The 72,089-nt window shown below is 35.7% G+C and overlaps 2 protein-coding genes and 3 long non-coding RNA genes across 19 annotated transcripts; 2 read left to right on the top strand and 3 right to left on the bottom strand.

Moving 5' to 3' along the window:
* Positions 1–9,241: 9,241 nt before the first annotated feature.
* On the bottom strand, positions 9,242–10,943 carry LOC145118508 (uncharacterized). 6 transcript variants are annotated; one of them, XR_013713325.1, is made up of 4 exons: positions 10,367–10,511; positions 10,221–10,284; positions 9,518–10,101; positions 9,242–9,424 (listed from the first exon to the last, which is right to left on the bottom strand). It is a non-coding gene; the product is annotated as an uncharacterized LOC145118508 (long non-coding RNA). The 6 variants fall into 6 exon arrangements; XR_013713324.1 differs by lacking the exon at positions 9,242–9,424 and adding an exon at positions 10,518–10,943 and having other exon boundaries at positions 9,473–10,101; positions 10,367–10,416; XR_013713326.1 differs by lacking the exon at positions 9,242–9,424 and having other exon boundaries at positions 9,473–9,828; positions 9,976–10,101.
* Positions 10,944–15,545: 4,602 nt separating this feature from the next.
* EMB2786 (COMPLEX 1 LYR-like protein) lies at positions 15,546–19,257 on the top strand. Of its 8 annotated transcripts, XM_079056420.1 has the most exons (7): positions 15,589–15,791; positions 16,074–16,096; positions 17,421–17,523; positions 17,771–17,852; positions 17,951–17,995; positions 18,080–18,177; positions 19,002–19,257. In XM_079056420.1, the coding sequence occupies exons 4-7, from the start codon at positions 17,799–17,801 to the stop codon at positions 19,069–19,071; spliced, it is 267 nt and encodes an 88-aa protein (XP_078912546.1). In that variant the 5' UTR covers positions 15,589–15,791; positions 16,074–16,096; positions 17,421–17,523; positions 17,771–17,798; the 3' UTR covers positions 19,072–19,257. The 8 variants fall into 8 exon arrangements, 6 of the variants coding, with proteins under 6 accessions (XP_078912547.1, XP_078912548.1, XP_078912546.1 ...); XM_079056421.1 differs by lacking the exon at positions 16,074–16,096 and having other exon boundaries at positions 15,588–15,791; positions 17,455–17,523; XM_079056423.1 differs by lacking the exon at positions 16,074–16,096 and having other exon boundaries at positions 15,660–15,791.
* A 2,307-nt stretch (positions 19,258–21,564) lies between these two features.
* On the top strand, positions 21,565–22,541 carry LOC145120620 (uncharacterized). The gene is made up of 2 exons (XR_013714266.1): positions 21,565–21,986; positions 22,155–22,541. It is a non-coding gene; the product is annotated as an uncharacterized LOC145120620 (long non-coding RNA).
* Positions 22,542–23,384: 843 nt separating this feature from the next.
* On the bottom strand, positions 23,385–27,840 carry LOC145119320 (membrane protein of ER body-like protein). 3 transcript variants are annotated; one of them, XM_079054957.1, is made up of 9 exons: positions 27,335–27,840; positions 25,911–26,498; positions 25,690–25,824; positions 25,322–25,552; positions 24,793–24,954; positions 24,447–24,704; positions 24,211–24,363; positions 24,058–24,119; positions 23,385–23,988 (listed from the first exon to the last, which is right to left on the bottom strand). In XM_079054957.1, exons 1-9 carry the CDS (start codon positions 27,630–27,632, stop codon positions 23,515–23,517), a joined length of 2,361 nt encoding a protein of 786 aa, XP_078911083.1. In that variant the 5' UTR covers positions 27,633–27,840; the 3' UTR covers positions 23,385–23,514. The 3 variants fall into 3 exon arrangements, with proteins under 3 accessions (XP_078911083.1, XP_078911085.1, XP_078911084.1); XM_079054959.1 differs by lacking the exon at positions 27,335–27,840 and adding an exon at positions 27,130–27,224; XM_079054958.1 differs by lacking the exon at positions 27,335–27,840 and adding an exon at positions 26,684–27,031.
* Positions 27,841–39,852: 12,012 nt separating this feature from the next.
* On the bottom strand, positions 39,853–41,270 carry LOC145118660 (uncharacterized). The gene is made up of 3 exons (XR_013713397.1): positions 40,879–41,270; positions 40,574–40,676; positions 39,853–39,949 (listed from the first exon to the last, which is right to left on the bottom strand). It is a non-coding gene; the product is annotated as an uncharacterized LOC145118660 (long non-coding RNA).
* Positions 41,271–72,089: the final 30,819 nt, after the last annotated feature.

Below are 72,089 nucleotides of genomic sequence, written 5' to 3' on the forward strand. Positions count from 1 at the left end.
TGACGATTTACCAATTTCCACCATGAAAAACGAAATAATTTATTAGGTTTTAATTGGATTTGAAAGTCCTAGATCTTTGAGATTCATTGAACTGTTCAAAGGCATGTTTCAATCTCGAGTGTGCCCTTCAGGTTTTGTGACTGGGATGCCGAGGATCACAAAACAAGGTGTGAATAACCATGCAAATATACTTGGTACCCTTAATATTTACCCCTTAATCAGTGTGCCGGTTAACAACACACGCTCCACCGATACTATGATAAATATTAAGTTACCCTTTGCCTACCTTGTTAAGTCCAGGTTAGTGTGTCGGTTAACCACACACGCTCCACTAACGACTTAAGCAAATTGCAAAGTGTAATTTCATGGGTTAGCACCAAATTCACATTTTCCTAAGTAACTAAGATTGGGTATTAATAAGAGTTTAGTTACTTAGTATTTATCATTAATACTTTTAATGAAAGGAGAATTATAGTCCTTGTCCTACCCGTTCGGCTAACGACCCTCCACCAGTCAAGGAAGCGGTGGGTGAGAGTGGACACCCATTAAACTGCCATTTTATAGGCAGTAACCTTATACCCCCCTTATAGACCGGCTTCGTGAATGAGGCCTACTAACGGTAAGACTGACTTGCTCTTATACATATATTTATTATTAACTTATAATACTATAAAGTATAAGGGTTGAATTTTAACTTTTAAAATTCTAAGGGCTAACTTGGAATTAAAGTATTCATGGGGAAAACTTTACAAATTCCAAAACTTGATGGCAAGTTTTGAAAATATTCAAAACTAATTAATTCCATAACTTATGTGTTTAAAGTAGTTTTAATTAAAAAAAAAAAAAAAAAAAAAAAAAAAAAAAAAAAAAAAAAAACTCTTCAAGTTCCATAACTTGAGGACAAGTTATGGAAGACTTTAAACTAATAAAAGAATGTAACTTTTCTTTATTTTTGTAACTTATGGAACTAATTAAGGTTACACATTTTATCATTTAATGAAGTGACTCTTGAACCTCCATAACTTGAGGACAAGTTATGGAGTCATAAAACCATTTAATGAGGACAAGACTCTTCATTTTTGTAACCATTGCCAACTTTTTATGAGTTTTATGAAACTTAAATGTGACTTTTCATATAACTTGAGGACAAGTTACAAAAACACATTTTAGAATCAACTCTTAGATTAAAATGGATTGAAAACACATAATCAATTAACTTTTCTATTAATCTAATAAACTCATATGAACAAAGATAATTCACATCAAATTTTTTTTCAAGTAATTAGCATAACTTTTAAACTAATACAATTCGATTTTTCAGCTAATTTTGCAAGTATAACAAGAAAACAAGCCTTGGCTCTGATACCACTGATGGGTTTTGCGCATTCTAACACTCCTAAGTGTACATGCAACCCTAAATACCTTGGATCTATGTTTTCTCTATTATACAAGCAATTATGAACTTTCCAAGGTATTACCCTATCTAGCATACAATACTTGATACTTGGGTAATCAAATGGATAGAATACATACCTTTGTTTGATGTAGCTTGTCTCCATGAAGCTTGAGTGCCTAGTGCCCCAAGTGTGACACCTCAAATGGTTCACACAACACCAAATGCACATGGAATGACTTGAGAGAAATGGAACACTCCTTAAAATCGTCTAGCCCTCATATTCACACATTAGTGCACGATTTCTTTAGCCATGAGATTCTTTTATATGGTGGCTATTAGGGTTACACCATGTAACTCATAACTTTACCCATTCCTTATGCTCCATGGATTTTAACCTCCATGGAGTATCCATGGGTCACCCCATGGACTTAGTCCAACATAAGAAATCTTGGATCACAAGCCCACATATATAAGAATGAATGATTTACACAATCAACCCATATATTTAATTAGTCTCCTTTTGATCACTTAATTAGTTCCAAATTAATTCTTGATCAATACTAATTAAATAACCTTATTAATATATTAGAACTTATAATATATTAACCAACCTTAAGTGTTATTTCTCTCATTATAGTATAACCAAATGCATGATGCCATGCAACCCAAATAGACCATGCCGGGTCGGGTCAAGTCTTACCAATTATAGTTATGGACTTAGACATTAATCCAACACTAAGAAGGGTTCGGCTCCATAAGAGGTTTCGGCTCCATAAGAGGTTTCGGTTCCTTAAGAGGTTTCAGCTCCTTAAGGCCGTTTTTCGCGTAGACTTCCGTTTTCGAGCGGTTTTCGACTAAATCGAGGGTCGGGATGCCCCGAGTGATTATAAGAAGTTGAGAGAGATTTTGAGAGAGATTTGGGAGAGATTTCTTTTGTGACCTTTTTGAGTGTTTGGCTTTGAAACGCAAGGTCCGCAAACCCCGTTTAGCCATGTTTAAGAGTCTTACACACCTCCGAAGGGTATGTAATAGTGTTTTATCGCTTTGTTACCTCACTTACTCCGATTAGGGTTCAAGAAATCTAAAAATACAACTTTTCAAGTGATGATTTCTTATTAAAATAGTGAGTTGTACAGTAATTACATAAAGTGAACCCTAGTATACAAGAGTTAGTAGAGTTGACCGGTTTGACTTGTTGACTTTATTTGACTTTGACTTGACCAGAATTTAACGGTTGTCGCACATAAAAATAAAATCATAACATAAGCTGATAGAGAGAGGAAGATTCATACCCGCAACCTGCTCTAAAGAACCCCCGAATCCTCCTTCCTTCCGAGGCCTGCGATGATACTGAGGCTGCCCCATCCGCTGAGCGGGGCAATTTGCCCTGACATGACCAGGATGATGGCAACGATGGCATAACTCTACTTCTATTGTGCATTCTTGGCGTCTATGACCCTTCAATCCGCATCTGCCGCACTTAGACTTGCTACGCACGTCATCCCGTGCTCCCTCCTTCCTCGTGCAACCATCTCGACCCTGCGGGTCCCTGACACCAACTACGGCAGTGTCCACCTGCCCATCTTGCCGAACTAGATCGGAAGACCGCTTCCTCTTCCTTAGCTGACAATCTGAACCAATCTCCTGTTCCCGGGTCACAGTGACCATTTCACCCATCGCCTGGATAACTGAGTTCCGCCTTTCAATCCCGGCGACCACTCTATCGGTGACTCGCCCAATGGTGTCTAATAACTCTTCACGGAGGACCCGCAAAACCTCTACAGCAATCCAATCCTATAATTGACTCCCCTGAAAACATGGTGCACCATTCACTTTTGACCCCAAGCTACAAAAGCTAGGGGTAGGATCCTCCTTCCAGAAGGATCCCAGAGGTCCACAAGCTTCGGGCTCCAGATGAGTCCCCACCTGCTGTGCTACAATCTCGGACAGAAAGGCCCCGAGGCGGCTATCCAAAAGCTCCACAACGGCCTCCTTGACCGAACCGAAGATCACAGGAGTCTGATCAATGATGTTGCGCATAATTTCTGCTGAAATAAACTCTCTCATCTGGCCATCAAGCTGCCCGGCTTCAGAGCCAGAGCCAGATCCCTCCCCGGCACCTGAACTGCCAACTGGTATCTCGCGCAACGTCACCATGCTGAAAACATATCACAATAACTGTCAGAATACTCATCGCTGCTGAGGGATCTCACACACACTCTACAATTTCCCTGGTTTCATCTTGGCCCCTCTTGAATCGAGTACAGATCCTCTGCTTTCAGTAGTACGGGCCCATACTACCTTCCACATCTATCCGTACTTTCCTCAAGAGTTACCTTAACTCAACCAAGTCCCTTCTACTGCTACTGATCTCTGCTACTCTCATCCTAGGCTTGCCCTAGGGAAATCTCTGACTCTACCCAAACCAGTCCTCAACTGCTGAAGGCCTCCTTGTAATGCCAATTAGTCATCACCTGAATACCATCACTTGTGACGAGGCTCAGATAATCCTTCGAGTAAAAGACTCGTCCCTACAACGGTTAGACTCAAACGAGAGCTGCGCAATAGGGCCAAATCCAGCACTCTGAGATTATTCAATCCTGATCACATGTGACGTGACGTATTCACCTAATGGCTAACTCCCATCACTCAGAGTCCCACAAAGCACAAAGCAAGCAGCATTCAGACACATGAAACTACTCAAGCAATTCTATCCTCATAACAAGAAACTGTACTGGCATACAATGTTAAGCTCATACTATCAGGCATAACCTAAACAGGCTATCCTACTACTGTCTACTCAATACTAGCATGCAATTCTAATAAAGCTGAAACACATATAGCAGGCACATAAGGCATCCTCCTGGATCCTTAGTCCTATTCTAGCATGCTGTTCTACTGAAACTGAAACTGATAATCATAATATAAACTTGTATGGGTAATTTGGGAGTACTTACTTGAGCTCGGCTGATCGCATGCACCACACCCTTTTCCTTTTCTCAAAACTCTTTTCTTTTTAAGTTTCTTTTTCAAAAATTCTTTCGAAAACATTTTTATTTTGAAAATCTTTTACCATTTCCTTAGTTTGAGTCCAGTCATACCCGAAAGTGTGCCTGAATCCCTCAAACCAAGGCTCTGATACCAACTTGTAACATCCCAAAAAATACAACCCAAAAATTTTCGTTTGAAAACTTTACTAAACCATAATATCAAATATTAAAAGATAAATCCATGGATCATGCGTCTCAAAATGTCATAATAAATTTATCAAATCAACTGATGTCAAAACATATCAAAATATCCGAATAAAATTCCCAGGATAAACTGAAGCTGTGGTGTGTGCCATGCCATCATCCCGAGCTCTTCTCCTTACTAGCGGAAGTACCTGAAACCAAAAACTGAAACTGTAAGCACAAAGCTTAGTGAGCTCCCCCAAACTACCACATACCATACAATAACATATAAAGCAACTACTGGGCCTTGCCCACTGCATCGGACCGAAGTCCGGAACTAACCAGGGCCTTGCCCTCTGCATCAGACCGTAGTCCGGAAACTGCATCGGACCGTAGTCCGGAACTAACCAGGGCCTTGCCCTCTACATCAGACCGTAGTCCGGAACTAACCAGGGCCTTGCCCTCTGCATCGGACCGAAGTCCAGAACTGACTGAACATAGCATAGCCTAATAATAACTACTAACATAAACACATATACTGCATACTGCATCAGACCGAAGTCCGGAACACATAACACGAAGACATGCTTGAATCACAAAGACATCAAGCACATTGGACTACTGCATCAGGCCGAAGTCTGGAACTACTGCTAACTTAAACGGGTCGGCATTGTGGCCGTAGACCCGTTCCTACTGGAAGGAAACTCACCTCGTAACGCTGGCTACTGAGATGCTAAATCTGAAACTGGCTGACTGCTGCTCCGGAACTCCCCGGCTACAATCCCATAAACACTAAATCAGATACTGATAACTGTTTTCAGGGTAAAATGACTATTTTACCCCTAGTCAAAGTCAATTTCCTGGTCAAAGTCAACTTCCTGTACAAAGTCAACTTCCTGGTTGACTCTACTCGCCGAGTCCTACTATGAACTCGTCGAGTTCCCGAACTCACACTTCTCTAACTCGCGACTCGACTCGCCGAGTCAGGACGTAGACTAGCCGAGTCCCTCTACTTCCAGATCCTTGTTCTAACTCACTGAGTCCTCGTCCACTCGCTGATTCAGCTCACAACTCTAAAATCGAAGAAATCGGGAGTTTGCGCTCCGACTCGCCGAGTCCAAGAACAACTCGTCGAGTCCTATGCATGTCCTCACTAAACAGTTGATTCTAATCGATTCCAGTGCATCCAATTCATAGATCTGAGCTTCTAGGGCCGATATAACACGTAAAGTTGCCAACTTTATGTACATGCATAGAGGTATGAAGCTAAAACACCAAAATAAGCTAGAAATGGGAACCTAGGGTTTGGAACAAGACCTTGCTTTGCATAAAGGTAGCTACTTTGAGCTCCTGGGGCTCAATGATGTCCATATCTATAGCTCACTACCCTAAGGGAGCTCCAATCTCGAGTTTGGACCTTGAAATGTCCCAAAAGTGGCAAAACAAGCGTATATGAAGATCTACTAGGAAAATGAACAAGGTAGAGACTTTATTACCAGATGTAGTAGCAAATGGAAGCTAGCTTCTGGATCTGCTTCTTCTCCTTTGCACCTTCTCTCTTTCCTTCCCTTCTACACTTCCAAGAATACACCAAAACACTCAAAAATCAAGAAGGAATCACTCAAACTCACTTATGGAGGCTAGGGTTTTGAGTTCTGGACTATAGGGGCCGCAAATGAACCCTAGGGAAGAGAATGTGATGCTTAAATAGGGTACCACGTCCCGGAATTAGGGTTTCCCGACACAGACCAGACTCGCCGAGTCCACTAGCCGACTCGTCGAGTCGGTCACTTAATATTCCACACGAAGCCCGCTCCGACTCGTCGAGTTCTTCCTTGGGCTTGACGAGTTGACTCTTTCGACTTAGGGCTTTTCTTTCCTTTCTTGGTCTATCTGATTCTGGGTGTTACATGCGGTTTTCAAACAAGGGAGCTCCAGATGATTGCAGAGCACGCACCACATGTTTCCGCATTTTATAATATACTCTGATTTGAAATAATACTAATACACTTATTTTGTTAAACTTGTATGAATAAGGTTTTTGGAGCACTTTCTTATTTAATTAAAATGAACTTTTATGGTCTTATTTTTGGGACGTTACAGGTTTCTCATTAGTATGTTCCCAGAACTAGAATATAACGGAGATGGCGATAGTGATACTCGTGATATGTTTGAGCATATCATATTACTACATGTATGTTTGTATTGTTTTAATACATGTAAAAGATTACAACATGAGCAAGAATGGCATGTGGAGGAACATGAAGTGTTCAATGACCAAGTTTTTCTCTCTTTTGATGAGATCATCTATAAAAAATTATTCAAATGTCGGTAAGTATTTAAGGCATTTTGAGTTTTTATGATTAGTTGATTAAGTTCATGCCTATATCAGTTGTTTACCATTTTTAAAATTTATACACTACTTAATGAGTGGTGGAAGCAATTGTGTTTCCAATTTACATCATTCTATGACCAATAGAATGCATCTTTTCAGTTATATTATTATTAAACTGCCTATTAAGTTGTTTATGTGATGTAATATAATAGTTCATTATCTATCAACCATTTACAAATTAATGTAAGATAATTATTAATTAGTAAATAACATACCAACAATGCACTTATTATAAAATAACATATATGCTCTTAAAATATAGTAAATTTATAGATATTCTAAATATGATCTCATCACATAAAAGTCATGCCCAGATTAGAATGATATATTTGTTTTTGTTACTTTTATCATGTTATTTTGGTCTTCTTTTGCAAATCATTAATCCTTAATAATGCTTAGTGGGCATTCTTTGAGATAATCAGATTTTTTTTGGAGTGATTATTTTCATTATATAGATAGTATGATTTTCTTCTTGAAGGTTAGCCTTCTTCTTAAACGCATAGAGTATTGCAAGAAGGGTATACAGAACACCAACAATCCATATTGACTTGGAAATGACATACTCATGTGTTGCTGCATGGAAACACAATTGAATCGAGATCATAACGAATGATCAACAATTCGGACCCAAAAAGTCACATTGTAAAAATTAGACAATTACTCGAAACCAAGCCCAAACTACTAGCATATGCATACATCCTATACCCACCCTCTCAAGAGTGGCTAATAATTTCTTATGTTGGCCTTCTACAAGCCACACTCACTCATGAAACTTCCACTAACCCTATAGTCGCCTTGTATACGCTAATCATACATAACACTATATTTGATAAACAGTCGAATAGTTTATTCTACCATGATCCCACAACCAAACAAGGAACACTAAATAAGGCTAAATCAAACATTCTCATGCTATAAAATCTTAGTTATGTATAACTATGATGCACACACCAAGCAACCACAATAATAATGTAAGTTCCATATAACATATCAAGGAATTCTCTTAGGCTATCAGGCATCATAAATCAGGCAATTCCTGAAGTTCCCTATTCTACCAACTAGCATACAATTATATCATATCATCAATACACAACACAAGTGTGGGTATCTTGGGGAATACTTTCCTTGGCTCTGACTGATTGTACACATCGCATCCTTTATGTTGATCATTTTAGAGTTAATTTTGAAAATTATTTTGCAGATCTTTAGTTTAAGTCTGTAATCACACAAGTGTTCATCCAATTATCTCAAACTAGGACTATGATACCAACTTGTCACATCCCAAAAACCACGATTAAATTTTTTGTTTTTCCAAAGCCATATTTCATAAACCATAAGTCATACAAAACATTGTTTATAAAACATAATCATAAAATCAGAGTATTTAATAACATCTCTCAACATAAATCCAAAGGATGATGTGTACGGTCACGTCTTCGCCTTGCCTCGATCATCTGATGTACATAAAAACATGAAACCAACAACTGTAAGTCAACACTTAGTGAGTTCCCCTAAAATACCACACATAACAAAACATAAACAATACATGCTCACCGAACCCACACTCACTACAAGAAAAAGAGGTTTCAGAGACTGATAGAATTAGTCCCCGATGGTCAAAAATCAGTCTCTAATGAGAATCAGGGACTGATTTAGCTAGTCCCCGAGACCTAGTCTTAGATAATCGATTTTTTTGTATCTAGGACTGAAAATCAGTCCCTAATACATCAAACTATCAAGGACAGAAAATCAGTCTCTGATAATATCTCATTCAGTCTCTAACTTTTTTCATCAAATCCTCAATTTGACGTCATATCAGTCCTTGATATTATCTTTTAGGGACTGAATATCAACTCTTAATAGTATATTATTCAGTCTCTAATGTTTCATTGACATCTCTATTTTATGTAATATTAGTCTGTGATACTATATTTAAAAGACTAAATATTAGTTTTTGATGCTATCATGTTTAGTCTGGAACATCTTTCTTTAAAACTCTCATTCTGGGACTAAATATCAGTCTTCCAAACTAGCGATGAGCATAACCGGATACCCGCTTATTTTAGCTGAACCGGAACAACACCCAAAACCAGCATATATGAAATTATTGGTATTGGAACCGAAACCGCTTAAACCGATTCCTAGAAATTTGGAACCACACCCGGAACCGCCACAACCGATTCCAGTTTCGGGTACCCGGTTTTTTTAATATTATATTTTTTTTATTTTATGAATGCCATTGAAATTAACTTTTATAAGTAATAGGAATTCAAGATATAAACTAAAAAAATTAAAAAAAACTTGATCTCAAAACTGCAACAAATTGAATTTAACATGTCCACAACAAACTACAAAACAACTAAACATAAACAATCTCAAAACAGCAAAAAAAGTAATAGCAAAACAGTACAAAACATCAATAGCGAAACAACAAAACTGCAACAGCAGCATTATCGAACTCTGCAATCATAAAACCAGTCACATTAGCAAAATAATCAATCATATAACTTCAGGAAGAAAACAAAAAAGATTGGATTAAAACAATGAAGTTACAGATCTTGTTGAAGGCAACAATATCACAGCTCTGAACAAACTCATTAATGGGTTCGTCACAAAGTCTTTCTTCAATAAGCATATCAACAAATCAACAAACACCAAATAACGGGCACATCTACCAAAGGCTCCAATAATTCCAGACCATGCTTCAAACTTAGTAACATGGAATCTAACCCTGACCCTGACGTTTCATTCATGGCCATTGAAAGGAATTGGTCACCAACTCCATGGTCTACATGAAGATTGGTAGCTCCTTCAACAACTTCGGTTAGAGGGGAACCAACTAAAGATGTAGCAAATTCATTCACCTGAAAAAAAAAACAAAGAAACAAAAAAAAACACCTCCGGATGTCTTAAGGAAGCATTGTGACTGATATTTAAACAAAAATAGAATAATACCTCGCACATACTTGTTCAGATCAAGGTCACATTTTGAATAGAATTGAGTTAAGTACCTTCATGACCAAGCTTTTGGAGAAACCACTTGCTATGAATCCATTGATGTAAGAGAAAGTTAATTTCTTTTATCAGTTTATGCAATGAACAAGGAAGTGCAGCAAAGGAGACTTATATGTAAGGTCCTACAAAAAAAATGGTGAATTCTTAATTTAGACAATCTCAAGTGTTCTTAAAGAAGGTTTGAAGATAATGACTTCATGTTAACTGCAATTCTCATCTTGATCCATAATCTTATACTAACCAGAGAGGCCTTTCAGAGCATTGAAATAGAGGAAAATGTCTTCAACTAGCACCGGTCCTTTCACCTACTCACATACACACATCCCGAATCAACAAGATGTAACTCTCGAAGAACATCAATGGAGATTACAGATTACGATTGTATACCTGGTTAGCGGCCAAACGAGCTTTCTCTTTTGCGATATCCTCAGGATTGCCTTGCACATATTTACAACAATTAACTTCACATATTTACAAAAATTATGATTTTCAGAATTAAACTTCACATATTTACAAAAATCGAGATTATGAAGCTGACCTGATAAAGACTTGTAGAGTTCTCGGTTTTAGACTTGTAGTTGCTGAGTCAATTTAGCAGGGATGGTGAACGATTGAACAGAGATAACCGACTGTAAGAGATGACCTGCGATTAAGCGTAAGATACAACAGCTAGAGATGACCGTCGACTGGAACTCCACCTACTTCTAAGCTCTAGTCGATATCTTTGGTTAACTGGTAATGTGAGGGACGACTGCTCTGTGACGAGAAGAAGAGACGGTTGTGGGCAGAGACGGTTGTGAATAGATGTGTCGACCTAGATCAAAGAAGTGGTGGCGGCGACATAGAGCAAAGGTCATTGAGGGCAACTGCAACATGGAGAGCGAGGATCTACGACAGTGACGTGGATCGAGGGTGCGGCAGCGATGAGCAGAGGATTTGTAGTCGTTAGGGCTTATAGGGTTGTTTGATTAGAGCATTGGGTATGGGTCGGTATTATAACGCGTTCTTATATGCCACATCAGCCTTAACACCACCATAACACCATGTAGGAAATGGTGTTTCAATGTTAATGTTAGAACTTGTTAAGACGTAGAAAAAGGTAGAGAGAGAAAGAGAGAAAGAGGAAGAGAAATGATTTTTATTGGTTCTTATTCCCGTTTTGATACGTTGTAACGCCCACAAGATGCAACACAACAAGAAGGGGGGCGGTGTGCAACGAGATGCAACGCCGTTTTGGGCGTCCACCTCAACCACAACGAGTCTCAACGAGACCCATACCTTACACTCTTAAGCATGACTACCGTCTGCAGGTGTTGTGAAAACATAACTAATTAACCCTAGACAGCTAGATAAATCTGTGAGAGGGGAGTGGGAGAATAGGAGGGAATTAAAAAATAAAAGTCTCTTGAAATGAAAGTTTTGGGGGGAAACGTTATAATAACTAAAAATAAAAGTCTCTTGAAAATGTGTAATAAATGGAATAAAGATAGCTTTCAAATTATTTAAACATAATAAAATAATTATATGTAATGAAAAATTTTAAAATTTAGGATGATAAGTGTCTTTCCAAATATTATCCGGGAAATATTCACCACTCTAACGATCATAGATTGAAATTCAGTCCCCAATAAATATCCTTCTAACTAGCATTTGTGATTATTTCACCAAAAATTGATACATGGTATTCATGACTTGTTAATTAGGCTCAAATACGAAAATTTTAGTGCACGAATTTAAATATAAATAAGTAAATTATACGAATGGTCCCTATGGTTTGGGGTAATTTACACGTTTGGTCCCTAACTTATTTTTTTAACTTGGAAGGTCCTTATTGTTTGTTTTTGTTGCGTGCTTGGTCCCTGTCTTACCTAAAAAGACTATTTTGCTCTTAATTTTTTAATTTATTTAAATAAACACACCCCAAACCCCACTTCTACCTCACCTCACCTTACCTTACCTACCCCACCTTGTTTAAATAAATTAAAAAATCAATGGCAAAATAGTCTTTTTAGGTAAGACAGAGACCAAGCGCGCAACAAAAACAAACTGTAGGGACCTTTCGAGTTAAAAAATAAGTTAGGGACCAAACTTGTAAATTACCCTAAACCATAGGGACCATTCGTGTAATTTACTCAATGTAAAGTAATACATATCTATTAGAGACTGGAATTTAGTCTCTAATAAGTATCCTTCTAAAATCATAATTGGTGCAAATCTATCAGAAACTGAAACTCATTCTCTAATAAGTTTCTTTAAAAATGAAAACCACCGCAAGTCTATCAAGGACTAAAATTCAGTCCCTAAGAGGTTTCTCTCCAAAGTAAAAACTGAATATGTATATCAAAGACTGAAATTTGGTCCCTAATAAGATATCCTCCAAATGTAATTCGGTGCAAATATATAAGAGACTGAATTTTAGTCTCTAATAGGTTTGTTCAGTCTCTAATGATTCATACATTGAAATCAGTCCCAAATAGTATCAAGGGCTGATTAATCGGTCCTAAATACACGGTATCTGAGACTGATTAATCAGTCTATAAATTTTTAGTCACAGATGGCCATTTTTCTTGTAGTGAATATAGAATTGGATTTCCCTTGGCCCTACAGTATCCTGATTGGATTACCCCTGGCCCACAGTCTCTCGACTGGATTGCCCTGGCCCACAGTCTCTCGATTGGATTGCCCCAGGTTTTTTGGCCTACAACACAAAGCAGTGCCACCTCAACCCAACCACACTATATCGACATATGCAACAGATAAACAATAAGTACACGTAATCATACAGATCTACAAATCTAAAAGATCACTATAGCATATCAATATCCTATGCACAATGATACATGATACAATCTTGTGGGCCAACTTTGATGCCTTCGAACCACGAATACAGTGAGGAAAACTTACCTCGAAGTCTAGAAGATAGCTGAATTGATCACAGACCCAAATATCGGTTTCACAAGTCACATATACAACAAACAAGGACCAAATATCAATTTACAACTCAAAATGCTCCATTGACATAAAGTCAAACTTTGTCAAAGTCAACGACCAACGATCAAAAAGTCAATGGTCAACTTCAGCCAGGTTACGACATACGTACATAATGCTCCATGCCATGCGTAGAGCACAAGGTGGCTTTTACGGGACATGACAAGGCTACGCCTTGCGTAGCCAAAACTACGCCATACGTAGCACGTTGTTGATCACCTTTCTCATTAAGTGCTTAATACATAAAGTTAAACCATCAAACTTCCAGATCTAAACTAGATGAACGTCTTAATGGATAAAGTCTCTGACTTTATCCATTTGCTTGCATACAAAGAGCATTAATCCAAACCCTAGGTCTAAGAAGCCTTCAATTGCTCAAAAGCTCATGCATGGGAGGATGAGAGTGGCCGAGCTCTCATTTTTATGACTTAACAACCCTAATAACGTCTGGAAATGACACTCGAATGATCTGGAGTAGCTCTTACTCATATACACCATGAATATGGGGACAAGATCATGAAATCCTGAGCATAACTAGATCTAACATAAAAACACATCAATATGGGAACTTTACACCTTCTAGAGATGGTTGATGGGATGAAACTTCTGGATCTAAGCTGATTTGAGCTCCTAAGTGGTTCCGTAATCTTCTTCTTATTCACAAGTGAACAAAAACACACTCAAGGCTCAAAACTCTCAAAAATGGGATTAGGGTTTCAAAGGGGTCGTTTGGGAGGATGGAAGGGCCTCAAGGGAGTTAGATCCTTTAAATATGACTTAAAAGCCCAAGATTAGGGTTTTGGTCATGGGCAGCTACGTGTTACGTAACTTGATCTACGCCCCGCATAGATCATTTAATCCTCGTAATATGATTCCCTCCTACGCGCTACATAGGACACTACCTTGCGCCCCACGTATGACCAAACTCCCCAAACACTTAAGCTTTTAAATAAGGATGAAAATTTAGCCGAAATAACCGAGTGTTACATCTTTAGCGAACAAAAATTTTTACTTATCTGTGCATGGTTGAACGACACTATAGAAATGAACAAAACGTTAATACTTACGAGGACAAAGATAGCCCAACAACCATTATCAACCATTATCAAGCTTTATTATGTGATGTAATATAATAGTTCGTTATCTAGCAATCGTTTACCAATTAATGTAAGATAATGATTAATTAGTAAATAATATACCAACAATGTACTTATTATAAAGTAACATATTTATTCTTAAAATATAGTAAATTTCTATATATTCTAAATATGATGTCATCGTATAAAAGTCATAAAAGTCATGCCTACATTAGAATGATATATATTTTTTTTTATCATTTTCTTTTGGTCTTCTTTTGCAATGCATTAATCCTTAATAATGCTTAGTGGACATTCTTTGCAATATTAAGATTTTTTTGGAGTGATTCTGTTCATTTTCATTCGGAGATCACTATGTAGGAAATATGTTTTTCTTCTAGTAGGTTAGCCTTATTCTTAAACGAATAGAGTATTGCAAGAAGGGTAGGCGGAACATCAACAATCCGTATTGACTTGGAAATGACATACTTATGTGTTGTTGCATGAAAACACAATCGAATCGAGAACATAACGAATGATCAACAATTCGGACCCAAAAAGTCACATTGTAAAAATTAGACAATTACACAAAGATATAAACCTCCATATTCAAATATATAGAAACAAATGACCATGCAAATCTTTAGCGAACAAAAAGTATTACTCATTTGTGCATGGTTGAACGATACTATAGAAACGAACAAAACATTAATACTTTTGAGGAAAAAGATAACCCAAGAACTATTATAAAGCTTTATTATGAGGAGACGATGAATGTATCATAATTATTATTTCACAACGAATAAATTAAACCCATAAAAATTTATTGATTTTGTTTTTTGGCGGATTAATTATTCTCAATAGTTTAGTGGGATATTTTCACAACAATAATTGTTATTTTCTCAAAATAAATAAAAAACTAATTGTCTAATGATATAAAACCTCTAAGAAAATCTGTTTTTATATGGTAGGATAATTAAAATTTAAAAGGCAAATGTCTGACTCGAAAAGATTCAGATCTCACACCGATTGGTTCGAGCTTTTTCACATCTGTACGAGCCATCATCCGAACCTTAGCGAATTGGGGGTGTGAATGAAACTTCCCGTTTTGCCCATTTACCCTAAACATCGGCGCCCCCTTTTCACTTCGGGGGTGTTTGTTTTATCTTGTTGAACCAACTTTTAGACTTTATCTTTTCCAAAAAGTTAAAATGGGGTAAAAGATGTTTGTAAATGTAAAAGATCTTTTAAAACTAACTTTTCATAAAGAAGGATTAGGAGCATTTGGAAAAGTCACGTATCTGTGATTTTTGGAACTTTTGAAGCCTTCACACTTAGGGGGTGTTTGGCATAGCTTTGCAGATGACAAAAGATCTTTTTGGAAAAGTTACAAAAAGTCAGGTTTTTCTGACTTTTCCAAAAAGTTGATTTTCCTTCTTTGCAAAATTCAAAAGTAGCTTTTAGAAGTCTTTTGCCAAACATCTTTTGCCTATGATCTTTTTCTAAAAAGCTAAGCCTAACACCCCTTAAATGACTAGTATTCCCCCAACTACCCCAACCCTAATCAATACGTTCTTCTCTTCTCGTTCTTTTCTTTTCTTCTCGTTCTTGTCCGCTCCACCTCGTTCTTCTCGCTTTCGTTCATCATCGACCTCCCAGTCGCCGCCGATCCCTCCAAAGCTGTCGACGATCCTCCACCAAGCCGACGATCTTCTCTGCCGGCGTCTCCTTTCTCCCTCTCCGACCAGGTAAGTGCAAACTCCGATTTTGGTTTTGTTTTTGTCTTGATTTTCGATTTTCATTAGCAAAGAAACTGTGAACCTTCGTTTTTCCTTGCACTGTATGTGGATTTGTTCCTTTGATTTCGATTTTCCTAGCATTATATGTGATTTGTTCCTTCAATTTGTTCCTTGCATGGATCGGTCCCTGTTAACAGTTAATCCAATTGTGAAATTGATGATTTATTGAATAATTATTAGTGAAATTCATGGGATGATATTGATTAAAGTGATGAAATTTTTTGTTCCCAGGGGCCAATTTGTGTTGTTAACAGGTAACCATTTGTGAAAATTATTCCAATTTCTTTATTCTGGTTTGTGTTGTTTTCTTCTATTGTTGTTCTAATTTTTCTGTTTTAATTAAACTATAGCTCATGAATCGGATAAAAGATTGATTAGCAATTGTTTAAATTGATAAAATCATTTAGGAAGGTTAATGAAATTGGTTTGTTGTTTAAATGTTGATATGAAATTCACAGATAATGGACGAAAACCTCACCACTGTTGTTGTTTAAATGTTGATATGTCCTTTTTAGTCATTTTACATGTAAAAGTTAAACCAACCACCTTTTAAAAACAACTTTTGACTTTTGCTTCTCAAAAGCTAATCCAAACACATTTTTAAAAACATCTTTTGTAAAAAGTCCTTTTACAAAAAGTCCTTTTGCAAAAAGGACTTTTGAAGGTAAAAAGATATCCCAAACACCCCCTTCATACGTTCAGACCACACCTCCTACGGTGCTCTAAAATTCCACCTCTCTCCTCCACCGTCGTCGCCGCCTCCTTCCTCTCCATCGAACGGTATGTTAAGTGCTTATGATTCGATTCTTTCTGCTGTAATCGAGTATGCTGAAATTGACTTTTATGGTGTTGTTTATGCTGAGTGCTTTTGATTTGACAGGTTGTTTATGCTGAAATCGAGTTTTGATTTGAATATGTTTGAGTGCAATCGATTTTTTCATGTTCTGCTGAAAATCGATTTTATCCATTTGAAATTGTTTTTTTCTGGTTTTGTTTATGCTGAAAACTGATGGTGATAATTGAAGGCTTTTTGCTCAATGTTGTACTTGACTAAACTAATGCAAGTAGTACTGGTGTTGATTTTAGTTTTGATTCTATGTACACAATTAGCATTGGTATTGATATTGAAGTTGGACCTCTTTGCCCTTGCACATCTATTTGTCTTCATTCCTTTTTATTGGCTAGCCTAATAGCTGGAAAATGTAGTTCAATTACTTTTTCATTAGTGTTATATGATCTTATCAATGATATGAGAATTGTCATACGAATTGTTGGATGGTAATTTGTGTAATTTTGCAATAGAAATTGTTTTATGAGCTATCATGGGTTATTTTCAAAGTACAGTGTTATTATTTATGTGATTTTTGGTCAAAAGATGAAAAGATTATTGAAAGGATTATGTCGGATGGTAATTTGTGTAATTTTGTATGATGTTTTATACTGTATTTTTTATAATTATTCAGCCAGTTGATTTAACTATTTTATACAACAGAAAATAGTTCATAAGGGTAAAATGGTCATTTTTATCATTCAGCACAACCATCTAGACGTCTAACCAAACAATATGTTTTCATTTAGATCCTCTAACTGATTCAGATCTCCTGCCAAACAGCCCTCACTCCCCCAGCTCTGACCTCTCCCTCTCTGACCTTTGCCTGGTAAAGGGATTTCAAAATTTTAGGTATTTTTGCAATCTCCTCTATATTTTGAAATCTATTGTTATTTGTTAATTGCTTATAATCAGTTATTTTGTTGTTTACAATTGTTTCTTTATTTCTAATCGGGAGGGTTTGTTAATCGGGTAGAATGTTAAGTATTGAGTTTTCAGTTTCAGATCGAGTGTGTATAAGTATACCATTCTTCATATTCCTTTTCTTAATAATGTGATTAACTTCTACTGTATACTTTGATTATGTTGAAATCAACAGCTCTAATTGGAAGAGATTTTATAACAAAATGCCTTCTCTTCAAACAGCACTACCTCCTGAACTTGCCAACAATGCCATTAGGGTTACTCTCTCTCTCTCTCTCACACACACACACACACACTGACACTGTTATATCATAGATTCTGATAGTATTTATTTATTTCTTTTTCTGTTTTACAGCTGTATCGTGAATGTCTACGTAGAGCAAAGTACGTTGGTCATAAGGTATGTGTGTGATAGGTTTTCAAGCATTTTTTTTTTCATGTGTGTTGAAGTTTGATCATGTACTCCATTCCCTTGAAACTGTAGCAACATAACACGGAGCTTGTTGTTCAAATGGTGAGGCAGCAATTCAGAAAACACATGCATGAAACAGACCCAGAGAGGATTCAAAAGCTCAAAGACGAGTAAGTTTTTTTTGGACATATCTTTATGCACATGTTCGATTATAGAGTATTTAGGTTGAGAACTCATCAATCCTTATGAATTGCTTCTTTTTTTTGGTGTTTGGGGCTTATATACTTTCCACAAGCAACCCAGTATTTAAAAAAAATATATACTTAGTATTAAAGTTTTCCAGTAAGTTACAGATTGAGGGCCTGTTTCTTAAATTTCCAATCAAGTGCTGTATGGATAAATGTTGTCTGTATGAAAAGCAGTGTTGTATGAATAAAGACCATTTCTTTTTTGGACTGAATGAATCTAAATCACCATTTTACCCTTTGTTCTAGAGGTAATGTCAAATAAAAAAGGACTATTCATTTAACAGACAAAAAGATCAAACATGATGGCTGAAATTTTTTAACATATTCAAACTGATAACACACTAATTTTATTTTTATGTAATATTCTCATATTAACTTAAAATACAAAGATAATATATGTACAGAGAGGTGTGTGTTAAATTCATTAATAGTTACAACACGAAGGTTTTATAATGACACAATTTATTCGCTATTTCACCCTAGTTATGCTCTCCATACGATTAGCAAATATTTACACAAGGGCAGAATTGTAAAATTGTCAGTTTTCCTTCACTTTCTTTCCAACTTGAAAACACAATGAGTTCTTTTTCTTGGATGGTCTAGACTAAAATTACAATGTATAAACTATGAATAGTTTTATATTTGATTGTTCTGGTGTTAGACTTGACTTGTATTAATTATGTCAGTTTTTACAGAAACAGTTTTAGAAGAAACTTTTTTGATTTTTGTGTATTTGCATTTTGCAGTGCAGCAAGAGGACTTATAAATCACATATTATATGAGGCAGAGGAGTTGACAGGCAGGAAATTCAGCTAGCTAGCTTTAGCTACCTCAACATCGCCATAATTCATCTTAAAGTCTCAAAAAGATACTGATTTTGACTTGACTTTTCATGGGTCAAATCTTTATTCAATAATTTCACTTGAAACTTCAATTTTATCAAGTTTTGTTGTAACATCCCCAAATTTCGAGCCAATTTAAAACTTTTGGATTCATTTGAAACCATTCAACTATTACAATTTGTTTTCAAAATAGTTTATACATCAGAGTTCCCAGAAATCATAATCGTAAATCGAGGAAGTGTACGGTCACGCCTTCGCCTACCCGCGGCCATCCGCTGAACCTGAAACAATAAGCTGAAACTGTAAGCCCGATAGCTTAGTGAATTACCCCCAAAATACCAACCTCATATAACCATAATCATATCATATCAACAAATACAGAACAGCCATGCATCTGAGTCTACAGTATGACTGGACCGCCCGCACCGGGCCTACAGTCCATCTGGATCTATTCCGAGCCTTCGGTATGACTGGGCCGCCATACGGGCCTACAGTCTATTCGGACCGCTCGTAGGGTATGTTGGCCTTCAGCACAAAGCAGGACCGCCTCAACCCAAACATCAAGCAAATAACCATGTGCACATATAACAGGTAATCACATAACAGTCCATAGACAGACAACCAATCTAGCAGATCATATAGTATAGCAACATCCTAACCAGGATATCGACCTAACCGGTCACTAACATAGCATCATCCTATATACCAGGATACCGACCCTAACCAGGTCACTAAACATAATACCGTCCTAATTACCAGGACGCCGATCTAACAGATCAATAAACATATCAACAATCCTATAACCAGGATATCGACCTAACCGGTTACTAACATAGCATATCACCCTCCTCACTACCAGGATGTAAATCAGTAAGCATATCATGCAATAATCCAAATACAAACCATAAAGGGCCGACATTGGTGCCTTAGACTCTGTTGATATGGTGAGGATAACTTACCTTGCAATGCCGGACTGAACCACGAAAACACGCTCCCGACACACTGCACCAAACTCCAACATCTGTAACCATCAATGATCCACTCATAAATACATGCTTACCAATTATCCTCAAAAGTCAAAACGGTCAACCCTTGGTCAAAGTCAAAGTCAACTATCAAGGTCAACAGTCCATGTTGACCTCAACTCGCCGAGTTCCTTGCATAACTTGCCAACTCGCCGAGTCACCATGCCACTCGCCGAGTCCAAGACAATCTTCATCGGACTCGCCGAGTTATTCATCCAACCCGTCGAGTTCATGACCATTTTCATATGACTCGCCGAGTCTACCATGCGACTCGCCGAGTCCCTTCAGTCCTTCATCCATACAGATGCTTTTTTTAAGCCATGCTAAGACTCCATACTGCAAATCCAACTTCCCAAGGCATGCTTATCACGTAAAGTTGCAAACTTTACGTGCATGCAAGGCTCTAACGACTCATAATGCCAAATCCAAGCTTGAAATGGGGTTTTACACTCAAGGAGGAGTTCATACTTGCCAAAGCTGATAGCTTTATGGACTTACAAATCAAAGAGAGTTCAGATCTGAAGTTACAACTTCAGATCTGAGCTCATACCCAAAAATAGCTTCATAACCAAACCAAAAAGCCCTAATTTCATCCAAAGAGATCTAGAATGAAATGGAGTTGGGATAACAACTTAATACCTTCCCAAAAGATGCCAACTGAAGTAGATATTGATCCCCACGAATTCCTTGCTTCAATCCTCATGTTTCCCCCAAGCTCTTCTCACCAAGAATCCTCTTTCAAAGCTTAAAACACGTATTAGGGTTTGCTAAGCTCTCAAGGGACTGTAAAGAGGCTGAAGGTGGCTTATGATTCTTTAAATAGGGTGCCAAACCCCGAAAATTAGGGTTTTACCTTCCAGCTCCAACTCGTCGAGTCACTCTTCCGACTCGGCGAGTTGGTCACTTAACACGTGGTCCAAACCCGCTGCTACTCGACGAGTCAGGCAACCAACTCGTCGAGTAGACCTGGAATTCTTGAGAATTCATAACCATATATTGGTATTCGAGAATCGGGGCGTTACATTTGTAGTGACCTTAACTTCCTATTCCTGTTTTGGTTTAATCGAATTCCACTTATGGTTTTGTGTTGTTATACTGGGAAAGCTTTCTAGGGCTATTTTGTTTTTTATGGTGACGATGGAAGGGCATTCACGTATTTTACACAAACACAAACCAAATCGAAAGTGTGTCACCATTGAATTATTCAAGTTCTAGTAAAATACATTCCAAATACTGTAAATAGTTTGTCATATCCTATCTTGCATAACAACAAGTGCAAAAGAACAAGGCATATCAACTATTAAGTATTTGAAATTCAAAATTTTTTGGTAGCATGGGTTGCTTCTACTTCAATGTAAACCTGAATCAGGTGTCGTTTGATATGGTATCTACATGGGTCTAAAGAGGGACTGAGTCCATAAAATACCAATTGACATGTTTGATAGGGATTATAGATGTGTGGACTCGGTCCGATAAAAACACAAGACTCGGTCCTTACTTTCTACTTGACGGACCGAGAAAAAAAAAACCAAAAACAACTCGTTCCCCCTACATATTGTTGCGACAGGTTCTGATTTCATCCCTTCCCCCGTTAACCTCCCATCGGCGAAGCAACAAGACTTTCCATTAGCGATCAAAAGCAACAGTGGAGCAAGCAAGTCCGACGAATCTATGGGAGCATGCATCTTATTTCTGTTAATACCCCACCATCTCCACCGCAGCAAGCAAGTCCGACGAATTTCAGACCTCAAATCGATTTCTCCAAATCGTTTCCCACATCCACTTCGTCTACAGGCACAACTCGACAACTTCTTTGATTTCGATTACAGATATCCCCGATGGATTCTTTGATTTCGATTAACGGGTAAGAATCTTGATTTCTCATATTTTTCTTCTTTGAGTTCGATTATAGTTGTAAAATTTGATTGGTTCCATTGGTTCAATTTGAAGCTTTAAAATTTTGGGTTCGTTATATTGCTTAAAGTTTCTTTTTGGGTTTTATATGTTTGAGTTCAAGCTTTAAAAAATATAGGTTCCTTTTATCGGTTTGAAGGCAAGGAATCAATCAAGAATAGCCTTAAATTTACCTTGGATTTTCATCTGCTCACCAAGTGTTCGATCACTTGCATGAGTGAATCTTGAAGTCATGATTAGCAGGGAAGAGAAAAACAAAGCTACAAATGAAGAAATAACATCCCTCGTCAGACATGCACTTGTTTATGGTTAAAGAGAGAGGGAGTCCAAACCGAAGAACATAGAGAAAGAAAGAGACAAAAGGGAAGTGAAGAGATGGAAAACGATGCAGGGCACAACAAAGAACTCCACTCTGCTTGTGTAATCATTTATATATGTATATTGATTACATTGATTATATGTACATGATTACTAAGAATTACAAGTTTCATAGTTGCAGTTGGAACTTTTGGTCTTGTTAACATATGATAGAGTTTGACCAACACAAATTTTGTTCCATACTTTTAGATAGTTTTGTTTTGTTTTGTTTTTTTTTTTTTGTTTTTTTTTTAATTTTAAAACATGATGATAACTCCTGATTGAAATAGAATAAAAGTTAGTTGTCTAAATTTGCAACTTGGTTTTTGTTTGTTGTATCACCAAATTGATTCATTTGTTTGTTGTAAATAGCTAATGGAAATCATTGAATTGATTCATGTGTTTGTTGTAAGTAGTTAAGGGTAATCACCAAATTGATTCATTTGTTTGTTGTATCACCAACTCCGATCAAAGTTCATTGCTTTTTCTGAATCAAGAATAAAATCCATTGTTATTTTTGGCGCTATATAAAGTTTCGCATCAAGGGGTAATATTTTCATTTTTCATCATTAATCACGGTCAGTCAGAGATATAATCAAACAACATGGTTTAAGTCAGACGTGGACTCGGTCAGAAATTCTAACTCAGTCAGCAACTATCAAACGGCCTTTTAAACTTATTAGTTAAGACATAAATGGTAACATGAAGGGCATGTTTGACAACACCTTTTTTTAGAGTTTTTAGCTTTTAAGAAAACCTGAAATTAAAGAAAAAAAACTTTCTTTTGTTTGAGAATACCATCTTAAAACTGTTTATTTTCACACAAACTTCCTAATCTAAAAGTTACTATAAAGAAAAAGCTCCGATTATAACAAAGTTATTAGGCAGCATATTTTTTATTAAGATGTCATTTTATGAGTTCATTACTTTTAAAAACTTACATTTTTGCCAAACAAAAATATACCAACTTCCAGGAAAACATACATTTAAATGATGTGCAATGCAAAACCTCAAACCTCAGCATAAATAAAGATCACAAAGTTCACCTAGTTCCAAGCTATAACTCAAAGTCAAAACTACAAAATCATAAAAATCCCTCCCCCTCCCTTCCAAAATATTGACTAATACGTTGCAATTAGGGTCGGGTCTGCACCTGCTCCATGAAAAGGAAAACTCGGGTTCACAACTTGACCCGAAGCCGGTGGGAATAAACCGATCGTATCCAATAACTCCATAATCAACCCACCGAACATATAAGAAACACCCGACACCGCAAACCCAAATGCCATGTAGTAGAAAATAGTCTTGATATAAGACCTGTTGAGGCTCTGGCTCTGCACATACGCTTTTCCGGCAGCCAGTATCATGATGCACACAATCGAGGCGGCAGCCACCGTGAGAAGCTTGAAATCTTTGTCGTTGCTCTCACGGAATGAAAACCCATATACAACCGGTGGAAGGAACCCAAACAGCAGGTACGATAACAGAGACACCAACATGTGAAGCGGGAAATCCACTCTTCGCCCCAAAAGTTGCTGGTATCGATCCTCTTCTGAAGAAGAAGATCCTCTGCCTTCGTTTTTCAGGTCCCAAAGCTGTAATTGTAATTTGTAAACAAACAGCATCACAGCAAAATACACACTAATATGCAACTTATTACTTACATCATGACTAATCACCAACAATCCGCCAAATATGTTAGCCAATCCCAATGCCAACACATTCACTGCAACCATTCGAAATCAATAAATAATACTATAAGCCAAGGTAATTAATAATTCCAAGCAGGAAAGGCTTATTTGGTTTGGTTTGCTTACACGTGGAAGCATCAGCACCAACTGCAGAAGCCACAACACTTAGACTAGCGATTATTTCTAAAAGCCCACCGTACACAATGCTTTTAACAATGTCCAAACTCCGACCACCTGTTTCACCACTTTGCTCCACAGCACGACTCCCAATTTCAAGATCTAAAACAAAGACAATTTGAGACAAAAAATCATCATATTCATATATCATTTTTTTTTAAGACGATTGATTGATTAATAATTACCTGGATTGTTGTTTTGAATGGTGACATCAAGCAGTTGGTTCATTTGTGAATTGTCGATGATTAAAGATCCGATGTTTGGAGGAACATGAAGCGTTAATCCATCAGGATGATGTGAAAAAACAAAATCTTGTTCAGGTTCTACATGATTAAGTGGTGGCTTCACTACAAACATTCCTGGGTAATCACTTTGGCTGTTGAACTCTGTATGGTAAGATGTAACTAGCTGATCGCCATCTGTGTTGTCTGCTAATTGGGAATCTGTTGTAGGGAAATTTTGAAAGAAATTGCAGGGAAAGTATATACACTTTTTTGTAAATTTTCTATATATATGAACAAATTTGCTTACCGTTGCTCTCTTTTACATCATTATCTGATTCATCAGCAATCGGTTGTTTAAATGTATTAGATCCTTGTGCTGAAGATGCACTGTAATCTCTATTAACACTTGGAGTAGCTGATTCGATTTGATCTTTTTCCAAATCCATGTTACCATTGGTGGTATGTGATCCTACCAAAATTCAGCTCATTCATGTTAGGCATTTTTTGGTAGGAAACAAATTTTTTGTTCCATTAGCATCAATCGTCAGTCTAATGCACGCTAAACACAACACCACAGTAGTACAACTACTTGTCATGTCAGTGTAGTTACCTTTGTTGTTTAATTGTTCCACCTTAAATGTGGAGTCTTTGATTTTCTCTCATAACAGATATAGAGGTGGATGGGATGTGGGAGTTTACAAAAATCAATGTTTAAGGATCGACTACCAAGTTTATAATCATATTAAGATTCGAGTAATATGAATTTCAAACAATATAATGCTTAAAGTATTGTCACAAATCTTCAAAGCAAGAAATGAACGAACAAATTTGCTTACCGTTGCTCTCTTTTACATTATTATCTGATTCATGAGCAATCGGTTGTTTAATAGTATCAAATCCTTGTGGTGAAGGAAGTGCATTCTCATCTCCATTAACAACACTACTTGGAGTAGGAATGTCTGAATCTATGGGATTCGAGTATTGTTGTTGCTGATTAACAGTAACAGTAGCTGATTGAACTTGACCATTTTCCAAATCCATTTTAATAATTGTGGTAGTTGATGAACCTACAATAGTGAGAGCTCACTCAAGGTTAGAAGATGGAACAGAGACCCCACCTTTTTGAGATTAACATTAATCAAAATCCATCTTTTTATTTTTTGGGTAGAACAAAAAATTTGCATGTCATTTGAGTGTAATTTACCTTGGTTGTTTAATTGCTCCACCTTATTTGATGCAAAAATTCTAGAAAACCAGCTTTCCTTCACAGCCACTTCATTATGAGAAGTTTGATTGTTTTCTTGGTTGCTTTTATTACCAAACAACTTAAATCCATTCCCTACAACATCAAACAAACATTATGAAATCATGAAAATAAACACCATTTTTAACGATTATTTCTTCAAGATAGATTAAGATTCAAACCTGAAGGCATAAAAATGCTGAAACACGACAAACATCTGAATACATCTGGATCCCTCTCATGATCATCTTCATTAGATATTAACGGTTGAATATCATCAGAAACAAGATTCACTTCTGAAGGATTTGAAGTTTCGGGCTTGTTACGCTTTGCAATTTCACCAGGAACCGGGATTTTACGTTTCCTTTTACGAAGAATAACTCTTTTCGTGATACAAGAATTGCAATTTGGACAGAATAAATCATGTGTTTCTTGCTTCTTTATCACTGTCTCCACATCAAATTCATCCTCAACATCTTTAATCACTTCAATTTCGCTGCTTTCTGTTTTGTCAACTTCTTCAAATGATATTTCTGATGGATGAAGGCAGTTATCCGATAAGTTATTTTGCTTTTCATGTTCACCAATTTGGTTGTTGATAACAAAGTCCAGGCCATTCCCGTTTTCTTGATTGTGTATTCTTATATTGAAGTCGTTTTCTTGATTATGTATTGTTATATTGATGTTGTCTTTCATGGGGATTTTCCCATGAAAAGTTGAATCAACACCATTTGCTTCCCCTTTTGATGATTGAAGACGCAACCCAGTATCTGAAAATATACAACAAATTAGACTTGTTTTTAATTTACCATCTTATTCTAAAATCTTCTTACACGTCCATTAACACAAGAACTATGCTAAATTGCTAATGAATCTTCCCAATTTACTATGGAAACTTTTGTTTGTAAAGATGGCAACTTTCAGACCTTTGTCGTGAATTATGATTGGTGTATACCTTTGGTTTCATGAAACAAACAGATTCTCTGATTATGATTGGTGACACAAGTGTTACCCTCATAATCCCAGGAGCAGATTCGACATTTCCATATTCCTTCAGTCAAAGAAAAAGGAAAAAAAAAAGAAAGATGCAATTTCTTAATTATCTAAAAGAAGAATCTCCATTAAACATATGGGTTACCTTTGGCTTTTTGCGAATTGAAAGCTAGATAGGTGAGAGGCTGGATGGAATGCCTAATCTTTACAACATAAATTTCACTTACAGAGTTATAAATAACATTAAAGTTGTATAATTATATTACTTAATCCGGTCACTACTAAATAGGATATAGAAAAAGATGTTCAGACTATAATCCAATACCCAGAAATCAATTAAACTTATCAAGGAATGGAAGCACAGAGAAAAGAGAGATAGATTTAAGAGAAAAGAAACCCTAGAATCACCTTAACACTGAAGAACCCGAATATGAAGAAAGAGAAAGGTAGGGTCTTGTTATAAAGAAAAAAACATGGGAGACAAAAATGTGGGTCTTCAAGGGTATATAAGATTACAGTCAAAAGTGAATTTGTATAGTGCATTTTCTGCATCTTGAATTAAAAAAAAAGAACTTCAAATAACTACTGTGCTATCAGATCTTCACATTTTTACCTTTATCTGCGTCATAATAAACAAGATACTCCGATGTCTGTTGTTTCTCTTTCTCTATATCATCTTCATCAACCTTTATGCCATTTTGTTGACTTAAGTCTTTGACTTCATCTTCTTCTTTTTCTTGATCTTCACCATTCGAGACACCAACTGAACCACCATTGTTGCTGCTGAAATCATCATTGATGGTCGTGAAAATTGGCGTTTGTTTGAGATTCTTTCTTCTACTAATCAAACTCTCCTCCAATTCGTCATATTCTTGGTCCTCCCATCGATGTTCTGCCTGAGTAGTTTCCATAATCGTTCTGTAGGGTGATGGAAAGAGGTAGGTAGATATGATGGGAATGGAAATTTCTAAAATAGGCAACTGTGGTCTGTGGAGACGACGGGGATGAACTAAATTGGCTGTTGAGCATTTATTGAAGATTTATGACAAAGAAAAAAAGAAGCTTATCTTGCAGCAGCCTCGTGAATTGTCAACTACCATGCCCTGCTCATTCTACCTTTCTTGATCCCCTATTAAAAGTTTAAAACACTAAAATACTCATTTCTGCCTTTGTGTTCATACTTTGTTGGTATTTAATTTATTACAAAAATAAAACATTTTATAGATTAAATTATTCACGGTTACCTTAGCGCCCATCTTATTGTCCGTTTGTCTTGTTATAGTAATTAATTTCTATTATATTAACATTCACTAAAGACTAAACTGCATAAATGGTCCCTGTGGTTTGCTTAAAATTGACAATTTGGTCCAAAAAAGTTTGGACTAGCACCACATATACAAAGTTTTCATTTTGTTGCGAGTTCAGTCCAAAACACTTTAAAAATTCTTCAAATGACGGATTTGCCCCTTTCTATTTGTTTTTCCGTTTTCTTTTTTTCCTTTACTATTATTTTATTATTTAATTACAAAGGGTCTCTCTCTCTCTCTCTCATGATGTCGTATGAGAAATACCCCCTTTCGTAAGAGAAAACACACATTTCCCTTCATCTTTCCAGTCACGAAGCCTACCGGAAAACCCAATCTCCTCCCTTCCCTACCACCAAAACATCAACGTCGTTGTCGCCCCATCTTGATTTCTCGCCACTCCAATGTCGGCAGGATTACGCCTCACATGAATCTTTTCTTGGTGAATCAACTGAGTCTGGATGTTGAAGAGTTGAAACCATCTCAGATAAAATTTAGTCTTCTAGCCAAGGCCACTTGTTGAAGTTTAATCTGCTCTGTAAACTTGGCTATAAATTCATTGACTTTCATATCAACCTCACCAGAATACGGTAGAGTGCATCTGGGTTTCTTTGTTCATGGTTTGTTGTTAAGATGAAGAATGATGAATTGCAGGTAAGATGAAGAAGGTTCTTCAGGTAAATCGCACTTTCACTCCACCTGTTGCTACCACCACTTGCTACGACTCAAATTTGGTAAATCGGAGACCAAATTTGCACAAATTGGCACTCTACCTGTGTGTCTAGGGTTTTTTTATTAGGGGCGACAGAAGGTTGGTTAACGAAGATTATGATGCCAAATCGACTTTAGCACTGCTCGAAGCAATCCCGCCGTTGGTCGCCATGCTTGATTCCGACGATCTCGATTCTCAAATCGCTGCTCTCTACAGCCTTCTAAATCTTGGAATTGGCAATGAATCGTAAGCACTTCCCTCCCATATTCAAACCAATCGATTTTCAAGAACCAATTGATACTCACATGAAAGCGATTCATGAAAAACGTTGGTCAATCAATGTTTTTCCCTACCCTAACGTCGTCATTTCCCACAACAAGTGGTCATCTTTGATTGTCTTCCTCTTCTCCCTTTGCCATTTGTCGAATGCTTTTCCGGTGATGAAACTGATGAACTCAGTTCCTTTGTTGCTTATACCCATTTCAAGGAAGAGGACAAAACGGTGAAATTGTTTAAGACAAAAGGCAAGAAAAGGATTGGAGAGAGAGAGAGAGAGAGAGAGAGAGAGAGAGAGAGAGACCCTTTGTAATTAAGTAATAAAATAATAGTAAAGGAAAAAAAAGGAAAAAACAAATAGAAAGGGCAAATCCGTCATTTGAAGAATTTTTAAAGTGCTTTGGACCGAACTCGCAACAAAATGAAAACTTTGGACCTGTGGTGCTAGTCCAAACTATATTGGACCAAAGTGACAATTTTGAGCAAACCACAGGGACCATTTGTACATTTTAGTCTTCACTAAGAAAAAGGAAGGGATCTCTCTCTCTCTATAGTCTATATATATATATATATATATATATATATATATATATATATATATATATATATAACGGATCTCAACCCTATATATATATATATATATATATATATATATATATATAGGGTTGAGATCCGTTGAGAACTCATAGTTTCCCGAGAACCTGAGAATTAAAGGTGGAGCGTTAGATAAAAATTAACTCATTAAGGGCATGATCGTCATCTTACCGATCTCATTTAATGCTTAATTTTTAATAAAAAGTTCTAAAAATTAACATAATATATCAAATTTCGGATTTTTTTTTAAAATAATTTTTGATTTTTTTAAAAAAATGGAGATTTTTTAATTTTTCAGAAAACATGAATTTTTTAAAAAAATTGAAGAAAAATATTTTTTTAAAAATAAACTGCATTTTTTTCAAAAAAAAAAAACTACAATTTTTTTAAAAAAACTGTAATTTTATCAAAAAACTGCAGGTTTTTTAAAAAAAACTGCAATTTTATCAAAAAAACTGTAATTTTTTTTATAAAACTGCATTCTTTTAAAAACTAAATTTTTAAAAATCAATAAATTAAAAAAACTAGAATATTTAAAAAAAAAACTCTAACTTTTTTAACAAAACAAATCAACGTTTTAGGTGCATATATGCATATTTCTTATACTATAATATTCGTAATTAATCATAACAAAAATCCATTTTTATTTAATAATCTATAAACACAATAGTACAAGTATTTTATTCGATACAAAATAAAATATAAAAAAGCAAAAAATACTACAAAATTTCATAGCGTTTTCATGTCTTCGTGTCAAGATTTCCATATTTTCTTTAATTTATCAGTTTTCACCTCTTCAATATTTTCCACAAATTCTTCCAAATCTACAAGAAAAATATAAAAAAATTGATTAATGCAAGAAAACTCACAAAAATACATGTGTGCATATAGACGTAATTCATATGTGATTCACTTGTTATTTATATGTGAATCACATGTAATTCATATGAGATTTACTTGTAAGTTACATGTGATTCATATGTGAATTATATGTGAATCACATGTAATTCATATGTGAATCACTTGAGATTTACGTGTGAATTACATGTGAATCATATGTAATTTATATGTGAATCACTTGTGATTTACGTATGAATTACATCTGATTTATATGTAAATTACATATGAATCACATGTAACTCATATGTGATTTACATGTGAATTACATGTAATTCATATGTGATTCACTTATGATATATTGCCAAAATGAAACAAATTAAAATAGACTATATGGTTAGAAAAAATAAATAATTAAGATGATTTACATGTGATTCACATGTAAATCACAAATGATTCATATGTGTCACATGTAAATCACAAGTGATTCACATGTAAATTACAAGTGATTCATGAAGCTCAATATAGAAGCAATTAAAATAAACTATATGGTTAGAAAAAATAAATAATTAAGATGATTTACATGTGAATTACATGTGATTCACATATAAATCACAAATGATTCACATGTGTCACAAGTGATTCACATGTAAATCACAAGTGATTCACATGTAAATCACAAGTGATTCATAAAGATCAATATAGAAGCAATTACCACAAATCAGATGTGGTTAATTAGCTAATATATAAAATATAATGTTATTAACAAATGAACTGCAATTTTTATCATATTCCTGTATAAGTTGATCAACATTTTATACGTAATATTAATATGTAAATGTTGCAGATTTTAGTGTAGAAATCAAATAACACCATCAACATTTTAGTTTAGCATCCTCCTCATCATCGGGGCTTTCTTTCTAGAAAAATGTGGCGAATAGTTTGAAGAGGACTAATGATTTGTTGAATCAAGAAGTTCTTAAATTACGTAGGCAGGTAGATTCCCAAAGTTTTTTAAAATTACAATGTTTTGTTTTTTTACTTTTTATGAATCTGGTGAGGTTGATAGCCTCAGACATCAATGTGAAATTCAAGAAGCAGAACTTCAAAAATGAAGAAAACAATCCCAGGAAGCAATGGTATTGGCTGCAGAGGAATCTACTAAATGTAATGCTGCTAAAGATGTGATAAAGTCTCTTACATCACATGTATTTTCTTACAGTTAATAATTTGAAAAAAAAAAAATTTATGATTGAATTTGTTATTATATATTGTAGCTTAAAGATATGGCAGAGAGATTGCCACCTGGATTCTATGACCTTGACAACATTAAGTTGCCAAATGGTCTGAATAAAAAATAAGTAAAAGAAAAAATACCTTTCGATGTTTAGCCTTCCTTTATAACATGTGGATCTTGTTTATTGAAGCCAATAGTTGTAGCTGGTAATCCATCGGTAACCAAATTAACCCAAAGTAGTTGCACCTGGAACAAATGATGATGCTTCATGTAGTAAGATTTAAGAAAATGCAAGGACTAGGGATGGGCAATAATGTAATTTTACATGATTGGAAGAAGTTTACAGGGACAAGAGTATCAGGTATCCCAAGTAGAACTGCAAAAAAGATACAAACTACTTCTCCAATGTTTGAAGGAATCCTATATCTAATGAAATGCTTTGTGTTATTGGCGGCCATGTGACGGTAGTTGGTGGTGGTGGTGGTGGTGGAGGGATTGGGAGTTGATTTTTGGGTTTTGGTTTTCTTGTTTTTTTATTTACCTTGTTGGTGTTGTCTGCTAGCTCTTTGACTATGTTTCCACCACCAATTGCATATCCAGTTATTAGTGAAAAGAAATTTATTATTGATTAGCCCAAAGTATTGATCTTCACAACTAAGAGTATTCATAATATCAGGTATAAAATCAAATTGAAATATGTGACTATCCAGAATATCCTGAATAAATCAATCACCAACATCTATTCATAAAAAAATGATAATGAACGGAGCATCCATTCAATAAAAAAATTGATAATTTATTATACAAACATCTGCAATAAAAGTTTATGAATAGCAGATAACAGTCAAAATCCTTTTACAGTATTTATACAACTTGATTTTATGTTTGTCAAAATATGAAGCCCTCACTCAACATTAAATTCATCAAATAATTATATACTAAAGCAAATTATAAACTTAAAAACACAATGAATGAAATACGCCGTCAATCGTGCTTTTGGTCGACCTCACATTTTCAAATGATGATAAGATAAATCAAAGCAAAAAAAAAAACAAATCAGAAAACTTATAGATTACAGTTAAGCAATAATTTGGCAAGACTCAGATCGTAGGATTGAAACTGGATATGTAAATTGATCAAGTCGATTGAAAATACTAACCTGGAGATGATGATTATATGAAGTCTATAAATATAGGAAGGTGTTGCGATGTTCGTTGGTCTGAAAAACAGAAGATCTGAAATAACGATTGCCATAAACATCAACGATTTCAAAATCGCTTCATGAAACACGATCGACATTGTTGATCGATCTCGATGAATCGATGATCATGAATCCGACGATTTAGGGCTTAAATATCGCAATCGAAGGTGAACACGAACGTTGTCGATCTATATGTTTGTAAATTCTTCACCGATGATCTGGATATGAAAGTTGTTGATTGGTAGTCGACGTTCATTGTCGACGGATTTAGAGGTGGGCCGATTGAGGGAGGATAGAGACTAGGGGAAGAGATACGGTGGAGACGTGAGAGAGAGAGAGAGAGATCTGATAAGGAATGGTGATCAGGACACGTTTGTGTATGAGTCAATTTCTATAACCCTAAAATGCCCCTAATTCCATTTAATTTCGATGCCACCGTCCCTTTATTTTCTCACTTATTTACAAAAATGCCACAATGCATCTTGACCATCCCTTTTTTTGATCCAACGCTCCACTTTTAGTTCTCGGGTTCTCGAAAAACTATGAGTTCTCAAATGATCCTTCCTCTCTCTCTCTCTCTCTATATATATATATATATATATATATATATATATATATATATATATGTGTGTGTGTGTGTATATATATATATATATATATATATATATATATATATATATATATATATATATATATATAGAGAGAGAGAGAGAGAGAGAGAGCTAGGTTCAAGTATTCTAACTAAATATTGTGTGGATGTAGGATTGATTGTGGACCAATCAAAATTTAAAATAAAAATAAATAATTAAATAAATAAATAAGGGTAATTAGGGAATTTGATAAATAACTTCCCCAAATACTCCCCTATAATTATGCTAGTTATTTTTAACCTAATTTATCCCTTTTTATATAACGACGTCACTTTGAAAACCCCCCATGGGGATTCTGTATCTTATCGTTCCCACACATCACTTCTTCGTTCCCACGCATCGCTTCTGCTCCAGCCTCCCGTCGAAAAACAGAGAAGAGTAGAGCGCCGCCAACCGGAAAATGGTTCAACGACTCACATACCGTAAACGGCACAACTATGCTACCAAGTCGAATCTGATATACCCCTCTACGCCTCCATCTATGAAGTTCTTCCCTATCTCCTCACCAATCACACCCACTTCGAGCACCATTCTTCTCCAGAAGACCCGATCGATGACCATGGTAACCTCGAAACCCACATAAACCTTGAGAAAATCTTGAACCGGGAGTCAAGCACAAGTTTATTGTTGGTATTAGTCTTCAAATAATTCAACATGTAACAAAATCAAACTTCTATCCCTAATTTTTCACCTTTTAATTAGGGTTCTTCGATTAAATCCAACCTTGTGTCAATTTCTTGTTTAGTTCTCTGGCATCAGAATTCTCTACTACACACATCCGATCCTTGAAGATGGTTTTTGTACCTATGTTTGCATTTAAGGATAATACACATCTCCACCATCGATGCTTCTCCTATAATCACGCCATCTCCACCACCGATGCCTATAATATCCAAAAAGTTTTCCATCTCCATTTTCTTTTCAAGGTCGGTTACTCAATTTTAATAATTTTTACAAATTATTTTCAATTCAATTAACAAGAAATCGTTTTTGATTAGAGACTTTTACGTATCTTTGTTGATTTTTTTAATTTCTTTGTTTGCACTGCGCATCTTTGAAATTGGTTTATTTAGCAAGTAATTTTTTTGTTTTAGCTTGTTCATTTGCTTGTTCCTCTTGCATATAAATCTAAATTAACATCGACATTTGTTTTGATTAAGATAAGAAGAATGAGGTAACCAACAATGTGGACTTAATTTTCTTATGCCTTCATTCAAGACTCTGCACATCCATTTTTAATTGGTTGTAAAATATATTGATTTGTTTGTAAAATATTTGGTTTTTATTTTCATATTAAGCATTATTAACCTAAGTTTGGATTTTTTTTGTTCAAAATATTTTTTTTGTTTAAATTTGTTGGTTTGCTTCCTACTCCTAAGTGCCTAGGAAGATGATGTTAGTGGCACTAATTTTCAACGACCATTGGATGGTTAAGGTAGCTTAATTATTAACCCAATCTTCGTTATTCTAATCTTTGATGGTTCAGATAGGGATTTTTCTTTTGAATTTGTTGCCTCACGTTAATAATCATTGAGATGTTTTTATTGATTTTATTTTGTTGTGATTTATATAACTATTTGATTAGGTTTATGCGCAGGAAGTACCTTGGTACAAATGGAAGTCTTGGATATTTTCATTAAAAACTGATCATTCAACTAGATAAAAGGTTCACCCATGAGATCAACTCTAAAGAAAACATTTTTTTTAAAAGTTTTAATACACGATTATACAAGGTTCACTCATAAAATGTTTTGATCAATGACACGAATGAATGACTTGAAGAATGGTTTGAAGACTTGATAGGAATGATTTGAAGAATGAATCAATGATTCATCACACTCACAGTTTAAGAATGTTGTTATTTTTTTTAAGAATTACACTTGTTATTCTTTCAGAATATTATTGTTCAAGAATGTTTTTTTTTGTAACACGATCATACAATGTAATTATTTGATATATTATTAGTTCAAGAATCGATTTTGTGTATTCTTTTATAATGCACTTATTCATGTTTTCTTGTTATTTATGTCTTCTTACATAATGTCATTCTGTCAGAATAAATTCCGGTATAATTAAAAATTACTTTAAAATTAAAATTGAATTAATTAAAAAAATCAGAATTTTTAAATCAAGAGAATTAATTATCCCTAGAATTTGGAATTTTCCTTTATTAAATTCATCTCAATTGACTAAAGACAAAATTGCAAAAATGGTCCTGTGGTTTGCCGATTTCTTTGGGTAAGGTCCAAAAAAAAGTTTACTAGCAAAAAAGGTATTTATTTAATGGTTTGGTTGTGGTTTTGGTCCCCAAAACTAACATCCGTTAGTTTACCCTGTTAAATGTTCTAAAATGACCATTTTGCCCTTTAACTTTATATGTTTATTAATTATTGATATTACTAAATTAATGCCCTACCCCTAACATTCCCTCCCATTAAAAACGTCAAGTATCCCCCCAAAAGCTCTGATCCACTCTCGAACTCACACCACCACCGGCATCCCTACCCACCAGCACTGCCACCACCTTCGATCACATTTCCCTCGGGTGAACACCCCATCCCCACCCATCCCCACTGTTGATGGGTCTTCTCCATTGATATCGCTCCTCCAAAGACCCATCCCATGCTATACAAACACCTACAGTAATTTAGGTCGTCAAACATGCAACGGTACCAAAGATGAATTAATTTTCCTTAATTGTATCAATACACCTGGGCACCTAACACTTTTGTGATAACTTGAACATATAAATTGGGATAGAGCAACCAGATCAACATGCTTAAGAATTAACATGATAGTGAACTTCAACAAAATCCTCCATGACACGATTTCATCAGAAAATAGCTTGGAAAAACAAGACATATAATAGTGTCAAGGTATAAAGCAGCCCCAATAGATATTGCAATCTAAGCCAACAACAAGAAACACCAAGATATTTACAAAAAAATACCCCCTTAACCCCACCACAAACCCCTGTTCTTTGATATTTACTGCAAATTCATCAATAAACAGTACCAAAAATCGAAATCCATCTGTAAATTCAAAGAAAAAATCGAAACAAGGGCTCAAGATATTAGAATCGATGGCTTTATCTGAAGAAATAGCAACCGCATGTCAATGAAAAATCCAAAACTCAAGTCACTGAAGGAGATCAATGAGCGTCCTTGAGATTAAAGGTGTCGTTAAAGGAGATCGGAGATGTATCGACTGTGGCATTGAAGGAGATCAACTTTGTCTCCTTTGTCTGGTGGGTTTAGACAGAGAGGAACGAAATAGGGAAACCATCCAGTGCCATCGGTAGCCATCATCGTTAGAGGCATAGTGGGGTGTCGCTAAAGGTTTCCCCTTTGCTGGGAAACCATCTTTTCCAGGGAGAAGGAGGTCGGCTCCGATACCAAACCATATTTTTTAGGAAGGGTGGAGTTAATCGACGATGATGAAGTGGTGGGTGAGACAACAACACAAGGAAAATAGAATAGGTAAGGGGATGCGTGGGGTTTATGCTTTTTGGATTTTCTTTTCCACGATAAGGAGGTTAAGAATGACTTGTATCGCCGGAGAATTTAGAGGGAAGAGGAAGGGGAAGGGGAAAAGGTAGTAGACAGAGCAATCATGAGGGGACGATGGTCGGAGGTATTCTAACGAGGTGATGCAGGGGGGATAAAGAGATGCATTAGGTCAAAGGCAGAAGATGGTCCAGGGTAAAAGAATAAAAGGAACGCAGTGGACCCATTAGATTTTAATAAAATAATAAATCTTGATAAATTATATAAACCATGGGCAAAATAGTAATTTTAACAGGAGTTAACGTCCAAAAACTAGTGTTGTTATACTTAGGGAGGGACTAAAACCACGGCTAAATTATCAAATAAGGACCTTTTTTGCTAGTAAATAATTTTTTGGACCTTACCCAAAGAAATCGGCAAACCACATGGACCATTTCTGCAATTTTGTCTTGACTAAAATACCATTATAGTGAAATTAGATGGTATTTTTCAATTATTTTTAATTAAATAATATTTATTAATCACTTTCTTAAAATAAATAAAATGATTGGTCCACAATCAATCCTACATCCACACAATAATTAGTTAGAATATAATAACCTAAGCATATATATATATATATATATATATATATATATATATATATATATATATATATATATATATATATATGGTGAGGTTCAATAGAGAACCATAATTAACCAAGGAACCAATCTTTTTTTCAACTTTTAGAACTTATTTTTTATCAAAAAAAAAAAAAAAACTAAAAATACAGAAATTCATAACTTTTTATCCTTTTTCCAATGATATCAAATTCGGTTTTTTTTTACGTCAAATTCACAATGTGAATCTTTGAAAATTCACAATGTGAATCCGGATTCGCACGGTGAATCCGAAAAATATTTTTCACATTCACAATGTTAATATATGAATTTAGATATTTTTAGATTTTTTTTCGATAAAGAATAAGCTCTAGAAATTGAAAAAAAGATTTGTTTCCTTGAAGAACCAATAATTATGGTTCTCTATTGAACTTTTATATATATATATATATATATATATATATATATATATATATATATATATATATATATATATATATATGGGAGTGGTTCAAATGAGAACCATAAAAGATTAAGAACCCTAAGAACCCCAATTAATTAGTAAATATTTACAAGATACTCATATTAAACATGTTAAAATCCTAATTTTTTTGTGTTTTTGGTACGAAAAGAGCAAACTTATAACTTTACAGTCTATTATTTTCATCCGTATATGCTCTCATATTTTAACACAAAACTTATATAAAATACAGATTTATACAGTCCATTTACAGTTTAATGCAAAAAATTCACAACTTAATAGAAACTGTTTTACAATAATTCACTAATTCAAAGAAGTGAAAAACTCAAACTCTACCTCCATATGCTCCCACCAACCACCTGTATCAATATAGTAGCTGTCATTTATTCCAAATCAGATCTGTAAATAAAGTAATGCATTAACAACTTAAATACTACATTCAGAGTCTAATTAAGCCTATTAATTCTCTCGTTTTGAATTTAATGCAAAACAATTATAAAAACTAATGGATTCTTACAAATTTATACAACAAAAAAGTAAATATATTCATAAGAAATTTAACACAAAAAATTATACTTAAATCATTCATGTTTTAACACAAATTATAAAAAGTTCACAGCAAAATGCAGTCAATTCACAATTTAAACAGAAAATCCATAGTTTAATGCAGTCAATTCACATTTTTAAACACAAAAATTACAGTTTAATATAAAAAATTCACGGTTTAATATAGAAAATTAACAGCTTAATGCATTCAATTCATAGTTTAAAACACAAAATCACAGTTTAATACAAAAAATTCATAGCTTAATACAGACAATTCACAGTTTAAACAAAAAAAAATCACAACTCAATACAGTCAATTCACAATTTAAAACACAAAAATCACATCTTAATATACAAAGTTCATAGCTTAGTACAATAAATCTCAGTTTAATATACAAAAAATATGCATTCACAACCATATTATCAACTTAACACTCTTAATACAATTAATTCACAGTTTAATACACAAAATTTAGAGCTTAATACTATGAACGAACAATTTAATACACAAATTTCACTTCTTATATAGTCAACTCACAGTTTAAACTGAAAATTCACATCTTAATAGAAGTTAACACTAAGATTATTAAAAAAAAAACAAATGAGAGATTAAAACATTAAATTCACACCTTAACAGAAGAACAAAAACGATAAAAAAAATGCATCATAGAGATCTATAATAGATGTAAGTAGAATAATAAATATAAAACATGCATTCACAGCTTAAAACTTATAAAAAATCATATATTCACAACTTAAACTTGTAACAAATCATGTATTCACAACATAAAACTAACATTTTCTTATTCATAACATTTAAAACTAATATTAACATGAATAAAAAGTTAATAAAAACATTTAAACATCACAATTCACAACTTAAAAAACCTAGATTCATATTATTTGAGAAAACATTAACATTTTAACACATTTTAAATTCAATTCACAACATAACAACTAAAAAACCTAAGTTATGAAACAAAAATTTATGCAAGTATCATAACAAATAAGAACATAAACTTGGATTCGCGTATTAATAACATTGGATTCAGTAGCTAAAACTAATATTAAGAAAACTAAACAATAAAAAATAGATTAAAACATTAAATTCACAGTTTAACAAAAGGAAAAATAATCAACACAAAAATTGACATACCTGATGTGTAGATCTGGTGGTGTTTCACCAGAGATCAGAGAGAAAAAGATGGAGACAATTTGGCGGTGTTTCACCAAATCTGAGACTTGAAGAAAATGAAACCAAATCCCGTCGGAGCTTGTAGACCTGTACATCAATGTTGACAAAAATCGCAGATCTAGACATTTAATATAATATAATAAATAATAATTAATAAATGCATAAAAATATTAACACAAGTTTTTTAAAAAAAAATTCACATCTTAGTATAGTTAATTCACAGTTTAATATAGTTAATTCACATACAACCGCTACTTAATATAATATAATAAATAATAATTAATAAAAAAATTTGTTTAAACTGAACTTAGTACAATAATAATTAACAAAAAGAACAAGTAAATTGAGATTAAAATATAAACATGTGTGTTATGAAATGTTAAATAAAAAAGGAAGAAAATATTTGATGTTAAACGATTCAAAAGAAGGCATTTTAATAAAAGGGGTAAAATTGTAAATTAATCCAAAACTACATCCCAAAAAATATCTATCGCATGTTCTATCGTACATTGAAAAAGTTGCAGCAGTGAATTAAGAAGCAACATATTTTGAATACAAAAACTTTATCACAGGAAAAACTCCAACCGGACTTGCATCCCTAGTCAGCAGCAAAGGGTTTGAAAGATTTAAGAAAACCTATTTGATTATTAAATAGATTTCATCATATATTACTTATAAATTAAAGAAAAACAAACTCAAAATCTGTTTTACCTTCTTTCTTATCATCATCGTTTTTTTGTGGATATATTTGTGTACGTGATTTAAGATCTGATTTCATCTCGAGCTCGTATATCTGTTGACGTAAATTGTAGATCTGTTACAACAAATCGTAGATATGTCACTGAAGATTGTAGATCTAGAGATTGTTATATGAGGAAATGAGATTAGTGTTTGTTTTCTTTAGAGGTAGAAGGCATCAGAGGAGAGGGAGGCGGCATTGGTGGTGGAGTCGTCGTCGACGGTGATAGTGGCGGAATCTGATATGAAGAAATCGAACCAAAAATATCAGATCTTACCAGATGAAAGTAACGTCGGATGTAGGAATATCTCAGATCTGGAAGCTACGGTAGTGGATCTGGTGCGCCGAATGGTTGCGAAGCTGTTGTGACGAACGGGGGCAGACGACTGCAGATCTGGAGCGACGAATGGCGGCGGAGAGTGGCGACGAACAAGTTGTGCAAAGCTGGTGAAGACGATTGTGTAGATGGTGATAGCTATGACGTCTGTGGTGGTTTTTAATAGTGATTATCGTGGTGATTTCAAATCTGATAATTGTTCATGACGGAGCAACGGTGGCCGGAAAAAATGGTGACGGAGGCTGCCTAGAAAAAAGGTGAGAGGGAGATTGCTGGGTTTTGTGTTTGAGAGAGAGAATATGAGATATGGTTTCTTAAAATATCAGACAATGAAAAAGTATGTAGGGTAATATTCTTACATATAAAATTTTATTGTTGTGATGAAAATACCGTTAATAAAGATGGTTCTTACGGTTCTTAACATTTAGAGGTTCTCATTTGAACCTTTACCTATATATATATATATATATATATATATATATATATATATATATATATATATATATATATATATATATATATATATATATATATAAAATTTGACAATCGCGAGGAAATATAAGTTAGTAAAAGATTGTACCTAAAGCAAAGCAAAATCATATGCCAAACAGCATATTATAACCGTCGTTTTCACTCTATAAATTAATATGAGATTTTTTGAAAGGTCAGGTTTGCTGTGAGATTTTATATGTTTTAATTTAAGCCATTGGGTTGAGATAAAAATCATGATAACCGCTCACTCATACATCTTGATCGACATTGATTGTCACCATTCTGGAAGTCAAGGGTTTTTGGCATCGATAAATAAATATAAATAAAATTGACATTTAATTCCTAGTTTGATTTTTTTTAGTCCAACACGTTATTAAATTATTTTATCTATTTTGGGATGCTACATATACATATAGGGATATATACACTAAAGTCCCAATATTTTCATCGATTTGACAAGAAAGTCATAAACTTTATTTTTTTGACAGTAAAGTCCAAATTACCGGCAGTTTTTGACACTTTTATCCTTTTTTTCCGGTTAGCCGGTAATTATGACGTTTTTGTCAAAAAAATAAAGTTTATGACTTTCTTGTCAAATCGTCAATTACGACTTTACTGTCAAAAAAATAAAGTTTAAGACTTTCTTGTCAATTTGTTGAAAATATTGGGACTTTAGTGTATATATCCCCTTTTTGGTTAGAAATTTAATGGTATGATACTCCTTAAGCATAAGAGTTATTGAAACCTTCTCTAGTCAGCTAGATCCTATTTAAATCCTTAACGTTTGCTTCTTGTTAAATCGTTTTTTTAATCTCAACAAACCGACATTGGAAAAATGGAGATAATCAAGAAAGACATAAAGAAAGAACCAGAGTTGTGTTGGCTTTTTGCAGTCCCAAAAATGGAGAAATAAGAAACCGAAAAAAAAAAAACGAAATTGCCCATTCTTTCCCTTCTACACATTCACACCTTTTTGACTAGGCGTGTGTTGTTTGTGTTTGTATAATCTGTCCCCAATTTTTGGTTCAAGATTTTGTGGCGAAACAAGAAGAAAGTTTTACAAGTCTTTTCACCCTTTCCCGCTCTCTCTTTTGTGTATGTTTCTCCTGATCGTCATTGTGTCAGGGTAAAGATGATGATGGTAAAAAAAACAGGGGTGCTGCAACAAAAGTCACAATTAAAAGTTCTTGGGTTACGAAAATATATTAAAGTTCCAATATTTTCAACGATTTGACAAGATTGTCCTAAACTTTATTTTTTTTACAGTAAATTCCTAATTGACGATTTGACAAAAAAGTTCTAAACTTTACTTTTTTGACAAAAAAGTCATAATTACCGGCTAACCGGAAAAAAAGGGTAAAAGTGTCAAAAACTGCCGGTAATTTAAATTTTACTGTCAAAAAAATAAAGTTTAGGACTTTCTTGTCAAATCGATGAGAATATTGAGACTTTACTGTATATATCCCTATACATATACGCCCTTTCTATTAATGACAGGTCGAATGCCAATAATATAATTTACCATACACTAGAATATAGTTATTAGATAAATAACAAATAGCCGAAAAATCTATACTTATAAATAATTAATACAAATAATTCTTTTTATTTTTTATTTTTATTTTTGGAAAAAAGAACTTCCCTAAAAAGTAGTTTGAATTTTGATTTTTGAATACATATAATTGTGTGTCACGTGTGAATATAATTTTGTATGCGACCATGTGCAACACATCTCCAAAGCAAACAACAACGGTGTTTTTATTTGTTCGGTAGGGTTTTGGATTTTTCTTATAAATTCATCAATACCTAAAAAAATATGATACAGAAATAGAAAAAAAAATGAACTTATAACTTTGAGAATAATAATCGTGTCTCTATTTTTTTTTAAATATTTCTATGGTAATAACGATTAAAATTTAATTATTTTATTGACTTTATCCACCACCACCCTCACGTGTAATTTGCCAGTTTTTGAGGTCAGAATTACATTATAAAATATTGAATGCAACTATGCAAGTGGTCGAATAGGAGGATAAGATGGCATACACATGGATGGGGGCAAATGTGTAATATCACTTTATATAGAAAGAACGAAAGCTATTAAATGCAGAAACCTACCTACCAGAACCAAATATAGCAGGGTCAACATCTCAACTACTTTGCGTCCTATTCCAGGAATTAATTTATTTATTTTTAATTTAATTTAAGAAGAATGGAGTATAACTACATCCACCATAGTCATACCATGCGTCCATACCTATCGACTAATGGCTATTATATAATATTAAGTATCCCACGCAACTACCCCATGCGTTGCGTGGGATAGGGGTGTCAATTTATGGCACAACACGACAAAAATACACAATACAAAACGAAATCGGGACGAAGTCAAAATTCGAATTCGTTTTCTTGTCGTGTTCGTGTCAAGTATAAAAAACACGATGTCGTGTCGTGTCGTGTTCGTGTTTACAAATCCACACGAAATTGACACGATTGAGCATGTGTTTGTCGTGTTTTCCGTGTTTGTCGTTTTTATCGTGTTATATATGATTAAATATGAATTAAATAAAATAATAGTCATGTAATATTATCTTTATCGTGTCGTGTCGTGTTGTCATTTTTTTAATTGGTTCGTTTTCGTGTTAGTGAAAAAAAAACACGACATCGTGTCGTGTCGTGTTCGTGTTACAAAAAACATTGTCGTGTCGTGTCGTGTCAGACAAAAACACAACACGACGGCCCGATTTGACAGGCCTAGCGTGGGATGAAATGTGTTTGATTGAAATAAAATCGTACATTTTGAAATATAATTAATTGCATACAATATGGAGTTGTGGTTGATTTCTTATTCAACAGATACTATGAAAAACTACGAATTTGTTTCTCAAAAACTTCTATCTAAGATTTATGTTTACATGAAACGCCAAAATAAGCAGCTAGAGTTCAACAAAAAGTCTCAATAAACAATTTATTGAAGCTATAAATGGAAGATACAACCCATGTACCATCAAATCATAAGAATTATTAACTTCTGAACCATTACAAACAATAAGAATTATTAACTTCTGAACCATTGCAAATAATGAACTTTATTTAATGAAAAGAAATGAGAATACGCCTAAATGGAAACATTTTCTCCAACAATAATTTGTCTTCAGCCTCTCCTTGCAGAAGCAAATGTGCATCCAATCATTTGCATACAAACATTGACCATTTGATCTGATGCCACACAATGAAGAAAAAAACAAAAGTTTAAAATTTTTTATAACCGATTGAAAATTCTAAGTAAGTTGTTATTATGGGTAAATATTGAAGCATAGATGTTAAGTATGTTGTTATTTCTCACAATATAAAAACTAAAAAAATCAAAGGATAATCGGACAACCAATCATTGGTTAACTGGGCTAAAATTTGCCATGTTTGGTAAAAAATTGTAAAGTACGTTGCTATTATGGGTAAAAGAGATAAACTACATTGCTATTTTTTAATTTGCTTTTATGAGTAAAAGAGATAGAGTGTGTTGCTATTTTTTACTAAATTGTACCTAACATTATACATATTTATCTACACTGTCAGGTCATGGTGGGTCAAAGAGAGGCATGAGGCCGATAAATTCCCATCGACCTCCTAGGCTTTCCTTATTTCCCTCTGGAACTTCTTGCTTAAAATATATATGTAGCATAGAATAAAAGTTAAATGAAAACAAACAATGACATACTTTCATTGTAAGTTTATAATCTCAAGTCAATTGTAAGTTTATAATCTCAAGTCAGTTACTTTTGTAAATTTTTAGTTTTTGGGTTATTTTCTAATGTTAATGAGAGAACCCCTCTCTAAAACTACATCATATTACTCCAAAACATGCTACATGCATATTTATAAACAATATTTTACATTGATAGTTTAATTACAAAAGACTGGATACAAACCGACTAAGTTTTAGTATATTACATAACTATTCTAAATCTTCCAACACTATGTGTCTATACTGGATCCTTATTACCTGCAATAGTTAAACACTGAGAGGGATAAGCGGTGACGCTTAGTGAGTTCAAAAATAGATACAATATAACGTTATGCCACATATATATCAATATGACAGAAGCAAGAGGAACAAAGAACAACAAAGGCATATGTGAATTATGTGACAAGCTTTCCATATCAACACATGATCTGATTCAAAGATTTACAATTAATGAGATACAACAATTTCAACTTGATATATATCAATAAGACTTTAGCCCAAGTGGAACAGAAAATAAACGATTTCTGAGTTAACATGTTGCTAGAATTTACAGGCTTTCAGCCCTATCCAGCATTCTGCCAATGTCAAAGTGATGCTTACCCATTCACTTCATGGTCAAAGGCTACATACCAATACCCAAGTGATGCTTAATCATTCACTTCGTGGTCAAATGTATAGCTCATTATCATAATAATACGGAAAGCATATTGCACATATAACACATAACATACAATTGTTCCTATAATTTGAACTCACCGTGAAATAATCGGAGGTTAAAATAGTAATTTGGGCAACACTTCGTTTCTATAATTAACTTTCTTCGATGAAAACCGGGAGCTTTGTTGAAAACCGGGCCTTGCAAGGGTTGAGCTTCAAACCGAAAAGATAAATTTCTCGAGGTCTTCGGGCACTTCGGGATGTTTTTCAGGTGTTAGGTATGATCTCTGGGCTTCGGGGGTTTAAAAGTAGCTTAAAATAAAGTTTAGGGTGTAAAAGTGTGCAAAATTCTAACCAAAACCGGGAGGGTTCGCACCTCCCTTATATATGGTGCGAGGGCTCGGTTCCGAGGGGGAAGAGGGGACACGCGTCGGATATGCGAGGGTAGCACGCGTCGGATCTCGCCGGCGAGGTGGCTTGCTTCGGACAGGCCACGGGTGCGACACACAGCGAGTTTCGGTTGGACCTCCCTTCGGACGCACTACGAGTCGGACACGGGGCAGGCATGCGAAGTGGGGAGACGTGGCCGATTCCGAGCCAAGCATGCGAAGCTTCTCGGATTTTGTGCCCAAATCTTCAAAAATTCATAACTTTCGCATACGAGCTCCGTTTTCGACGTTCTTTATATGCACGCGTAGGCGAGATTATACTCTACAACTTTCGTTAGACTCTGTTGGCTAATTTTGACTTTATTTTTAATATTATTATTTTTAACAAACCGGGACAGGAAAATTCGTTAAAATTTCATAACTTCTTCATCTGACGTCCGTTTTCGTCTGTCTTTTTACCGTTGTACTAATATTGATGAGACCTTCGATTCTCGTTTAGGCTGTGTCAGCTAAAAATCACTCGATCTTTATTTCGAGTTTTTAGCTGTATACTGCTATACTGAAACTTAGAAAAATCATAACCTCCTCGTACGAAGTCAGATTTGGACGTTCTTTTTATGAAAATTCTCGGTTTAACGAATACTACGACTTTCATTTAGATCACTAAATCTAAAAAGTAGTTTATCGAAAACTCACTTTTTACGCTAAATAGTGTTTTGCCGATTTTGTCGCTGATCTTCGATTGGTCATAACTTCTTCGTTATAACTCGAATTTCGATGAGGTTTTCGCCTAAATGTTTCTAACGAGATAATCTACAACTTTCAATAACATTATTTTTATTTATTTCTAACTTCATATTTTCGTTAATTTCAATATTTGACTTTTGATCGGAATCTTATAAGACTTCCAATACTTTCCAAATGATTCTAAACATAGTTTTGATCGGAATCTCATATGCATCTTTGACCATGAGTTTACGGCCGTAAACTCCCTTGGCCGTAAACACATGGCCGTAAACACCAAGCCATGGTCATAAACACCCTTTAGATGAATCACATGTGATTCCAACACTTGGTCAAAGTGTTTCCTAGTCCCGTGAGGTGTTTCCTTGCATTTGGTTGCTTCCAAACACCATATTCATGCCAATATATGTGATAATATGTCATTTAGGACTTGTTGTGTCTCGGGACTTCACTCGTGGAACTTCTCATCCTTACGCGCATATTCGTTGAATCACCCACATCAGGTGAGTTCATACCCCGTAATGAATCTTTTAACTGTTTTAAATGTTTTAAGGGGGGGGGGGGAATACAAGTTGAACATAATGATTATTGTGTAAATGTTTGTTATTAAACATTTTCAAAAGATTACTTATGTCATTTATAACTTGTCAAATCAGCTCAAAAACTCTTTTCAAGTTATGCTACTTTATAGTTTAACAAAACTCTGTTTTTAAAGTACAAGCGTAACTTGGTGGTAAAATGAGTATTTCTAACAACAGTTCAAGTACATTACTAGTAAACTATAATAGGTATAGTTTAAGGGTTCAGTTCATACTATAACAGATACATAGAGAAACTTACTATAACAAGTACAGAAGAGAACATACTATAACAAGTACAAAGGGAAACATATTATAACCAGTATAGAGAGAAACATACCAGAGTAAGTACCAGGGAAGAGCACACCTAGTACCAGGGAAAAGCATACCTAGTACCAGGGAAAAGTACACTAAGTACCAGGGAAAAGCACACCATACTAAGTACCGGGAAAAATCACGTTAATATATCTTTCCGGGTTTGCATTGACACTGGTACGATTTCACGTACCAGGACTAGCAGGCACGAGGTGATAAACTTAATAATATATCTTTCCGAGTTTGCGTTAACTTTAGTACGATTACACGTATCTGGGTTAGCAGACACGAGGTGATAAAATATAATAATATATCTTCTCAGTTACATACGAGTTCACATTAAACCTTTAATTAACCGACTTAGAACTAAAGGTTATTTTAGACTCCCCGAGGTGTATTGTACATTTAATACTACCTGGAGTCTGTATTTATTACTTAAGACTCCCGAGGTGTATTGTCCATTTAATACTACCTGGAGTCTGTATTTTATTACTTTATAGCCAGCAGTGTCACTGCTGAGGTACAACATTATTTTCCCTATTACATTTACTTTGTGAACGTCTCACGTATTCATTAATGTATAAACTTTATTTAGTTAATGAGAGTCTCGCTTGGGAAAATACACACTAATACAAGAAACAAACATACATAACATTTGATGCCTTGGTAGAAGGCTACGTTTAGTAGAAAGGACCATAATGCTAACTTTATGATTCCTTAATGTATACATCACAAGATACATATATATCAACAGGATCTGATAGGTATTAGGATGTGTGCTTTCCGCTTCATTTCCTGTTCCTTGTTTGGTTGTGGGCTTGGAACAGATTCACCCAGTCTACTATCTATTTGATTCTAGATATATATGTCCAGTATACATTGAGTCATCATAAGGGTACCAGGTATGGGTCAAGTCATAGGACACAGAGTCAATGCACAGTTTTCTAGAGCAGAACATACTTTTCAAATCAGAACTTTTGGTATACAAAACTAGAAACTTACCAGATAAAGGTTTAATCCATTTTATTAAACCAGTATAAACTTAAAGGACCTTAGGTGATTAAATCTCTAATACTTTAGCTTATACATCACGGTTATATATCATTAATACCCAATAAGTAGTTGGATGTGTGCTTTCCGCCTTACTTCCTGTTCCTTGTTTGGTTGTGGGCTTAGGGCAGACTCACCCAATTAACTCTCTATTCGATATTAGATCATATATAGCCAGTATAAACTAAGTGATTATAGGAGTAATCATTGTGGTTACCATTTTATTTTAAGGAATAAGGATTTTCTTAAAAGAATCTTTTCATTAATTATAAAGGAACGATTACAGTTAACTCCATGAGTAACAAGTGAACACGTCAGAGTTATATACAACAATGATCTAACAACCAATGGGATGTGTGCTATCCGCCTTACTTCCTGTTCCTTAATTGGTTGTGAGCTTAGGGCAGATGTGCACAGTCGATTGCTTGTTTACTCTGAGTTTTATATCACTTATATCCATTTAGTACTCATAGAAAGGATTGTAAGATCATTTTTACGTATCTTCATCGAAGTAGGAAATATAGGATTTCCTAAGAGGAACAGGCGAACTTTTCTAAATAGAACTTACAACTCACTACATTTTTCAACTACATTTTCAACAGCATTTTACCACAACATTTTACAACTTACTTACATCCCTAAAATCTTATGAACTCACCAGCTTAATTGCTGATCAACTCTTTCAAATAACTTGTATTCTCAGGAGCCTAGTAGACAGGTACTCGTACTGGGATTCAGAAGATGGAGCAGTATAGCTTCAAGTCTTGTTTGTTATTTGCTATTGTATTCTATGTTTTGTGAACACACACTTTGTAAACACTTTCTTTCTAATGAAATGGTTGTTTATTACTTTGATTACTATGATGCATGTCTTGTGATACTAAACATGACGTCCTCCACCCCAGAACGTTTCCGCCGTTCTGGTTTTGGGGTGTGACAGATTGGTATCAGAGCATTTTTTATAGTGAACTAAGTATATCAACCGATAAAAGATATACAACTATAAATAAAATGGGGCTTAAGTGCTCTGGATGATGATATATTTTAAGAGTATAACGAAAAGTTATAAAAATATACCTACTTGCTTATACATGTACATACTAGACCAAGTATCACAAGAAGAACAGAACTAAAGTATTTAAGGGTTGAACACCGTCGTCAAACCTGAACACTTATGTAATCATAGCTAGGATCAATATAGCCTGATCAACTATATTCATTCGAGATGTGACCGACATGTGTTTGGGATTGATGTGGTGTTGCAACAGTCTTAAAACTTACCTAAACACCAGTCAAGAAAATACTAGATCAAGTACATTAGAGTTAGAATACTATAGGAGTATTCTATGATACTATAACGCGATAACAAGTTTGAAACATACCAAGTAGATTACATTAAAATACTATAGGAGTATTTTAGGCTCTATATAGACAACTTTGTGATAACTTAATAGACTCTTACGGAAAAGTCTATAATCTTGCAATGTATACTTCCAAGGTTATATATAACTGAGATTTTATAGACTTAAAATTTGTGATCTATGCTCCACTACCTGTTCCTTGTTTGGTTGTGGTTTTGGAGTAGATCACTTATTCGAAGGTCTATTTAATCTTAAGTTATATACAACTTGTATACATTGTGCAATTATAGGAGGACTCTGTAAGGATCACCCCATAAAGTTACCTTAAAACTCATAGATTCTTTAGTCAACCCAGATAGATGTAACCACTTCCTCGTAGTAGACAACAGAATAATCCAGGAGGAACAAGAGCAAGTTCAGGAGAAGTTTTCAAAGAAGGATCAACCGAAGTAACCAAAACGTCTTATGCGTCACACTAATAAATAATAATCTTGTTAACTCAATGAGCGAGTGGAAGCACTGCTCACATTATGTGTTAGGATTATTTTCTTACATGCAACTGGTATTAGTTATTCAGGTAATAGATATTCATTCGAGGATAGTCATTTCAATTCATAGAGTTTATTTAGGTATAGACTCTTTTATGAATTGTTTCTAGAACCCTGTGGAAGTCAGGACCCGATACACTCAGAACTGGGATAACCTTGTCTTTTCAGCTTTTGGCTTGTGTCCACTGCTATAGACTTATTCCATCTCATCTTTGTATTCTTTTAGCAAAGATGCCTCCTCGCAAATCGAACAGATGCACTATTCCGATAACTCCAACTCAACCGCCACTACCCCCGTCGCAGTTCGACCTAGCTGCTTTTCAGGCAGCGGTAACAGCAGCAACGACAGCCGCCTTAACCCAAATTCGCACAAGTGGTATCAGTGGATCTGGTAGCGGTTCTCACCTAACCAACCACGAAGATACCCACGAACATCCAAGGGAATGTTCATATAAAGACTTCATGAAATGCAAACCAATTCCTTCGACGGAAATGATGGGATCATCGCTCTGATGCAATGGTTCGAGAAAACAGATTCGGTCTTCGAACTCTGTTCATGCCCAGAAGGGAGCAAAGTCAAGTTTGCTGCATGCACCTTCTCTGGAAGAGCTCTAACATTGTGGAATGGCCATGTTAAGTCACTGACCCTAACAGTGGAAAACTCTATGGGCTAGGAAAACTTGAAGGAAATGATGATGAGAGAGTACTGCCCCAGGGACGAAGTACAAAAGCTGGAACAAGAGCTATGGGAGCTCAAGATGGTTGGCTCCAACATAGTGGCCTACACCGACAAGTTTAGCGACTTGGCAGCACTGTGCCCCGGGATGGTTACTCCGGAGAGCAAGAAGATAGAAAGATACATCAGGGGTCTGACTGCCCTGACCCGAGGTAATGTGTTGTCTTCTAACCCAGCCACATTCGATAGTGCCAAACGTCTGGCCCAGCTACTCATAGACCATGAAGTCTGCCATGACATAGAAGTCCCGACTCCCGAGCCATCAAAAGGGGAGGACTATAATCAGAAGTCGGGGAACAATAGGAGGAAGAAGCAAACAACACAGGACACCCCGCAGGAGGAACGAACGAGTACTATGTACGCCGCCACAACACCTACTACTCCAGCACCTGCCAGTCGATATGCTGGAACCCTTCCGAAGTGTGGGAAATGCAACTATCACCACACCGGAGTATGCTGGAAAATGCAGTGTCTAAACTGCCACAGAAAGGGACACACAGTCCGTTTCTGCAGGGCACCGGCTCAACCGATCTCCCAAGTCCCTGGAGTTGAAGAAAACCAAGCCTGCTATGGCTGTGGTGAAACTGGACACTACCAGAGGGACTGCCCGATAACAAAGAACTCAGGCGCGGATGGAAGAATTCTGATGATCACCGCAGGATAATCGACCTCGGAGTCGCCATCGAGCAGCAGTACGTTTCGATTTAGTAATTGCTTTAAAAATTAATTTATATTTATATAAGATTAAAACTTGGGGATAACTCTTAAAAGTAATTATAATAACTCACTCATAGGAACAAGTCACAGTATTCAAAAGGACTAAAGGATCCGTTTAGAGAAGCTATGATGGCTGAATATATACATCAGGGTTGTGCATAACTAAGATGTTGCAGACTTAGAGTGAGTAATTCCGCCTTAATTCCTGTTCCTTGTTTGGTTGTGGATTTGACGCAGAGTTACTCAGTCGACTGCCTTATTCATCTTAAATATTCATAACTTGTATATGTCAGGCGATCGTAGTGGTACCGAGGAGGATCATGATATAAAGTATCATCACCAGTTATCAAAACACTTTCATTAGTATATACTCGCTCATCGCGGTACGATACGTAGAAGTGTTAACATCTAGGGGAAAACCGAAAGCACTAGAACATTTACAAAGAGTACATTTTCGAACACACTAGAAGTACATTTTCGAACGCACAAAGAGTACATTTTCGAACACACTAGAAGTACATTTTTGAACGCACTAAGAGTACACAATCAAACGCACTAAGAGTACATTTTCGAGCACGCTAGGGATACATCATTGTATAACATACATTTCTTTCCAATCGGCCAAACTTTGTTTAGTAAAGAGTCTGTTGCTATCTTTCGTCATGAGTTGGCGTAGTCCTCACCATACTAAAGTTCATATGTTTCTATCGCCTCAATCGTCAAGCTCTCGAAACTTTCGGCATTCGTATCGACAGTCCGACCTAAACCTCAGTTTTATCTTTCGTATTCTAAACCCCAAAGTACTCATGCGAAGAGTAATTTGTCCTCTGAAACCTTATCATCAGATGTCCGCAGACCGTCACGAAATACCACTCGTCCACCAGACCAAGTTCGAGCAGAGAGGCTATGGACGAATACAACCCACCTGTCACCATTCAATGTATATGCGAGAGTGGTATATGACTATGATTACGCAGATTTTGTATGTGTGTTTCCGTCCTACCTCCTGTTCCTTGTTTGGTTGTGGACCTGGGGCAGAGTCACACATCCAACCGTCTTACTAATCCTAATTATATACGACTTGTATACACGAGGAAATGATAGAGGGACCGAGTATAAATCCTATCATGAACAGTAGGGCAAAGTGCCAGGTCTACGAGTGGGTATTCTTCCAATCAGAGGAACGCAACCCCAGTAGTACTACTAAGAAAGTTAATTTCGGGACGAAATTCCATCTAACGGGGGGATGATGTGACAACCCGAAATTTTTTTGCTTTTAAGGCTCAGCCAGTCTACTCATCAGAGTGTCAGACTCATTGGTAATGAGTTCTAGCCTGGTTAAAGGTCATTCTAAGGAGTTTTAAGACCAGTACACTTAAGGAATACGTGTTAGAATGTACCTACTAGAGACACGGTGCAAACATTAGGGCCTTACCTTCATCATAAGGAGTTCACGGCCACAAAGCCAATGAGTTTACGGCTGTAAACTAATGAGGCCGTAAACTCAAGTGCATATATATGGCCCTTGGTCATTTCTAGCCATTTCTTGCATTCCAACTTCAAGAACACTCCAAATCCTCTCAAGTATCATCGAGTTCATCATATTAGATCATCAAAAATGTAAGTGTTCTTTCCTTGTTTTGTTGTTACACTTCATCTCCTAGCTACACTCTTTTATTCCATCCATGAAATCATTCCATTTGATAGATCTTCAAGTTTCACCAAGAACACCAAGAACACACACTAGTGTTCTTGGCAAAAATCGACCCTTTCAAGCCTCTATATCGTAAGTACTCTTCCCTACACTTGATATCCAGTTAAAGTTCGTGCTTAGGACCTTGAAATCATCAAGAATGAAGGACCAAAAGGAGTTTACGGCCAAGCCATCTCCCAAGGCCGTAAACCCCTATAAAGGTGCCATTTTGGCCATAAACTCTTCCTAAGGCTTGGATTTGAGGCTAGAACACTCCCATGTGCCTTGTAAGACCTTGAATCATCACCAAACCCATCATTAGAGAGTTTACGGCCCAAGAGTAAACACCCTTGGCCGTAAACTCCATTTATGGTCAAGTCTTGGACCTTAAACACTTCTAGACCATTGCTAAGCCTTAGAACACTTGAACCCTGGAGACTCCTTACCTTTAAGACCCTAAATGTGTCCATTTAGAGAGTTTACGGCCAGGAGTAAACTCCCCTGGGCCGTAAACTCCTCAACACTCTCCATTGAGTCGGTCTTTCACATCCTTGTGTAGAGCAAAATTCCCTCAAGCTTCCCTAGCCTTCAAACACCCTCATATGCATCTTTGACCATGAGTTTATGGCCGTAAACTCCCTTGGCCGTAAACACATGGCCGTAAACACCAAGCCATGGTCATAAACACCCTTTAGATGAATCACATGTGATTCCAACACTTGGTCAAAGTGTTTCCTAGTCCCGTGAGGTGTTTCCTTGCATTTGGTTGCTTCCAAACACTATATTCATGCCAATATATGTGATAATATGTCATTTAGGACTTGTTGTGTCTTGGGACTTCACTCGTGGAACTTCTCATCCTTACGCGCATATTAGTTGAATCACCCACATCAGGTGAGTTCATACCCCGTAATGAATCTTTTAACTGTTTTAAATGTTTTAAGGGGGGGGGGATACAAGTTGAACACAATGATTATTGTGTAAATGTTTGTTATTAAACATTTTCAAAAGATTACTTATGTCATTTATAACTTGTCAAATCAGCTCAAAAACTCTTTTCAAGTTATGCTACTTTATAGTTTAACAAAACTCTGTTTTTAAAGTACAAGCGTAACTTGGTGGTAAAATGAGTATTTCTAACAACAGTTCAAGTACATTACTAGTAAACTATAATAGGTATAGTTTAAGGGTTCAGTTCATACTATAACAGATACATAGAGAAACTTACTATAACAAGTACAGAAGAGAACATACTATAACAAGTACAAAAGGAAACATATTATAACCAGTATAGAGAGAAACATACCATAGTAAGTACCAGGGAAGAGCACACCTAGTACCGGGGAAAAGCATACCTAGTACCAGGGAAAAGTACACTAAGTACCAGGGAAAAGTACACTAAGTACCAGGGAAAAGCACACCATACTAAGTACCGGGAAAAATCACGTTAATATATCTTTCCGGGTTTGCATTGACACTGGTACGATTTCACGTACCAGGACTAGCAGGCACGAGGTGATAAACTTAATAATATATCTTTCCGAGTTTGCGTTAACTTTAGTACGATTACACGTATCTGGGTTAGCAGACACGATGTGATAAAATATAATAATATATCTTCTCAGTTACATACGAGTTCACATTAAACCTTTAATTAACCGACTTAGGACTAAAGGTTATTTTAGACTCCCCGAGGTGTATTGTACATTTAATACTACCTGGAGTCTGTATTTATTACTTAAGACTCCCGAGGTGTATTGTCCATTTAATACTACCTGGAGTCTGTATTTTATTACTTTATAGCCAGCAGTGTCACTGCAGAGGTACAACATTATTTTCCCTATTACATTTACTTTGTGAACGTCTCACGTATTCATTAATGTATAAACTTTATTTAGTTAATGAGAGTCTCGCTTGGGAAAATACACACTAATACAAGAAACAAACATACATAACATTTGATGCCTTGGTAGAAGGCTACGTTTAGTAGAAAGGACCATAATGCTAACTTTATGATTCCTTAATGTATACATCACAGGATACATATATATCAACAGGATCCGATAGGTATTAGGATGTGTGCTTTCCGCTTCATTTCCTGTTCCTTGTTTGGTTGTGGGCTTGGAACAGATTCACCCAGTCTACTATCTATTCGATTCTAGATATATATGTCCAGTATACATTGAGTCATCATAAGGGTACCAGGTATGGGTCAAGTCATAGGACACAGAGTCAATGCACAGTTTTCTAGAGCAGAACATACTTTCCAAATCAGAACTTTTGGTATACAAAACTAGAAACTTACCAGATAAAGGTTTAATCCATTTTATTAAACCAGTATAAACTTAAAGGACCTTAGGTGATTAACTCTATAATACTTTAGCTTATACATCACGGTTATATATCATTAATACCCAATAGGTAGTTGGATGTGTGCTTTCCGCCTTACTTCCTGTTCCTTGTTTGGTTGTGGGCTTAGGGCAGACTCACCCAATTAACTCTCTATTCGATATTAGATCATATATAGCCAGTATAAACTAAGTGATTATAGGAGTAATCACTGTGGTTACCATTTTATTTTAAGGAATAAGGATTTTCTTAAAAGAATCTTTTCATTAATTATAAAGGAACGATTACAGTTAACTCCATGAGTAACAAGTGAACACGTCAGAGTTATATACAACAATGATCTAACAACCAATGGGATGTGTGCTATCCGCCTTACTTCCTATTCCTTAATTGGTTGTGAGCTTAGGGCAGATACGCACAGTCGATTGCTTGTTTACTCTGAGTTTTATATCACTTATATCCATTTAGTACTCATAGAAAGGATTGTAAGATCATTTTTACATATCTTCATCGAAGTAGGAAATATAGGATTTCCTAAGAGGAATAGGCAAACGTTTCTAAATAGAACTTACAACTCACTACATTTTTCAACTACATTTTCAACAGCATTTTACCACAACATTTTACAACTTACTTACATCCCTAAAATCTTATGAACTCACCAGCTTAATTGCTGATAAACTCTTTCAAATAACTTGTATTCTCAGGAGCGTAGTAGACAGGTACTTATACTGGGATTCAGAAGATGGAGCAGTATAGCTTCAAGTCTTGTTTGTTATTTGCTATTGTATTTTATGTTTTGTGAACACACACTTTGTAAACACTTTCTTTCTAATGAAATGGTTGTTTATTACTTTGATTACTATAATGCATGTCTTGTGATACTAAACGTGACGTCCTCCACCCCAGAACGTTTCCGCCCTTTCGGTTTTGGGGTGTGACATACGCCCATATAGTGCTTCATATACCTTCAATATATTTTCTACTATTTGGATTGTTCTCTTCTTCTGATCATCTGTCTGGGGATGATAAGCTGTGCTAAGAGTAACACGAGATCCCAATTCACATTGCATACTTGCCCAAGAATGAGAAGTGAAGCTACTATCACGATTGGAAGTAATTCTTTAGCTGCACAACATGTATCGCAACAGTTTCATCCAATTATACTTGTGCGTATTTCTCTATTGGATCTGTTTCACGTATGGCAAGAAAATGTGCATTCTTAGTCAGCCGGTCGACAATTATTCAAATGCTATTATTCTGTATAGCAGTCTTTGACAATTGGAGCAGCACTATACATAAAGTCAGTTCTGAATTCTACTTGCCTATCCGGGGTAGTCTAGGCAAATCATCGGGGAAAGCGTCAGGATATTCGGGAATATCATTTACAGTTTTCTTCTCCTCTTTTGATATATCAACTGTATAGGCTAGATAAGTAGAATACCCCTTCGATGTAAGTTTTTGATTTTTTAGGAAAGAGATTATTTTTAAGATTTTAAGTCTTTGTTTACCGTAGACATAAATAGAATTCTTCCTTTCGATAGGGATGTGTACCATCTTTTCGTAACACAAGAGTTCTACGTGGTTCTTTAATAATCAATCCATGTCGAGAATAATATCAAAGTTGGGCAAGGAGATAGAAATCAGGTTAGCAAGAAAACTATAACCTTCAATTTCTATGACACAATCTCTATTTATCAGCAAGTAATGATACACTTCACGCAGTATCTACATGAAATGATTGGGCGAATGTATAACAAGCAATTTGAAAAGAATACGCAATTTCATGAGACACAAAAGAATCTAAGGCATCTGAATCAAATAAGATGTGAGCTGGTCTAGAGTTGACGAGAAATGAACCAGTCATAACATTCGGGTCCTTGCGTGCCATTTCTGTGGTAATCTGAAATGTGCAACCTTTAACTAAACGATTGTCAAACTCTTCAAACTTCTTAATTGATAGCAGTGCTCAAATCTGCACTCGTTCTTCATTCTCTATTGGGCTTTCGGTCCTAATCTCCGAGTTAAAAACTCAATTCTCATTGCAGACTCTTGATCCTTTTTAAATTCGATTTATAGACTCAATCCAAGATAAGGTCTTCACTTTGCTACAACAACAACTCGAATGGTCATATTCTAATGACCTTTGATTTCATAATGCAAAAGACAGACAATAAACCATACTCTTATTTCTATTAGTCAAACACTATCATAGAAGAAACCTTCCTTCATGTTCTAATGTGATATAATATCTTCATAACTAGTAGCATTTCTAGCTAATAGTTGCTTAAACCTTTAATGAAGGCTGTTATACTTTTATTGACTACCTCGACCATCTCCTTCTTCAATCTTCGACTGAAGTTTCGTCGCTACACAAAACATGGTTCTCTGAACCAATCAACTCACTTCGCAGATTTATATTAATCGGACTCGATTCTTTATGACCACTAAGGTCAGAACGAAAATCATCTTCTTAGTCATCACCGAAACGAAGGTAATGACATACTCGAACAAAAACGGAATCAATTTCTAACTTCTTGGTAACCTTGTGACTTTCCCCGATCCAAGTGTGAGTCATGTGCTTCCAGTAGTATAGGCCTCTACTACTATTCACACCTACTCATACTCGTCCCAAGTATTGTCTCGCAGTTCCCAAGTCACTATTCAAAAGTTTTCACAAAACAACTTTTCACACCTGAGTGTGTTCAAACAAGTACATACAACAATTTGTCCTAGACTCAACTAGGGATTTCACGTTTCTATCAAACATATCTTGGATTTCTTAAATTCACCTTCTAGAATTCTTTTATGCATAAGCTCGATCTAGCATATCCTAATATTTTTCCTAGGTCGATAGGAATTTCACTTCCAAATTCCTCATATAAATTCTTTCTCGGGTAGTGTCTACTTTACAAGATATATTATACCAGAATTTACTCTAGTAGTGTGGAGACAAACGGTCTCTAACTATCTGCATCATCTTCTAACTCATGCAAGTGACCATGCACATTTATTCATTTCATTATCCTTTCATGACATCGTCATTCCTTTATATGGGAAAATTTTCCTCTCATGGTGTATCTTTTAAGTCTACTTCATAGGAATCTATCTTAGGAAGTCTGCATTTTAACTGTATCTCAGCATGTTCTACTAGCTTCGACTTGGTTCTCTGTCATTCCTAACAGCAACATCTCTTCTCATACAACACTATGAGTGTATATCTTCTTCAACTATATACTCTACCTTACTCTGACTAGTAAGTCATTCAGCCTAACTAAATGACTCATTTCACCATCCTAATCAAGTATGTTAAAGTCGGCTTAACACACTATGGAACTTTTATAAGGATGTGATAGAAGTCAATTGTCACTCAGTATTATTAAGTCTGAGCATCTTGTATAGGGTTACATATCGGCTCTTACCATACTACTCGAATTGCATACTACATCACAATGTTAGGCAAGGTCTTGGCCTATTGAGTCTGAAAATTTTGTTAGCCTTTCCTTTGATCTTCATTGAATTCTTCTAAATCTTGCACAACATCAATTTCGATATCGTCGAAGTATTTATCACCATCTTCAGTTCTTCTAACTCCGTAAGCAATCACTGCTTCAATCTGGTCAGCGGTGGAACAACTTCATGGATTACACCAAAACATTCATCTCGTCCGAATGTAGTTTGAACACACAACATTCCTCCAAAGGTGTTATTATTTCATCAAACATAATTTGAATGTAGAACACCACTCTATAGGTATTAATACACTAGTTACGGTATCACTTGATAGATTTTATTTTACGATATCCTTTGACTGTTTATCAGTGTCAACTATCGTAAGTCTCCTTATCACTTCGAAAAGTTTCATGCCGATGGAATAGAAGAAACAGAAACAGTTCTATCGACACGTGGATGCTTTGGAAGAGAAAGAGTGACACTACGTATCTCCAAGTCGTGTTCGCGCTTTCGGGTATATTGTTTATCTTTTAGCACATAATAGCATATAAGGCATCTCCCTTAAAGTATTCTAGTGCACACTATAACAAGTGAGGTATTCAACCTAAAGTATACTAGGCACACATCGTACCATCATTACTTAACAATTCAAGTTTAAGCCTAGAAATCCTTACAATTCCTAGTTCGCTTAAACTAAAGCTCTAAAATTTTTGAAGTAGCTTAGTACTTTAAAATATTAAGATTTATCATTATCCAATACTCTACTTAGTTCTTTCCTATGGTTTGTATCCATATACTCCTAATGAATCCATTTATATATTGAACTTCCGACTGTTTAAGTCTAAATACCAATCTGTGGTATTTAGTTCACTTAAACTACTCCTCTGATACCATGATTGAGAGAACCCCTCTCTAAAACTACATCATATTACTCCAAAACATGCTACATGCATATTCATAAACAATATTTTACATTGATAGTTTAATTACAAAAGACTGGATACAAACCGACTAGTTTTAGTATATTACATAACTATTCTAAATCTTCCAACAATATGTGTCTATACTGGATCCTTATTACCTGCAATAGTTAAAAACTGAGAGGGATAAGCGGTGACGCTTAGTGAGTTCAAAAATAGGTACAATATAACGTTATGCCATATATATACCAATATGACAGAAGTAAGAGGAACAAAGAACAACAAATGCATATGTGAATCATGTGACAAGTTTTTCATATCAACAAATGATCTGATTCAAAGATTTACAATTAATGAGATACAACAATTTCAACTTGATATACATCAATAAGACTTTAGCCCAAGTGGCATAGAAAATAAACGATTTATGAGTTAACATGTTGCTAGAATTTACAGGCTTTCAGCCCTATCCAGCATTCTGCCAATGCCAAAGTGATGCTTACTCATTCACTTCATGGTCAAAGGCTACATACCAATACACAAGTGATGCTTAATCATTCACTTCGTGGTCAAAGGTATAGCTCATTATCATAATAACACGGAAAGCATATTGCACATATAACACATAACATACAATTGTTCCTATAATTTGAACTCACCGTGAAATAAACGGAGGTTAAAATAGTAATTTGGGCAGCACTTCGTTTCTATAATTAACTTCCTTCGATGAAAACCAGGAGCTTTATTGAAAACCGGACCTTGCGAGGGTTGAGCTTCAAACCGAAAAGATAAATTTCTCGGGGTCTTCGGGCACTTCGGGATGTTTTTCAGGTGTTAGGTATGATCCCGGGGCTTCGGGGGTTTAAAAGTAGCTTAAAATAAAGTTTAGGGTGTAAAAGTGTGCAAAATTCTAACCAAAACCGGGAGGGTTCGCACCTCCCTTATATATGGTGCGAGGGCTCGGTTCCGAGGGGGAGGAGGGGACACGCGTCGGACATGCGAGGGTAGCACGCGTCGGATCTCGCAAGCGAGGTGGCTTGCTTCGGACAGGCCACGGGTGCGACACGCGGCGAGTTTCGGTTGGACCTTCCTTCGGACGCACTACGAGTCGGACACGGGCAGGCATGCGAAGTGGGGCGACGTGGCCGATTCCGAGCCAAGCATGCGAAGCTTCTCGGATTTTGTTCCCAAATCTTCAAAAACTCATAACTTTCGCATACGAGCTCCGTTTTCGACATTCTTTATATGCACGCGTAGGCGAGATTATACTATACAACTTTCGTTTAGACTCCGTTGGCTAATTTTGAATTTATTTTTAATATTATTATTTTTAACAGACCGGGACTGGAAAATCCGTTAAAAATTCATAACTTCTTCATCCGACGTCCGTTTTCGTCTGTCTTTTTACCGTTGTACTACTATTAACGAGACATTCGATTCTCGTTTAGGTTGTGTCGGCTAAAAATCACTCAATCTTTATTTCGAGTTTTTAGCTGTATACTGCTATACTAAAACTTAGAAAAATCATAACTTCCTCATACGAAGTCAGATTTGGACGTTTTTTTTATGAAAATTCTCGGTTTAACGAATACGACGACTTTCATTTAGATCACTAAATCTAAAAAGTAGTTTATCGAAAACTCACTTTTTATGCTAAATAGTGTTTTGCCGGTTTTGTCGCGGATCTTCGATTGGTCATAACTTCTTCGTTATAACTCGGATTTCGCCTAAATGTTTCTAACGAGATAATCTACAACTTTCAATAACATTATTTTTATTTATTTCCAACTTTATATTTTCGTTAATTTCAATATTTGACTTTTGATCGGAATCTTATAAGACTTTCAATACTTTCCAAATGATTCTAAATGTAGTTTTACTTCAATTCTTCATAAAACTATCTTGTTAGAACTCAACACTCAAAATCATATATTAAATAATATTTATTTTTAAACAAAACACGATAACTGAACGTGTATGTTACAATTAATATTCTTCTTATGCATATTTATGTAGTTTCCATTACAAACCGTATTGTGGTATGCTACTATGTTTAAATTTAACCTTTTTTTTAATTATTTTTTAGTTTGCAACAAATTAAAATAATAATAATAAAACTTAGAGTCTTACAACCTTACATATTTCAAAACAAAAAAACGTACAAACATAACTTGTTAATCACTTATAAAAAAATAAAAACAAAACAGACATACCTACTACAAGCTAAAGGACATCTTAATCGGAAAATTGGCATTTTAAATCATCGATCGGTTCTGCATTAAGATCGATGTGGTCAACAATCCAAATATGTCACGTCAAGTCTCTGTTAAGATCATGATGGATCTCAAAATCATGGATTATTCCTCTTATTGCCAAGTATTCTTCGCTTCCAACCTCAAATGCTTGTGTCGGTGGAACGATCTCGTTTTCGTTTTACTCACATATTGCATTTCCTTCATCTTCGAGAATCATATTATGTACTATGATACAAGTATACATCACCTCACTCATTTTCTTCTCTTCAATAAAAAATATGTAACATCCGAAAAATCAAGGAAAAAGTTTTATTTTAAAAATCCAACCACAAACCATAATTGTTTACAAAACATTGTTCCAAAAAGTAATAATCTCGAATTAGAGTATCCCAAAATCAAATATCATAAAAATCATAAGGATGTGTACGATCACGCGTTTGCTTTCCCCCGATCATCTGAAGTACCTGAAACATAAAATTTAAAATGTAAGCCAAAGCTTAGTGAGTTCCTCCAAAGTACCACACACGACCAATATAAATAACAACATGCATATATGAGCCTTCAGCCTGACTGGACCGCCTCGTCGGGCCTACAACCTATCTGGACCGCTCTCCGGGACTTCGGCCTGACTAGAACGCCTCTCGGGCCTTCAATCTATCCAGACCGCCCCGGGTATCTTGGCCTTCAACACAAAGCAGGACCGCCTCAACCCAACAACCATAACATTTCGACATATACAATAACAATCAATAACCATCAACACAGGTAATCATACAAATCTACCAATCTAACGCATATCCGTAAACATAGGTAATCATACAGATCTACCAATCTAACACATATCAGTAAACACATGTAATCATAGAGATCCACCCATCTAACATAACATCAATCCAATATATTAGGATACAAATTCCAGTGGGTCGGCCTTGGTGCCTTCGATCCATAAGTACAATGAGAAAAACTCACCTCACAGTCTGAAAAGATAGTTGAACAGATCACAACTTCAACTGCTGGCTCTACAGGTCACCTATATAACAAACTTGGTCAAAATACCCAAAATAGCCTAGGTTAAACTTGGTCAAAATCCTGGTCAAAGTCAAAGTCAAAGTCAAGAAGTCAAGGATCTCTTTTGGGCTGTGTACGCCCGACATACTCCCCTCTACACCCAGCGTAGAGGGTGCCTTCCCAATTTCACGGGCTTAGATCCTGATACACGCAACATACCTCCAGGTACGCCCATCGTACCAGAGTTGAACCTAAGTTTTTCCATTAAGCTCTTATTTCATTCAGTTAAGGAACCTGTCACACCCCAAAACCGAGAACGGCGGAAACATTTTGGGGCGGAGGACGTCATGTAATGTATCACAACAATGCAAGGTAGTAAACAAGCAACAACATCATCCATTGCATTAATAGTATAATTTTAATTACATGTGAGTTCTTTCATAGTATAAATCAACATAATGAATATTCAAAATAAAAGACGAGTCTTGACGGCTCCGTCTTCACAAAACCTAGTCATCGTACCTGTCTATTTGTGACCTGAGAATACAAGTTATTTTGAAAGCGAGTATGAGCAATAAAGCTGGTGAATTCATAAGTATTTATGTGACTTTGATTTGTAAAACTGTAAAGAAAGACCTGTAAATGTTTGGAGAAAAATTTGTATCAATGAACATGTTTGTAAGTAATTGTAAACGTTTGAAACCCCTAGAAAATCCCATATTTCCTACTAGTATAAAAAGTAGCCTTCTACCAAGACCCGACTGTTTTGAAAGTATGCATCACTATAAATGTGACGGTTTTTCCCTTGTATAACTATTATTATTATAAAACTATCATCTACCTCATCGTTTATGTGTATGTATCACAAAATAAAGGTAATAAGGAAAATAGTCTATCTATATCAAATATCATCTACCTCGTCGTTCATGTGAATGTGTCACAAAGTAAAGGTAAGAAGGAAAATAATATAATAACTAAAATTGTATCCTTTTGCACTAGGATATTCACGGCGTGGTAACTCGCCGAACAGTACAATCGTAGACGCCCGTCGATGTGCATTTTCCCTACTGTAGCTAACAGCCTTGGGTATGGAATGGTAAGTCCTGAAACGTATGTAATAGAATCTATGTAATAGTATCTATGTAAACGTATCTATGTAATCGTATTTATGTAAACGTATCTATGTAATCGTATCTATGTAATCGTATCTCTTGTAATTGTATGTCTTGTAATTGTATGTCCTGTTATTGTATGTCTTGTAATTGTATGTAATCGTATCTCTTCATATAGTATGTAATGTGTTCGTATTTCATATAATATGTAATGTATTAGTATAGACTCATGAATGAACTGACTCTCGTGTGATTCCTTGTACTTGGAATAGTAAGTAGTATCTCCTAACTATACCTATTATAGTTACTAGTAATGTACATGTATAACCGAAGTATGCCTTTGCTACCCAAAGGTACTGAACCAACTGATGGAACTTTTATGTCTATATATGTATACATGATATTTAACTAATATTTAGACGACATTCGGACGAATAACCGATGCCCTAAGGCCACATCCCAACGAGGAAAAGGAAATAAAGCGACCTAGCCGTCCTAAGTCCTTTAAACATTACTTATATAACTATACATATATAGGCATGCATTTGACAATATAAAAGTATAGAAGAAGTTTTGGTAAAACCTTTGAAAAGTTTAATAACTAAGAAATGATGACTTGATGTCAGTTTGTAAAACGATTTGAAAGTAGTTTGTTTGATAAGAACAGTTTTAAGTATAAGAAAACCTTTGTTTGAAACGTGATTTTAACAGCGTCTGAAGGGAAACATGCAGTATGTAAGACAGTTTGATAAAGAGTTTTAACATGTAAAAACGTTTGAGAAAGTCATTTGAAGTAATATGTTTGGTAAAACAGCTAAACGTGTAGTAAATCCATTTGTATACTAGTTATAAATCACATAAGATTGATTAAATAAACAAAAGTAATACAGGACTTTAACTGCATACTTGAAAGTACGTGAAGTTGAATATCTCACAAAACTTAGTATCAAATAGATTTACGTATGAAAAGTCCATTTGTTCTTGTATATGAAAGTATTTCCTTGATATAGTACTTATAGTATGTAAAATCTCATGATTTCTTTGTAAACTGTACCTATTATAGTTTTTCATATGATGGTTAAAATAACAATATAGAATACATAGCAAAGGATAGATATTTTCACACGTTAATAACCGGGTGTTTACTTGTATTCCCCCCCTTAAAAGTGTATAAAAGCATTTACAAAGCATTTGAAAACGTAATTTATAGGGGTATGAACTCACTTGATAGATTGAAGAAGGTGAGACGAAAACCGAGCAGAACTTTGACTGGAAAAGTTGATTTTCTCGGGATTCTCAGGAATCTCGGGAGCGTAAAACTTCCTTCCGAACTTGGATATGAAAACCGGGACTTCGGGATGGCTCCGAGGGTTTAAACGCAGAGCTTCGGCATGAGAAAGAGAAGAAATGAGCAAATAATCCCGGAACCCTCGCATCCCTTTTATAGGAGGCTGGAACCGCCTCGGTACGCTGGGCGTACGAGGTTACGCGGGGCGTACTCGTGCGTCATCGCTTACCGCATCCTCGGACGAAGCATTTGATGGGAGGGCATAGAGGCGTAGGGGCGACGTGGACGAACCGAGGCCTAGTGTGACATCCCCAATTTCACGGCCATAAAAGACCGATTTCGTTTATGCTTTTAAAAATAAAAGCAGAGTAATCATTTGATTAAAAGTGTTGCGGAATTTGTTCCGAGAGAAACATGATAAAAATGTTATCAAATCATTTCCGAAGAAATGTATTTTATTCACTAAAACCATTGGGATGTCATTGTCAATACAAAAACATAAGCATAAACAAAACTTACATTCATTTACACTAGTGATCTACTTCTCTTTTAATCTCTCAGTGTAAAGCATCTTCGTATCGATACCTGTGATACAATTAAACTGAGTGGGTCAGGCTTGGGAGCCTGGTGAGCATATAGGGTTTTCAACCCACAATAAATAATAAACTTATTAAGTTCTCAATCAATAAATTTATTAATTTCATCAACCAAAATAACCCTAATTACCCATTCCCATTATCCTCACTTTACGTCCCTAAAACAACTATCACAAGGGACCTAACCTAAGGATTATCACTAGGGGTGACAACATTGCCTTCCCTCAGCAAGTTATGTCAATCCTAACATAAAACAACTAACAAGGCGACAACATTGCTTTCCTTCAACAATTTATGTCAAATAGGCACGAAGTCACATCGTTGCCATGTGCTAGTCCATAACTCTTATTCATCGACGGTATTTCCCACGGGTGTTCCCCCCCGCACTACATGTCAATGGGTTTTTCCATACACTAAGTCCATAGACGGTATTTCCCACGGGAGTCCCCCCCCCCCCCCCGCAATACATGTCAATGGGTTTTCTCTATGCTAAGTCCATAGCTCTTATTCATCGACGGTATTTCCCACGGGTGTTCCCCCCGCAATACATGTCAATGGGTTTTCCATACAGCTAATGAACATACTCAGGGGTTTCCCCAGCTACACATGCACTAAAGGCAATCATGAGGGGAATAGAGTACAACGAATGAACACCCAAGTCCATTAACACCTACAGGTTGCGGGCCTGCTAATGTTTCCCACTGGACTATCTAGAACAGTCCATGGTTGTCATCCCTACTCTGCTGAATGACTGAATCAAAATTCACAGCGAATGAACACTCAAGTTCATTAATACCTAATGAACATAAGTGTTCGAGAACACTTTATGAACATATAGTTTAAACATACGTACCGATTACAAGTCTACTAACGTTCCACTGGACTATCTAAAATAGTCTGTGGCCGTTGTCTATACTCTGCTGGATGACTAGATCATCTTAAACATCGATACCTCTCATCACTTTTATTTCATCACACATCATCTAATTCATCTACCCATGTTTTACCCAACATATTTGTAGATAAAAATATATATACAGTTTTAAACTTGTATAAAACATCAATTCAACAGTTACCTCAAATAAACAATTAATATATTTACACATAGCACGTATTTTAAGGTAAATACTTCATATCTATGTGTAAGGTGAAAGTGACTATACAATCACTTGATTTAATGAAAATCGGGCAGCAATTTGTTTCCTAAAACGATCGTTTCTAATAAAACCGGGAGTTTTATTGAGAAACCGGGCTCTGCGAGGGTCGGGCTTCGAAACCGAAAAGATAAATTTTTCGGGCTTCACGGGCACTTCGTGGCGTATTTCGGGGCTTATAATCGATACCGGGGCTTCGGGGGATGTTAATATGAAGAAAATATGAAGAAAGGGGTGAAAGATGGCAAAATTCCAATTCTACCCGAGAAGGCTCGCAGGACCCTTCTATTTATAGGAGGTCCGAAGTTGGTTCCGGTGGTGGGGTCCGCAGGCGAAGGTGTGCAGGTGGCTGCACGTTCGAAGGCCTCGGTGGCAGCTGCTGATTGGACCGCGGACTAGTGACCCATGTGCGAGGCTCGGAGGCTAGGCGGTGCGAGGCTCGGTCCAGCTGCGAGCTTCGGATTGGGCCTCCCTTCGGTCGAATCAGAATCCGACACGCAGCTACTGTTCATGCGAGGGAAGGTGACACGTGGCTTCGCATGACTCACCAATTCCGGACACGTGGCACTCTTTCAGCGAAGGTGACGTGGCAAAACGTGACTATGCGAATTTTCTCGATTTTCGCGCCAAAAATTCTAAAATCCATAACTTTCGCATACAAACTCCGTTTTTGACGTTCTTTATATGCACGCGTAGGTAAAATTACGCTCTACAACTTTCGTTTAGACTTCGTCGGCTAATTTTGAATTTAATTTTTTATATTATTATTTTTAACAGACCGGGACAGGAAATCCGTTAAAAATTCATAACTTCTTCATCCGACGTCCGTTTTCGTCAGACTTTTTACCGTTGTGCTACTAATGACGAGACCTTCGATTCTAGTTTAGGTCGTGTCGGCTAAAAATCATTTGATCTAAAATTCGAGTTTTTAGCTGTCTACTGCTTAGCTGAAACTTCGAAAAATCATAACTTCCTCATACGAAGTCATATTTGGGCGTTCCTTTTATCGAACTTCTCGGTTTAACGAACACTACGAGTTTCGTTTAGATCACTAAGGCTAAAAAGTAGTTTATCAAAAACTCACTTTTTACGACATTCGGCACCGTGCCGGTTTGTCGCGAAACTTCGACAGGTCATAACTTCTTCGTTATAACTCGGATTTCGGCGTTCTTTATATTTTCGGAAACCTCGAGACATATAATACAACTTGGTTAAGATTAATCCTTCTAATTAATCTTCCATCAAAAAGTCATTTTTTTATGCTTATCGTCTCTAAATTGACTAGCCCGGATCTACGGGCGTTACAATTATATCCCCCTTAGGATGATTACGTCCCGGAATCATCAACGAAAATAGGACTTGTATAATGATTCCATACGTTATCTTTCCATCCTAAGTAATAACCATGATGCTCAATCTTACACCTGCTCTTCGTATCAGGTTGGACTTTTAATCGTAACCTACAAGTTACAAAATAAATCCTTATTGAGGACTCCTTCTTCTTCTTAGGATAAGTACTTCTCCTTATCTATTGTAACAGATCGACGGGTCATGTTCTAATGACCTTCATCGGATGATGCAACGTCTAGACTCAAGTCTCTTTGACTCAAATTCCAGAATGGAATATACCTTCGTTCGTATATTAATGTGATATAATCACATTTTAGCATATAGCATTTCCAGCTACAAGCTTCATTAACAACGAGCCCGATGCTATCGATCGCATTAATTTCAACCTTCTGACTTTAGTCAGATGCTACATCGAACTTGGTCCTCCGAACCATGTAACAAACTCATCGTAGTCGGACTCAATTCGATATGACCACTAGGGTCGGAATAACAATCATCTTCTTAGTCACTACCGAAACAATGGTAACGACATACTTGAATAAAACGAGACCAATCACTAGCTTCTTGGTAACCTTGTGACTTTCCCTGATCCAAGCGTGAGTCCTGTGCTTCCAGTAGTATAGATCTCTACTACTATTCACACCTACTCATACTCGTCCTAAGTACTGTCTCGCAGTCCCCAAGTCCTAAAATCACAAAACAATTTAACACATACGAATGTGTCCAATTAATCATAGAATTTTCCTAGACTCTACTAGGACTTCTTCCACGAGTATACTCAATCAATTCTACTTCAACTTGGTTGGTGATGGAAATTCCAAACGATGGAATAACTTCAAGAATTACACCAACCATTCCATCATCATGCCAAATCGGGGGTGTACTTCAGACGTACCGTACCCCTCTAAACGTTCCGTTATTTTATTAGACATATTCTAAAGGCAAGATACTACTCTTATGATATCTTCTGATAGGTATCATTCACTATCATAAGCTTTTCATTTCCTCCATCTACTCAATTCTCTACGAGTCTTCACCATAATGTTTTGTATACACAAGCAGACGTTCGATGTACCAGGCGAGAATTTAAGATAAGAAAGCTTTATTTACGATAGACGTATAAATCTCCTTATCACTTTGAAACGTTTACATGTTAGTTCTAATCTCGTAATCATACGCTTAGAATCCTACACACATAAGGTTTCCAGATCCGGTCGGCAACAGACCATAGATCCGAACAAATAATAGCATCATTATAGCTATAACACAAAACATTTAGCACATAAAAACATTTTAGGCATCCTTCCTAAAATAAACTAGTGCTCGTGTCAATTTAGGTGTACTACCTAAAATATAATAGACACACTCAACTCACAATCTTCGCTTAGCATTCTAAGTTTAAGTCTAGAAATCCTACAAATTTCCTAGTTCGCTTAAACTAATGCTCTGATACCAACTGTGACATCCCCAATTTCACAGCCAGAAAAGACCGATTTAGTTTATGCTTTTAAAAATAAAATCAGAGTAATCATTTGATTAAAAGTGTTGCGGAATTTGTTCCCAGAGAAACATGATAAAAATGTTATCAAATCATTTCCGAAGAAATGTATTTTATTCACTAAAACCATTGGGATGTCATTGTCAATACAAAAACCTAAGCATAAACAAAACTTACATTCATTTACACTAGTGATCTACTTCTCTTTTAATCTCTCAGTGTAAAGCATCTTCGTATCGATACCTGTGATACAATTAAACTGAGTGGGTCAGGCTTGGGAGCCTGGTGAGCATATAGGGTTTTCAACCCACAATAAATAATAAACTTATTAAGTTCTCAATCAATAAATTTATTAATTTCATCAACCAAAATAACCCTAATTACCCATTCCCATTATCCTCACTTTACGTCCCTAAAACAACTATCACAAGGGACCTAACCTAAGGATTATCACTAGGGGTGACAACATTGCCTTCCCTTAGCAAGTTATGTCAATCCTAACATAAAACAACTAACAAGGCGACAACATTGCTTTCCTTCAGCAATTTATGTCAAATAGGCACGAAGTCACATCGTTGCCATGTGCTAGTCCATAGCTCTTATTCATCGACGGTATTTCCCACGGGTGTTCCCCCCCCCCCCCCCCGCGCAATACATGTCAATGGGTTTTCTCTATGCTAAGTCCATAGCTCTTATTCATCAAAGGTATTTCCCACGGGTGTTCCCCCCGCAATACATGTCAATGGGTTTTCCATACAGCTAATGAACATACTCAGGGGTTTCCCCAGCTACACATGCACTAAAGGCAATCATGAGGGGAATAGAGTACAACGAATGAACACCCAAGTCCATTAACACCTACAGGTTGCGGGCCTGCTAATGTTTCCCACTGGACTGTTTAGAACAGTCCATGGTTGTCATCCCTACTCTGCTGAATGACTGAATCAAAATTCACAGCGAATGAACACTCAAGTTCATTAATACCTAATGAACATAAGTGTTCGAGAACACTTTATGAACATATAGTTTAAACATACGTACCGATTACAAGTCTACTAACGTTCCACTGGACTATCTAAAATAGTCTGTGGCCGTTGTCTATACTCTGCTGGATGACTAGATCATCTTAAACATTGATACCTC

The sequence above is a fragment of the Lactuca virosa genome, chromosome 6 (genome assembly GCF_052849685.1).
Source record: "Lactuca virosa cultivar CGN04683 chromosome 6, Lactuca_virosa_CGN04683_v6, whole genome shotgun sequence".
NCBI classification, from domain to species: domain Eukaryota; kingdom Viridiplantae; phylum Streptophyta; class Magnoliopsida; order Asterales; family Asteraceae; genus Lactuca; species Lactuca virosa.

Excerpts from the sequence above, each read along its gene's own strand:
- LOC145119320 (XM_079054957.1), bottom strand. The coding sequence starts at position 27,632 with ATGGAAACTACTCAGGCAGAACATCGATGGGAGGACCAAGAATATGAC. Across the intron at positions 24,120-24,210 it reads TGGTGCTGATGCTTCCACGT|TGAATGTGTTGGCATTGGGA; the intron begins GTAAGCAAACCA and ends GAATGGTTGCAG. Across the intron at positions 23,989-24,057 it reads TGTTGGTGATTAGTCATGAT|CTTTGGGACCTGAAAAACGA; the intron begins GTAAGTAATAAG and ends TTACAATTACAG.
- EMB2786 (XM_079056421.1), top strand. The coding sequence starts at position 17,799 with ATGCCTTCTCTTCAAACAGCACTACCTCCTGAACTTGCCAACAATGCC. Across the intron at positions 17,996-18,079 it reads CAAAGTACGTTGGTCATAAG|CAACATAACACGGAGCTTGT; the intron begins GTATGTGTGTGA and ends TTGAAACTGTAG. Across the intron at positions 18,178-19,001 it reads ATTCAAAAGCTCAAAGACGA|TGCAGCAAGAGGACTTATAA; the intron begins GTAAGTTTTTTT and ends TGCATTTTGCAG.